The 72,089-nt window shown below is 37.4% G+C and overlaps 1 protein-coding gene and 1 pseudogene across 1 annotated transcript; both read left to right on the forward strand.

Moving 5' to 3' along the window:
- Nucleotides 1-27,925: 27,925 nt before the first annotated feature.
- Nucleotides 27,926-28,282, forward strand: LOC143601557 (calcium-binding protein KRP1 pseudogene; annotated as a pseudogene).
- Nucleotides 28,283-51,256: 22,974 nt separating this feature from the next.
- On the forward strand, nucleotides 51,257-55,882 carry LOC143601556 (NAD(P)H dehydrogenase (quinone) FQR1-like). Its single transcript, XM_077078943.1, has 4 exons — nucleotides 51,257-51,459; nucleotides 53,606-53,699; nucleotides 53,800-54,062; nucleotides 55,440-55,882. Exons 1-4 carry the CDS (start codon nucleotides 51,437-51,439, stop codon nucleotides 55,669-55,671), a joined length of 612 nt encoding a protein of 203 aa, XP_076935058.1. The 5' UTR covers nucleotides 51,257-51,436; the 3' UTR covers nucleotides 55,672-55,882.
- The last annotated feature ends 16,207 nt before the right edge of the window (nucleotides 55,883-72,089 follow it).

Raw genomic sequence — 72,089 nt, forward strand, 5'->3', positions numbered from 1 at the left:
TATATTTCACTCTCTCTTCCCCCCCCCCCACACAATTTTATCAAAATCCGTGCCATGTTGCGTATTGTGGGAAACGCTTGGCCCAAAACGCCAAGACAAAAAGCCGGGGGGGGGGGGAGGACCTCGGTGTTTCGGGGCCAAAATTGCACAACGAGGTGGCACTACGGATGGTCTTAGATGTAAAAATTTATTCATACGTACGTACGGGTAGCTTGGAAAAAACAACAGTTATTTTTTTACCACCCATATTTGTTAGTTCAATTCTCACTAGGGGTGTGTTTTTAACCGTACCCGAATAACGAACCCGGTCCAAAGCGACCTGAGACCTAAATAACCCAACCCGAATTCACCTGAACCGATTGAACTCCTAATTTAAACCCGAGATAAAATATTCGGGTCGGTATTTGGATTGAAATACCCAAATTCGGATTGACCCGAGTTATAGTACATCGATAACAATATATTTGTTGTTGGTGGGATTTACTGAGTACGATGATGATGATGATGATGATAGTACGTTGATGTATCCTAATTTTTATAGGGTAGTTTAGCTGTGAAGTAGCATAGTGACCTTATGTATTCTTGTTTGACAGTTCTCAAGACTCCAATGAAGATTGTCACACAATATTCTACTATTCATTACATGTTGCTTTGTTTATTTGTTCCTTATGGTCTAGTTGATGTACCCTATTGTGTCCCCTTGCCAGTGACGGTTACTATAGTAACAAGGGGCTATTTTGAATTTCACGCCACTTCCTACTCTGCACAAGATCAAACTGAAGACAATTCTGCTCCGATCCTGAATCGTCAGACGAAGAGGATGATCGGAGCCAAATCTAAAGATGACAGTGCGCACAAGCGGGTACACGCTTCTTCACCGATTTCTTCCATGCACTAACTCACTTAGCTCCGCTTCTACATCGTTTTTAAACTTTGCTGATGGAATCAGGAGATCGTTTGTTTGATTATTGCGTATTAAGGGTTTCGATTTGGTTGTTATTTTTGTTCAATTTTAGGTTATTAGTTTGTATTTCTTGCAAGGCTGCAGTTTATGAATTTTTTTAATCTTGTGTATAGCACTTACCTATATGCTTTGAATTCCTCATATGTTTGTTGCATTTTTTTAAGTTGCATACACAACCACCCTTATGAATGTTGATGTGGAGTTGTGGCAACAGAGGTCAGCCAGTGGTGGTTAACGTTAATGTTTTGTTTGGTTGTGTTTGTAGTAAAAATGGTTGTTAGTGACTTAAAAAATTGTGTTTAATGGGCTATCTCTAAAAATCTAAAGTGAGTCATGAAGGTTGAATCGGGCTATCTCTAAAGGTCGAGTTCTACTGTTAGTGTTTTCTCGAGCTTGTGCTCAGCTCAGGTTAAACTTAATTTTTATTTATTGAATATCTAATTATTTGTTACAAACATATTTTACACATCACAAAAAAAACATATTATATGTTTGGTACATAATTTTATTCAAAAAGTAGTGTAATATTTAGATATGTTTTATTATTAGGAAAATTGGTTTTAAATAATTCAAACTATGCCCTATTGGTAAATATCAATCACAACTTTACACTTGCCTGCTGGCAGTACCAACTATTTGTGTACTGATGGTTGGTTAATTTGCTTATGTTTTAGTTCGTTTATTCTTTAGTTTTAATCATTTATATTAGGAACTTCGATACTTCATACATGTATTATTGGATTTCAGGTCACAGACGTTAGAGTACTCAATTTGGACCTGTTGTGACACGGAATGAAGATCCGGGACGTCAAGCACGTGAAACGAGACAAAGTAATAATGTTTGCTGGTGACAAGACCCATCGCGATACGCGATGGGCTTGCTTGAGGACCCATCGCGTATCGCAATGGAATTTAATTTATCTGTTGACTTACTGGTCCATCACGATACGCAATGAACCAGTGAAGACCCCATCGCGTATCGCGATGGGGTGGTCAGACGGGAGTTAGGGTTTTAAATCATATTTTTCATCATAAACGACCCTAACTCATTTGGGACAAAAAGAGACCCATCGCGTATCGCGATGGAATTTAATTTATCTGTTTACTTACTGGTCCATTGCGATACGTGATGGACCAGTGAAGACCCCATCGCGTATCGCGATGGGGTGGTCAGACGGGAGTTAGGGTTTTAAATCATATTTTTCATCATAAACGACCCTAACTCATTTGGGACAAAAAGAGGCGATTTCCAGCAGCTCCAAGAGGCGATTTCACCATCATAGCTTGTGCCAAGACCTTACACATGATCTATATCAACCATATTGAAGATTTAACAATGTCAAGGCTCGGCTAATCTCCTCGAATCTCACTCAGGATGTACATATTGTAACTTTTACAGTTTTTCTCATGTGATTAAGAACACTCTTGAATAATTATTGATGATTGATATATGATTATTGATGTTTGGTATTTATATGTGTTCAATCGGTTTAGGTTTACGTTAGTCTGAACGATTTGTTACCAGTTGCTAGATAGTTAATCATATGACTGTTTGGTTAGATTGAACACGATAAAACGTACGATTGCCATAACTGAGTCACACTGGCAAGGACTGTCAGATAACCAGTGTCGTGTGTAAAGTGATTGTTGATGTCTAAGGTTTTGTCTAATTGATCAGTCTGTAGTTAATCATTAATAATTTATCTGTTAGGTTGCATGAGATTACTGTAGGTTGCTTACTTGAATTCCTGGGTGTGATTTGCTTTGTTAATTGCTTGAAACTCGTTTATTTGCTTACTTGCGTAGCTCCATAAATTCACTTTATTTGCTTGTGTGATCAGCACTAAAAATCAGTTACGTCATAATATTAAATCTATACACGAATCACATTGACCACATACTCATGGTGGATACGATACTTTACTTATCCTATCTAGGTAGTTTAATTAGGTTTTTGATTGACTTGAACGACGGTTATCAAATTGGCGTCGTTGCCGGGGAGTTAGTGCGCTTAGTGTTATTCATGTTAGTTGATTTTTGTGTTTATTTTAGTTTTAATTTTAGCTTTGATTTTCAGTTTTTAGTTTAAATTTTATTTTTCTTTATTTTACGCGGGTTGTGTTAGTTGTGCAGATAACAGTTTTATGCGCACCTGCCACTCGGGCTGACAGTCACCGTTAATTTTTGAGCCCGAAATCGAGAGGTTAGCTCGGCATAACCGAGTTCAGAACATAAATTTAGAGATGCAAGATCAGAACCAGAACCAGAATTATTACAAAAACCAGAACCAGAACCAGAACCAGAACCAAAACCAAAACCAAGACTCCCCACTCCCACAAAATAACGCGTTTCACCCAGATAACATACCCGATCCACCAAACTTCAATAACCAAAATGACCAAAATCACTCAGCTCGTGCTTCCAGAACCCGAAACCAAAACCAAAACCGAAACCTAAACCTCAACTTTGACCAAGCCGGACCATCTGTTCCAAATAATAAGCACAACCGCAGAGTTCGGATAAATATCGATGATGTTCAACCGAGTATTCCGACAGAAGATGAAGAAGAGGGGGAAAATAATAATCGGAACGAGGATTTTGAGATTGAGAACAAGGTAGGTCGGTGGGTTAGAAGAAATCGGGCGGTTGAGCCCGAGAACGAGGTTGTTGAGCCGGAAGATGTGGGTGATGATAATTGGGATAAAGAGGTAGAAGAGCCAGTTAATCGAAGACGTACTGAAACAGTTAAAAGAAACGGAAAGGGTCGAGACAGGGTGAATCGGGCGGAATGGCTCGAAAGAGTTTGTGGTATTAAGGTTAACCGGGGCGGTTTAACGAACCCCGCGGGGAGGGGGGCTAAGGAGGAATTATATGGCCCCGGTTCAGGGTGTTAACAGTCGGTTCAGACCGGCTATTTCGGATAAAGCCTCCCCGTTGGTCCCATAGGAACGACAGCCGGGACAGCAAACTTTTAAGTCCCGGCCATAATACATCAACATTGTTCCTCATTTCCACGAGATGACTTCGGAGGACCCGTATTCTCACTTGACCGATTTTTCGGCTATTTGCGGGTCTAGTGGTGATGGTGCGTTTGATCAGGATGAGGTCCGGTTGCGATTATTCCAGTTTTCCCTAAAAGACAAAGCAAAACTCTGGTTTAATTCGCTGCCGATGCACAGTATCAGAAATTGGGCCGAGATGCAGCAGGTTTTTCTAAACAAGTTTTATTCACATGCGAAGACTAGCGAGGCCCGTTTGGAAATACGCAACTTTTCACAGTTATCTGGCGAATTACTCCATGAAGCCTTTACCAGGTATAAAGATACGCTCAGAAAATGCCCACATCACCAAATCAAACTGTGGGAACTGGTAATGTGTTTCATTGATGGTTTGACATATGAGGACCAAAAGCATCTTAAGGCCTCGTGTAATGATCAGTTGCTGAATCAGCCTGAGGAGGATGATTGAGATTTTTTGTAGTTTATGTGTGAAGACTCGAAATCAGAAGCAACAGCTGAGAGACGAAGACGTGGTAATTCCAGGTCAGTTAAGTCAGTCACGAGTGAAGCTGAAAGAAATGCTGAGTTAGAACGTGAACTGGCTGGGTATAGAAAGGGTAAGAAGAAAGAAGTCGGGAAAGTTGGTGTTAAATTCCCGGTGTGTTAAGATTGTGGTGAACTCGGGCATAAGTCAGAAAGTTGCCCCGAGTTTTATGATGACGAGGAGGATGATATTGAGGAGGTTAACTATACTTACGGGGATTCCATAGGCCAAGGGTTCAATTCATACACATATCACCCCGGCCTGAGGAATCACCCGAACTTTCGTTACGGGAACGCGTCTTCTCAGTTGAACCCGAACTTTCAGGGAACGAGCCAGGACAGGTCGCAGGGTAATTACCGCCAGGGCGGTTATCAGGAGCAGGGTTCGTACAGTCAGAATAGGGGGTACAACAGAGACAGTAACTAGGGTGGAAACTCTTAGGGTAATCAGGACAAAGAGAAAGGGTCCTCGGTAAATTCAGATGAGTAGTTGCATTCAAAGTTGGATGCATTGTTGAAAGTCATGACTGATCATAAAGCCTAAACTAAGAAGCATTCGAGTTGCGAGATAAATCTTCAGAGATGATGTTGAAGCAGATTGGTCAGCTCGCTGCAGATGTTGCAAAGTTACAGAAGAATACGGGCCAACTCCCGAGCGACACCATAATAAACCCGAACCACTACAGTTCAGTTAGAAAACGCACGTCATTCAGGTAAGTATTTTACGTAGTGGTAAAAAGTATGATAATAAAGTTGGGGTTCCACCACCATTGGTTGAGGGGGTGGTGGAAGAGATTTATGAAAATCTCGTCAGTGATGATGTAACACCCCGGCTAAAGCCGAAAACGCCAGGATGTGACGTACAGATTGCCCAAAACACACGTGACACTATTAAGTGACAATAATATCATTAATTCATTCAAATCCCAAGTACACAAGTTGTTCAATAAAACAAATACAAGAGAAAGCAATAAAGCCCATGTCTTATTTATTTATTATTGAAATAACCTATCTTCTAGTGACTTCGTCCATTTCATCCTCTAATGAAAGTACCTGTAGCATATATATAAAATAATGTCAACTAAATTAATAGTTAGTGATTTCACACAGTTTAAATACTACATAAAAACCATACAATTCCCTGAAAACTTGTGAAAAACACATAAGGGTTCTTTACAATAGAATCAATGGTCCATGAGTGTAAAGAATAAATGAAGGTCTTTTCCAGTTGGGATTGTGCACCAACGTACTCAGATCGGAGTCCCTTTTCCACTAGAAACAATGGTCCTGAGTGCAATGGGGGCGTATAATCGTACTTATTGAAGAAATCCATGCACGTAATATTTGAGCAAGTAGCAAATAAGCACACAAGTCCATGATGCGAATTGTAGTTTGTAAATAATAAATAATCGAAATTAAATCTTTAATAGGATATATATGCTACCCCCAAAATAGTTGAAAAGTAGTAAAAAGGGGGTGTGAGAAACTCACATTGAAGTTGAAGACAAACTTGAAATAAAATCGAAAGTGCGTAACTGAAACCAAAGCAATTGAACGTCACGAACTAAAATAATAAAAACAAAAGAATTACTAACTAACTTTATGGAAAATAAAGGGTTGGTTTTAAGGTACATGCATTATTATTTATATATACTTTTACCCATTTTAAAGTATTTTTAATAATTAAGTCTAACGGATTTTAATAAGTTATAATATTACTTATAAGGTGAATATTGATTATAATAATATTTACGGAAATTTAGCGTTGTCAGTATTGTTTGTATAAGCGTTTGTCGGTTTAGGATTTATTATATATATTATTTATATAATTATTCTACAAATTTTAACGAGTGTTGCTGGGTTTGTAAAAGTTGATTCTTGAACGAAATTGCTAACGGAAGTTAAAACATCTTTTATTTAACTATAAAAATAATTTTATTTATTTTTGTATGATTTATAAATATGTATTTGATTTAATATAACAAATAAATTAGTTTTTAAAAATATAAACTGCATCTGCTGTGACCCGGGTTCGAACCCGGGTCTCCACAACCATACCAAGCAGACACAACCACTGGACCAAACAGCTTTTAGTGTTAAAGATGCAAAACAATTGATTATAAACAGAAACCCAATCTTCATCTTCTTCACATAAACCCTAGGCTTTCAATTCTCCAGATTCATTCCATGTTTGATTGATTTAGGTTAGGGGTTTTGTTTGCCGGGTTAAATCGAATCATACCCATGTAACAATTACCTTAGATGGTGTCGGAAAGTGGGTGTGAACGACGAGTTGGCCAGAACCAAGTTTATAAGAACGATTTGGTGATATTAAGAGGTTTGTTAGTGTGGTATTATGTTTGTAGCACGTTTAGAAGAAGATTAGGATGTTATTTATAGTCGTAATTTGTCCGTTGGATGATTAATTTAAGTTGTTGAGATTTTAATATTATTCCGACGGTTTGGTGTGTGAATACAAACGTTGGAGGTGTTAATACGCGTAATGAGGCTTCATTAATCATTAAGATGATGCTGCAACGAGTTTATAACATTAAAATGGGATTAAAAATGGCGTTTTGAGTTGTTTTAATGGTTGCCGGAGTTAATCCTCGATGTCACCGGCGGTGTACCGGAAAAAACGAAAAGGGGAAGGGTGTGGACGGCTGGGTAGGGTTAATAATAATATTGATATACATCTATTTATACATCTCGAATCCCTTGTAAAGTTATGTTTATTTAATGTTTGAGTTTGTTTTAGTTCGAGTTTTGTTTATCTTTTATTATTTAAGGTTTTGAGTCAAGTATTTAATACGTATCATGTTTTAACTCTTTTGGTTTCTTGCATGTTAAAGCTTTAATTATTTCTATCTTTTCATGCAAAGTTTATGCTCGTTTTGCTCGTCAACGGTTACATGATTATTCTACTTAGTGTTTTGATTTGTTTGCATGTAGATGGTGGCTTGAAAGTTAAGGGAAAGAAGGTCTAGAAGCTTCTCATCGTTACTTGGAGTTCAATGAAGAAATCTATCAAGATCTAATATGAATAATCAATAAATAATAATAAAAAAATCCGGAAATTCCCGCCTAGAGGGCGCCGCGCCGCGCTAAGGCAAGGGCCATGGCGGCCACCGGGCGCCTAGGCCTTCTGGTCAGCCCGTTTTTGCAAGTTCAAGCCCGATTTCTTGATATATAAACATCTTTATACCCTAGCCGATGGGGTGACTGATTGCAGCCGATTTTGAGAGGGTTTCCAAGGTTTTCAAGTTGTTTTTGGAGGCTAGGAAGAGAGGAGATCATAGAGCTTTCATACAATTGTTCAAGGATCGATTAAGAAGGGTTATCTCGTTCTTTATCTTTGTTCTTGTTCATTATCTTTCATGATGTTTCTCTTTGTTTTTAATACTTTTTTAGGATTGTTTTTAATAATGATTCTAGGCTAGACACCATGTCTACCTAGGTTTGATGAACTTGTTTGATTCATGATTCTTGATTTGGACTATTGATTTGATTATGGTTTCGTTATATTAATAGTAAAAGACTTGATTTTGCTTTCATGATGCGTATGAGTATTTGTTATCTTGATTGATTATTAACTATTGCTTCACATAGATCTTTTATCACTTGATTGTGTTCTTTAGATTTAGGGTTTATGTTTAATCATTACTTGGTGTTTTGATTATTGTGATTGAATGGGCCCATTAGATCATAGAAATTAGTTGATTGTTGGTTAGGGTTTTGAATGTTCTGCTAAATTCCAATAGCTGTAAGGTGAGGAGTTGTTCATGTGTCTTGGTCAATTGCATGCTAGGATAGATAGTGACAATATTCTTGCTCAGTGTGTTGATCCTTGTTCATGATGTCGTGTTTAGCCTATCAAGGTATCTAGGGTTTAGTGTTTCGTGAGATTACTTGCTTTAGATACTATTAATTAACCATATTTAATAACCGTGAGGAAATCAATATAACTGATTGCTTAATAATCTAATATTTATTCTTTAGGATTTTTACTTGATGCGATTGAGGGTCCTTTAGGGTTTGTTAGATGTATACGTTTAGAAATCAGTTTCCATATCATGTTATTTGTCCATTGCTTGATGATTGTTGATACATGGGATTCTTACCTAGGTAGATTCCTTCTCTGATTGGTTTCGATCTCGTGATTAATTGCTTGTTTTCTCGTTTACTTGTTTATTTGCTTTCTTAGTTTAAAAATCCCCCTTTAAACATTAGTAATAAATAGTCGTGTTGTAAGTCGAGTCTAATTAGTTAATTAATGTAATTTATAGAGTCCTGTTGGTTCGATATTCCGGACTTACTTAGCTTTAGTATAATTGACCGGTTCACTTGACGGTGTTTTGTGTAGTTGAGTCTTAAATCTAGTTTTTATTACTTGTTTAGTTTAGTTAATATTTAATTGACTGTTTCTAGCACATCAAGTTTTTGGCGCCGTTGTCGGGGACTCTTGGCAGTTGCGTTATTTAGTTTTATTTGGACTTATTTGCTATATACGTGCTATTTGTTTTATTTTCGTTTGAGTCGTAGGAGTCTAATTAAATTTTATTTTAATTTAGTTTTAGTTTTTCTTTTTAGTCTACTCACTTAGTCCATTGCGTCCTTAAGGTTTATGCCACATCTTCGTTCGCAAGGACCATCTTCGAAAGCTACTTCTTCACAAAAAAAGTCACCGCACAGTTCACCACCAGAAAGTCCGAGAAATCAAGATCAAATGGCCGACGACAGAACAATTGCTGCTCAAGCATTCGATGGCTTAACCGGAAACCAGTCATGCATCGTCGTTCCCGCAATCAACAATCCCAACTCATGGCATATTCCATCATACATCATGAACAACATCGTTCAAACTAATCAATTCACGGGGCGTGATGACGAGGATGCACCGGCTCACATTAATCGACTTTATCGCGTTCTTAAAACTTTTAATTTACAAGGTGCTACCGAAGATGCTATTTTCTTACATCTGTTTCCGTTTTTACTTGCAGGGAAAGCAGCTACTTGGCTTGACACGCAACCACCTGAAACGTTCACCACTTGGGAAGCACTGCGTTCTGCATTTATTAAGAGATACTTCCCACCGGCTAAAGCGGCTATTCTTCGCGATCAGATTCACCCATTTCACATGGAACCGGGGAAGCAATATTGTCATGCTTGGGAGCGTTTTCAGAGCTTGTTGTCTCGATGCTCACAAAATGGTCTCACACCATGGGCTCTCGTTGAAAAATTTTACAATGGGTTAAACTACGAAACCCAAGTTCGGTTCGACACGGCCGTGGGAGGAAGTTTACTAGCTAGGAAGAATGTCGCCAAATGTAACGAGATGTTTGAGAGCTTCGCTCAATCGGACCTTGCCAAAGAGCCACATCGCGGGAATTCCACTCCCGTCAGCAGTACATCCTCATCCGCTCGAGGTGTACACCAGGTTAATCTGGATACTAGTGTGGCTGCTGCTTTGGAATCACTAACTAGAGAGGTTAATGAGCTGAAGGCTAAGGTGGACAGGTGTGAGTTTTGTAGGGGTGGACATGGTACGTTGGAGTGCCCGGTGATGAATCAACAGGTCGATTTTTTTGCCGGTCAGAATAGGTTTCCCAACGCCTACAATAACTACAGTCAGAGTTGGAACAACTACAAGAACCCGAATCAGAATAATGCTAATTGGCGTTCGTCGGGTGCACCACCCGGGTTTCAAAATTCTTATAATCAAGGACAAGGTCAGTATTATAATAATAACACCGATGGTACTAATATTCAAAATAATATGCAGGATTCGAACGGTGGACTTGGGCGTTTGGAAGAGATGATGAAGCTAATTTTGGCGAGAGATCAAGTTACACAGAAATAGTTAGCCGACCACGATTTGCTCTTCAAGAGTCAACAATCTTCTATTCTCGATATTCAAAGGACGGTTGGTGATATTGCTCGTCGTTTAGAAGAAAGGCCCCCAGGTCAGTTTTCGGGTATCCCTCAAACTAATGCGGCTGCTCAATTGAACGCCATCTCCACTCGTAGTGGTAGGGTTTTAGGTCCGGAGGTAGTTAGTAGAGAAATTAGGGAATATGGGGACGATGAGTTGATAGATGAGGAGATAGAGGTAGAGGCTCCAGGTAAGTTACATAGTACAACACCAATCATAGAGCCGCAAGTTAAGAAAAACACCGATAAGAAGTTGGTTGGAGCCCGGCCACCATCACACACCATTGACCTAGCCTATGTGCCGTATCTCGCTCGTCTAAAGAATCAAAAGTATACGAAAGATTACGGGCATTTTCTTAATATATTTAGCCAATTGAATGTTAATCTCCCGTTTGTCGAAGTTCTCCAGCATATGCCTAAGTTCATCAAATTTTTGAAAGACCTTCTTAAAAGAAAGGATAAGTTGGAGGAGCTTTCGACTGTGCCCCTAAATGGAGAGTGTTCTGCAGTAGTTCTTAATAAAGTTCCAAAGAAATTACCCGACCCCGGTGTTTTTACCATTCCATGCCTTTTCGGAAGTGACACGACATGTCAAGCATTGGCTGATCTAGGAGCTAGTATAAACCTCATGCCATATTCTTTATATGAAAAGCTAGACCTAGGAGAGCTCACCCCTACTCGTATGACGTTGTGTTTAGCTGATCGTAAGGTTAAGTATCCGAGAGGTGTCATAGAGAATTTGCTCGTTAAGGTAGATAATTTGGTTTTCCCCGCTGATTTTGTTGTTTTAGATATGGAAGCCGATGAGAGAGTTCCAATCATTTTAGGTCGTCCGTTTTTACGTACTACTAGGGCGGTCATTGACGTGTTTGAAGGTAAGATTACTCTTAGAGCCGGTGATGATAGTGCCACTTATTTGACTAAGTCCATGAGACATCTGAGTGGTCAAGACGGTCTCATTGATCCATGTCACCCAGTTTACTCGATAGAATCATTTATCTCAGGCATGGATCTTAGTCTTGACGGTTCCCATTCTGTAAGTTTAAGTGTGGAGAATGAGCGAGCGGTTTCGAGCTCTCGGGAAATGGTGAAGCATGTGGGATAAAAAGGTGGTGGTAAGCGAAAGTTTGAGAAAGTTCGTGAAGTTAGAAAAAAGAAGACAAAGGTTGACGAATGGTCGGATCGTGATTCGGAATATTTGAGGGCATTGGAGTTCTACCGAGGTGGAGGAAGCTCCACTAGGTCCACCACGTGATTAGCATAGCATGGGTTCTTGAGTGAAAACTCAAGTGTAGAGTTTGTAGATTTTTCTTTATTTTAATTTCTACTTTCTTAGTTTCATTGAGTCCTCGAGTCGCTAACGTAGTCTTTTGTAGTTCTTCTTTGTTTTGGTGTTTTTGAGTTTTGCTAGGTAAAAGAGAGACTGTATGAGCTAGAGAAAAGATCCCCCAAGGAAGAATTTAATGAAAAAGACAAGTGTGGGGATGGAGCAGCCGAGCCGTATACTTTTTATTTATTTATTTGCTGCTAATTATTCATGATTTATTTTTTGGTTGGTGAAATACTTTAATTGCATAATATCTATCGTTATGATAAGATACATTTTTAGATATGTTTGTTTGTTTTTGTTTGGCTGCTTGAGTTCGTGTGAGAGAGGAGTTACTATTTGTTGAACATGTTCGTAGTTAGAAGGCATTCATGGAAGAAGACCTTAGCATCATGTTCCCTTCGCATTTTACCAGCTAAGTCTTTTCCATTATCTAGCATATTAACTTTTTATTTTGTTTTTATAATTTAATTTTATTTTATTTTTGTTTTAAGTTGTCCTTATCCTTGCATTGAGGACAATGCAAAATTTAAGTGTGGGGATAGGATACCTGAGTCGTAGTTTAAATCGAGTTTAAATTTAAAAAAAAAATGAAAAATGTTTTAAAAATGTCCCTTGAATACAGTTTTTTGCGTTAAAGTGGGGGATGATGATATTTATCGGAAATCGGTTTTTCAAACTACTAATAATATGAGATAAATAAAAGAAAGTGCCCTTAACTTGGGATGTATCGGTAGGCTCAGCCTTGAAAATGAAAGGCTAATTTGATAAAATGGTTAAAAACGGAAATCTTTTGTGGGTAAAGCGTTTTGTCCGTGGAAAATAAGTAATGAAAGGTCAGGCCATACTCAAGCCTCAATTATTGGTATGAAAAGTGGAAATATTATGAATTTTTAAATCTGAATACGTTATCATATGATGCTTGGGTAGGTTTAACGTTAGAGTATGCCGTGTAGCCTGTGATATAAACTTAAAACTGCTAGTTTAGTGTTTTACACCTCATTGGCTTATGGTTTTATAACCTTAATTCTTGTATTGATGGGATGCTTCGGGTCCGGAGACCATGGGTCTGTATGCAATCTATTAATCTGGGTATTCACAATTTCTAAGTGGGGTTGCGGATATTTAAAATAAAACCAAAAAGAGCAAACCCTTATAAGTCTTTAAACATGATCACAAAAGTACAAAAATACAAATACACTACAGACTTGATCATCCATGATGTTAGCCATGTGGGGTCCCCTTGCTCGCGTCTCATTACCATTAAGAAACGGACCACAAGGGACACGCTACATGTAAGCCCTACAGATGAAATTTTGCATGCTCACCTATGGTGATGGGTTCGGGGTATTGCTTGATAACGGGGGTATGTAATGCTGTGGGGAGTACTAGCTATTAATTAATTGAACCTTAATAATATCTAATGGCTTCTTGGTAGAATTTGATGCTTAAGCTTAGGTGGATAAACAATACCCTTGATCGTCCTAACTATTCATGAAAAAATAAAGCAACAAAAGTTTTTAATTCTGCTAATTTTGAGGTTTAAGTCAAGTTGGGGTGGTCTGGTCCGGTAAAAGCTGAAAATAAGCGGGTCTTAATTGTGTAAACCACTGAGTACTAATTGTCGGATCTTATTTGTCCCGGTCAAGATTAAGGCATGGGTTTAAGTGGACAACAATATCGGTGATCGCAGTTTCTGCGTTCTTTTAAGATTTAAAAAATTAACCTATATGTTTTTAAGACTGTATTTTCCGATTCTGATCCAATTGCATCAGACTTTTTCAGGGACGAAAAAAGAGTAAGTGTGGGGATATTTGATATACATCTATTTATACATCTCGAATCCCTTGTAAAGTTATGTTTATTTAATGTTTGAGTTTGTTTTAGTTCGAGTTTTGTTTATCTTTTATTATTTAAGGTTTTGAGTCAAGTATTTAATACGTATCATGTTTTAACTCTTTTGGTTTCTTGCATGTTAAAGCTTTAATTATTTCTATCTTTTCATGCAAAGTTTATGCTCGTTTTGCTCGTCAACGGTTACATGATTATTCTACTTAGTGTTTTGATTTGTTTGCATGTAGATGGTGGCTTGAAAGTTAAGGGAAAGAAGGTCTAGAAGCTTCTCATCGTTACTTGGAGTTCAATGAAGAAATCTATCAAGATCTAATATGAATAATCAATAAATAATAAAAAAAATCCGGAAATTCCCGCCTAGAAGGCGCCGCGCCGCGCTAAGGCAAGGGCCATGGCGGCCACCGGGCGCCTAGGCCTTCTGGTCAGCCCGTTTTTGCAAGTTCAAGCCCGATTTCTTGATATATAAACATCTTTATACCCTAGCCGATGGGGTGACTGATTGCAGCCGATTTTGAGAGGGTTTCCAAGGTTTTCAAGTTGCTTTTGGAGGCTAGGAAGAGAGGAGATCATAGAGCTTTCATACAATTGTTCAAGGATCGATTAAGAAGGGTTATCTCGTTCTTTATCTTTGTTCTTGTTCATTATCTTTCATGATGTTTCTCTTTGTTTTTAATACTTTTTTAGGATTGTTTTTAATAAGGATTCTAGGCTAGACACCATTTCTACCTAGGTTTGATGAACATGTTTGATGCATGATTCTTGATTTGGACTATTGATTTGATTATAGTTTCGTTATATTAATAGTAAAATACTTGATTTTGCTTTCATGATGCGTATGAGTATTTGTTATCTTGATTGATTATTAACTATTGCTTCACATAGAACTTTTATCACTTGATTGTGTTCTTTAGATTTAGGGTTTATGTTTAATCATTACTTGGTGTTTTGATTATTGTGATTGAATGGGCCCATTAGATCATAGAAGTAAGTTGATTGTTGGTTAGGGTTTTGAATGTTCTGCTAAATTCCAATAGCTGTAAGGTGAGGAGTTGTTCATGTGTCTTGGTCAATTGCATGCTAGGATAAATAGTGACAATATTCTTGCTCAGTGTGTTGATCCTTGTTCATGATGTCGTGTTTAGCCTATCAAGGTATCTAGGGTTTAGTGTTTCGTGAGATTACTTGCTTTAGATACTATTAATTAACCATATTTAATAACCGTGAGGAAATCAATATAACTGATTGCTTAATAATCTAATATTCATTCTTTAGGATTTTACTTGATGCGATTGAGGGTCCTTTAGGGTTTGTTAGATGAATACGTTTAGAAATCAGTTTCCATATCATGTTATTTTTCCATTGCTTGATTATTGTTGATACATGGGATTCTTACCTAGGTAGATTCCTTCTTTGATTGGTTTCGATCTCGTGATTAATTGCTTGTTTTCTCGTTTACTTGTTTATTTGCTTTCTTCGATTAATCTTAGTTTAAAAATAGCCCTTTAAACATTAGTAATAAATAGTTGTGTCGTAAGTCGAGTCTAATTAGTTAATTAATGTAATTTATAGAGTCCTGTTGGTTCGATATTCCGGACTTACTTAGCTTTAGTACAATTGACCGGTTCACATGCCGGTGTTTTGTGTAGTTGAGTCTTAAGTCTAGTTTTAATTACTTGTTTAGTTTAGTTAATATTTAATTGACTGTTTCTAGCACATCAAATATTATATTATAATTTTAAATCCTAATTTACACTTTAAGCCCTCTAACTTCTTAAATACATAAAAACTGATTTTAAAATTTATTTACTTCTTAACCTTTGAATTTTATAAACGTATATAACTTATTCAAACTTGATATATTTTATTATCTTGGGATTGTTTAACATTTATACCCGATAGATTTAAACTTTGATTATTTGATAGAATTTTATAGCTCGGAGATTTGTCATTTGAACTAAACGAAAAGAAAAATGAACGAATAATTACTATAAATCGTCGTACTTTGATTTACATTTATATTAATACATATAAAAACCGAAAAATTAAATTGGGTCGGGTTTTCTTGTTTGAAAGGTAACGAATGTTACAGATGACGAGCCGGAACTGGCTAAATTAAATGAACCTAATCAAAGTGAAACTAAAATTAACAAACCAGTTCCGAAGGATGACACCAACAATTCTAAGGACAAGGAGAAGGTGAAAACCATCCCCTATCCTGATGCCTTGTTGGCGCCATCGAAGGCAAAGATGGCATCAAAAAGGGGCCCACAATAAAAGGAAATGTGGGAAACTTTTAAAAAGGTTAAAATCAATATACCCCTTTTAGATGCCATAAAACAAATTACCGCCTATGCTAAGTACTTGAAGGAATTGTGCACACAAAAAAGGAGTCATAAGATTCCTAAACAGATTGACTTTACCGACAATGTGAGTGCAATTCTTTCGGGTTCGCTTCCACTGAAGCTACAAGATCCGGGAACGCCCATTATACCCATTCAAGTGGGTGATTTTAAAATGACTCGGGCGCTTTTAGATCTTGGAGCTAGCATCAGTATTCTTTCGGGAAGTCTATTCGATCAGTATGACTTTGGGCCGCTTCGGGCAGCTGCCACCACAGTTGTCCTTGCTGACCAGACACCGAAACTTCCCCGAGGAATACTGACTGATGTTATTGTTAAGGTGGAAGACTTTTATTTTCCAGTTGACTTTTTGGTCCTCGATTACGTTTCGGGTGAAAAGACCAAACAGCCTACAATATCCTCAGTAGACCATTTTTGGCTACCGCAAACGCCAATATTAATTGCAGAAATGGTACTGTGGACATGGCATTTGGTAACAGTAAGCTGAGGATTAATGTTTTCACACGTGGAGGTAATTCTCTGGTCGATAACGAGTGCATCATGACTGATTTCATTGACGAGTGCATCCCGCTTTACGATTCTGTCGTCAGCATGGATGGCACAACGGAGACGTGTTTTTTGTTTGACATGTTACAGGTGGAAACAGACAGGATGCTGGAAGAGGAGGAAAAACAAATGGAGATCACAGCTGTGCGATGAGACCGTCCACCATGGTCAGTTCAGGTGGAACCACATCCCGAGAAGATCGATACTGGGTTGAAACAGTCAATGCTGGAATCACCGAAAGTCGAGCTGAAAGAGCCCCCAAAGCATTTAAAATATGCTTTTCTTGACAAGAATAATATGTTGCCTGTTATTATAGCTTCTAACTTATATTTTGAACAGGAAATTGCTTTGATGGCGGTGCTGGTTGTAAACAAGGAAGCAATCGGGTGGACGATAGCGGATTTGAAGGGAATCAGTCCTTCGATCGTGATGCACAAGATTTTAACATACCCAACTGTCAAACCCGCACACGATGCTCAGCGGATACTGAATCCGAACATGAGAATAGTGGTGAAGAAAGAAGTGCTGAAGTGGTTGGATGCTGGCATTATCTTTGCCATATCAGACAGCACGTGGGTGAGCCCGACACAGACTGTACCGAAAAAGGCGGGCATCCAAGTCGTCAAGGACGACTCAGGTAATGAGGTCGCCACCCGGCCAGTAACCGGGTGGCGCATTTGTAATGATTATCGAAAACTAAACGCGGAAACATCGAAAGATCACTTCCCGCTTCCGTTTATCGATCAAATTGTTGAAAAGCTATCTGGTCAAAATTTTATTGCTTTTTAGATGGGTATTCAGGGTATAAACAGATAGCTATTCATCTTAAGGATCAGGAGAAGACTAGGTTTACATGCCCGTATGGCACATTCGCGTTTAGGCGAATGCCATTCGGACTATGTAACGCCCCATCCACCTTTCAAAGGTGCATGATGAGTATTTTTTCCGATATGGTGGGGGAGTCTTTAGAAATCTTCATGGATGATTTTTCGATTTTCGGAACATCTTTTGAGTCATGTTTAAAAAAACTCGAAAGAGTTTTGAAAAGATGTGTCAAAACGAACTTGGTTCTTAGTTGGGAAAAGAGCCATTTTATGGTCCAAGAGGGGATTGTATTGGGCCATGTTGTGTCAAGTCGTGGGATTGAGGTGGACCGAGCTAAGGTGCAAGTTATTTCCACCTTACCTCATCCCACGAATGTCAAAAGCATTAGATCATTTTTTAGGCATGTCGGGTTTTATAGACGGTTTATTAAGGGTTTTAGTGATATTACCAAACCCTTATGTAATTTATTGCTTAAAGATGCCCCGTTTGACTTTAATGATGAATGTGCTAAAGTCTTTGACATTTTGAAGTCAAAATTAGTTGAAGCCTCGATCTTGCAATCACCCGATTGGAGTTTACATTTTGAAATAATGTGTGATGCAAGTGATTATGCGGTCGGGGCTGTTTTGGGACAACGGGTTGACAAGAAACCCGTTGCCATACACTATGCGAGTAAAACTCTCTCGGATGCAAAACTGAATTACACAACAACCGAGAAAGAGTTACTAGCAGTAGTATATGCTCTAGATAAATTCAGGTCATATATTTGGGGAAGTAAAGTAATCATTTATTCTGACCACTCTGCAGTTAGGTACCTCATGGATAAGAAGGATGCAAAATCGAGGCTCGTCTGATGGGTTTTGCTGCTGCAGGAATTTGATCTAGAGATTCGAGATAAGAAAGGAAGTGAAAATGTTGTTGCAGATCACTTGTCCCGAATTATGGTAGAAAATGGGAACACATACGGGCCCATTAACGAGTCCTTCCCGGATGAGCACATCTTGGCAGTCTCACAAAATCCCTGGTTTGCTCATATTGTTAATTTTAAAGTTTCAGATGACCTACCGGAGCATTGGCCAAGGAGAAGGAAGAAACAGTTGATTTCCCAAGCCAAACAGTACATTTGGGATGATCCAGACTTGTTCAAGATTGGTGCAGATCAGATGATCAGATGATGCATACCCGAGGAGGATGTCAGATCGGTGTTGGAACATGCACATTCGTCTGCATGTGGTGGTCATTTTAGTAGCAAGAAAACCGCTTGAAAAATTTTAACGAGTGGTTTCTTTTGGCCATCATTGTTTAAGGATGCTCACGAGTTCGCGACACATTGTTTAAAGTGTCAACAACTCGGGAGCATTTCTAAGAGGGGCGATATGCCCTTTAACTCGATCCTAGTTGTTGACATTTTTTATGTTTGGGGGATCGAGTTCATGGGCCCGTTTTTGAATTCGCACGGTAATTTGTACATCCTAGTGGTCGTTAACTATGTGTCTAAATGGGTTTAGGTAATAGCCACTAGGACAAATGATCACAAAGTCGTTTGCAATTTCGTTCAAAGTAACATATTTTCTAGATTTGGAGTCCCCCAAACCATCATAAGTGATGGGGGATCTTATTTTAAGAGCTTTAAATTCGGGAAATTGCTTAAACGATATGGTGTTGATCATAGGATAGAAACTCCTTACCATCCACAAATGAGTGGACAATTTGAGGTTTACAATAGGCAAATAAAACAAATTTTACAGAAAACCATCCGGGCGGACCGAAAGGATTAGTCAACTAAGTTTACCGATGCTCCATGGGCCTACCGAACCGCGTATAAAACGCTAATTGTAACCACTCCTTATAGACTTATGTATGGAAAGGATTAACATTTACCGGTTGAAATTGCACTAAGAGCGTTTTGGGCTACTAAACAGGTTAATATGGATTATGATGATGAAGGTATGGCGAGAAAATTGGATTTGTGCGAGATCGAGGAGTTGAGAGACGAGGCATACGATTGCGCGTCCGCTTACAAGGCAAAGATGAAGAAAGTTAACGATGTTAACATCCGGTTGAAGAATTTTGAAGTTGGTCAACGAGTGTGGTTGTACAACACAAGGATGAAGCTCTTCCCGGGTAAGTTGAAAAGTAAGTGGACAGACCTGTATTCGATTGTAAGAGTCGGGAATCATGGTCATTATGAGATTGAAGACTTTGATGATCATTTGAGGCAAGTGGTAAATGGCTATAGACTGATGCCATATTTGGAGATGAAAGACATACACGAGATGGATGAAGAATCGGTGAATTTCATTGTGACTTCACCGGTTTATGAAGATAATTGAGTTCGAGGCACCGTCGAGCTGTAGACTTTAAATTCAGCGCTTACGGGAGGCAACCCGGGGTTTGTAAGTGTATGTCCAGTTTATTTTCATTTGGTTGAGCCTTGTACTTAGTGTCGTCTCGAGTTTTGTGTAGCAAACGCCTAGTGTGGGGAAGCTCGTTGAAGAGTTGGAAGTTTGAGAAGTTTGGTAAACGTTGATCAAATTACACGTCTTTCCAGGTACGTAAAGGTGTTTTGAGTTTGGAACGTGTTCATGGTGATGTCGGGATGCCGAAAAGTGTGTTTTTGAAAAAGTTTGTTTTTGTTAACAGAGCCCATCGCGATACGTGATGGGCTTGTTACTAACTCCATGGCGTATCGCGATGGAGGAGAGGCGTCGTCATCTGTGACGTCATCGCGATACGCGATGATGTCACGCGTATCGCAATAGGGTTCAAACCCTAATTGGATTCAATTGGGTGGCGATACGCGATCGCCACCCTTTTGACCCATCGCGTATCGTGATGGGTCGTGGAGCTCTGAAAAAAATTATACAATAAAACGATTCGTCTTATTCTTCTCCTCCATTCTTCTTCTTCCTCTCCCCTATTCTTCTGCTCTCCGATGATACACCGCCGCCATCACTACCACTCCACCACCGTCCCCCCGTCACCGTCTCGCACACCACCACCACCAACATCTACCCTTCGTCACAACCACACCACCACTGATATCACCACCATCCCCGTCATCACCCTCCACCGTCCAGTACAGTCACCACAACCACCGTCGTTATACCCACCAACACCATCCTTCGCCACTGTCTACTATCATCACAATACCCACCATCATTTGCCACTGACCACTGCCACCTGCCAACACCGCCGTACACCACCTCCACAGTCACTATCATTGCCATCCGTCACCGTCGCTACAGTGAGTATTATTATTCACCCGACATCGAGATATGTTTGAAGCTCAGGAGTCTTCTCGCGCCACTGGTGCAAGAGACAGAGGACTGGGCCCCGCACCATACGGTACGATGGTGAGGAGGTGCCGATTACCCCTGGCATCGAGCCAGCGAATATCATGGGCGATGGACGCGCGTACGCAGCACCAGGTGTTTAGGTTCCTCATCACGACCGAGGAGTACACACGGTTTACTCGCATTCAAGGTATGCAGCTATTGGGTATGAGGACGTTTGATTGGGGATTATTGGTACTTGGGAGGCGGAAGACAGGCTCCGGGGATTGTTGTCAGATCCATGGCTGGCAGTACTCGAGTGTGACTCGAGATCATATGTCAAGCTCACACGCGAGTTTTACTCGACGTTCACATACACGGCCCCCGATTTCGACGAGCCACATGCCGTGTCGTTCTCACTTGGACAAAACGTGTATGAGATGTCGGTCCCTGATTTCGCTGTGGCGACTAGCTTCTATATGCGGGAGTATGTTCAGACTCCCGCGTTCTTAGAGAACTTTCGCGGTTATACGACGCATCAGCAGCTGGACCGACAGTTTTGGAGCTGGTCAGTTATTGGGGCAGATCACGGATGGGGCCAACTCGAGTTCTGTAGTGGCATCCGCTATCAGGGACCCCGTCCACCGATACTTACACCGCATAGTTGCTTTCACTATTGTTGGCCGTCATTCGGCCATCGATAAGTGTAGCAACCTAGATCTGTTGTGCCTCCTGTCTATCATCAATGGCAGATAGGCCAAAATCGCGATGCTACTCCTTACATCTTTAGCCAGAGGCTGGACCTTAGAGGGTGCGACGGCCCAGTTAGCATAGGGGCCCTATATCACCAGGATTGCAGAGAGCCTGGGTGTATTTGATAGATATCTGGTCGAGTATTTCAAATGGGGCCCGGCTACAGAGCCGTTTGGGTTGGCGGATGCTCGGAGGGTCGGGATCTATGACTATGACGGTCCACCGAGGATCATCCCGGTCCGGGAGGGACCACAGGTACCACCGCCTGCAGATAGTGCAACTGATGTGGATATGCAGAGGGGGATTCGTACTCATTGTCAGCACATTCGGATCCCGCGCATTGAGCGCCCCCAGCAGGAGCATCCACTGAGAGAGGCATCATCATCATCAACATCACAGCAGCAGCCACAGCGGCCACTCACATTGGCTATGATTTATCAGCAGCAGTTGGTGATGCAACATGAGCAGATGGCACAGCGGGCCCGTTATAATGATTATTTTTTATTATTATTTACTGCCTTGCTGGTACCGCTCCCAGCCTCATTGATTATCACAGAGCAGCAGCCTGTGGACCCGCGGGATGATGCAGATGACGATCCGCCCGCACCGTAGTCTTTTGGTTACCTTTTTACTTTATTTTGTTTTTATTCTCATGGTCTGTATTATACTAATATTATATTATTGGGAATATTGTATGGGTAACCGGTTGGGTGTCTATGTTTATATATATTTTGATTGCTACTGTGTTTGATTTATTTGTATATTATGTTGTAATCAAACTTTGTGGGTGTTGTTCGCTATAAACCGTTCACGAGACCCCACTCGTCCTCTCGGGCTACTGGGAGGTTTACAGGGCTTGTTGCATATACTAAATGCAATCGTGATTACTACGAAAGTGAGTTAGGTCTATTAACGATTTAACTTGTTTAACAAAATTTATTATGAAACGACTTAATTTGGCTCGGTAATTGTTTTAATAAAATTAACAGAAACTCTTTTTCATAACTCATAAAAGACCTATGTCGTACACTTGTGAGAAGCTTGCTTCTACACGTCTAGAGATTTTGCAGGTTCGGTTGTCATTTTGGTACTTGGTCGAGACGAGAGCATACGAGTGTTTATGAGAGTTTACGAGCCGACTGGTCCTTTTCCAGTCTCATTGATATTAGATGATTTTAGTTTCATAATTTATTTTGTTTTCTTAGTTTAAATGTTAAAAGTGTATTTGTATTGTTGCAAGTAGAACCGTCACATTTGAGCCCCGATTTTTTAAAATTGCTTAACAGTCAAAAAGTCAATTTCAACCCCGTCCCTCAAATGTTCATTTATTGTTTAACTATTTTAACATTGAGGACAATGTAAACCTCAAGTGTGGGGATGGGGGAAATTTGAAAATTTTAACCCGATAGTACCTCGAAGAGTGTTCTGAAACCAAAGTTGTTAACTGTTAATTATTGTCGTTAATTCCAAGTTATAGGTTTCTGGTCATTGTTGGTTTTTCAGCTTCTCAATAGTCTTACTCACAAATGTTTTCATAATGAGAAGTTGAAAATGGGGTCGTTTAGGCAGGGATAACGAGTCATGGGGATAGGTACACATGTTTATATCGGCAACCTTATTCCTCTGGTACGTGTGTGAGTTGACCACATATATATAATACACATATAATATATAGTACACACATGTCATTTGAATGCTTTCATCGATGTTCATGGATTACGGGATCATAGTTGGCAAAATGCAAAAGTGATAGAGGCAACTAGGTTAAGCCTCGTCTAGATGAGCGATAGTGTGGGTACTGGGGGTTGGGCCTCATACATTATACATATGAGCGTGGGTAATGAGAGGGGCGGGGGGTTGGTTCCCTTAGAAACCATTTCGTGGACCTATTTTTCATTTGATTAACCCCGACATTATGTTATGAGACGATCCGGCTTAATAGGTTTCTTTGTATTTGTTTTTGTTTGTGTATTTGTAGTTGTTTCAGTATTAAGCATCACGTTTATTATGCTTAAAAAAATATAGAAAAAAGCCAAAAAGTTGTCTGTTTATATTCAGTTACGTAATTAGTAGTTTGTTTTTGTAAAAAAAATAAAAATAAAAATAAAATAAAAATGGAGATTCAGTTTGTATGTAGTTTTGTTTATTTAGATGTTTTGTAATAAGCCGGGTCGGATCGTTTGAGCTACTTAAAAATTTCCCTTCCATACCATTACACCTAGCCCCGTTACAACCCTTTTTAAGTTCTCTTGATTTGCATTTGTGTCAAAGCAGTTTTATGGACGGACAGCTGTTTATGAGTGATACTGAGAGCAGAGTGATACTAGCACATCTTTTGCTAGTCCAGATAATAAACCGAGAGGAGAGTTATTATATTATGAGGGGTATGAGCCTGTGTGCCTTAACCAGAAACAAAGTCCACTTGTCTGGGCGGCTCTATTGATTTTATTATAGCACTTAACCTTATTTGTGGGATGTCAATCTAAAAAGTGTCAGTATGGGAAACTGGGTATGACCTTAAACCTTACTTGTATTAATGGCGATAATCTACATACCTATGATGGAGGTTGATGTTTGCTTGAGGGCAAGCAAAAGATAAGTGTGGGGATGTGATGTTTGGTAAATGTGTATATGTTTTAGTTCGTTTATTCTTCAGTTTTAATCGTTTATTTAGGAACTTCGATACTTCATACGTGTATTATTAGATTTCAGGTCACAGGCGTTAAAGTACTCAATTTGGACCTGTTGTGACACGGAATGAAGACCCGGGACGTCCAGCACGCGAAACGAGATAAAGTAACAATGTTTGCTGGTGACAAGACCCATCGCGTATCCCCTCAACCTACGGCGGAAATTCCGGGGCGTGAACTGATTGTCACAGCTCTCAAGGTACTATCATGCAATATTAAATATGACAATATCTATTAAATTTAAAAATAGCCATACATCAAAGTAACCAAAGTGCATGAATTAAAATTTAAACAAATAAAACAAATTTTAATATTCTAATTCTTGTGTCTTCTTCTCTAGCATGCAGCCTAAGTTTTCTTCAAATACAAGCTTGAGAATCACATCACATGATAACATGCATATGCGTTAAAAATAAAATACGTTTTGTCAACACAATTTTGAGTGAGTAAATCACCATATTTGAGACTCTATATAATAATAGGTAAAAGTGCAAACTGTTCCTGTGAGAAATACAGATAAGCCATAGTACATAACAATCAAACAACTATAAAGAAAGCAAACCATAAAGAAAGGGCTCAACCAATCCATATAAATGGACAATGGTTACCAAGCAAGGACTAAACCGTGCCATAAAAATGGACATCGGTTGCCGAAGTAAGTAAGTAGCATTCAAATAAAGTAAGTAAGAAAATAGCAAGTTAGGCAAACTGATAAACACACAAGGATAAACAGTTGCGGTTAAGTAATATATAATATAAAAATATCTACGAACGCATATATCCCCATAACAGTTAAAATAAGTAAAATAGGGGAGTGAAATACTCACCTTAGAATAAGCAAAAGAATAAATGCATTAAGAATGGTAAGAGAATAAACGTCACACTTGAGGTGATTCAACGGGAAGTCCTAAGTAATAATAATCGAAGAAATACTACGGATCAAAACAATATATTAATATGACTCGAGATTAAGAGTTTTTAATATAATTGCTTTAAAGACTATTATTATTTTTATAAAGATTAATTAAATATATAATCACAAAGTAATTCTCTACGATGTTGTGTTTTCCAAGGGTGTTACAATGGGCTTGCTTGAGGACCCATCGCGTATCGCGATGGGATTTAATTTATCTGTTGACTTTACGCGATGGACCAGTGAAGACCCCATCGCGTATCTCGATGGGGTCGTCAGACGGGAGTTAGTGTTTTAAATCATAATTTTCATCATAAACAACCCTAACTTGTTTGGGACGAAAAAAAGCAATTTCCAGCAGCTCCAAGAGGCGATTTCACCATCATAGCTTGTGCCAAGACCTTACACATGATCCATATCAACCATATTGAAGATTTAACAATGTCAAGGCTCGACTAATCTCCTCGAATCTCACCCGGGATGTACAGTTTGTAACTTTTACAGTTTTTCTCATGTGATTAAGAACACTCTTGTATAATTATTGATGATTGATATATGATTATTGATGTTTGGTGAATCTGTGTGTTCAATCGGTTTAGGTTTACGTTAGTCTGAACGATTTGTTACCAGTTGCTAGATAATTGATCATATGATTGTTTGGTTAGATTGAATACGCTAAAATATACGATTGCCCTTAACTGAGTCACACTGCCAAGGACTGTTTGATAACTAGTGTCGTGTGTAAAGTGATTGTTGATGTCTAAGGTTTTATCTGATTGATCAGTCTGTAGTTAGTCATTAATAATTTATCTGTTAGGTTGCATGAGATTACTGTAGGTTGCTTACTTGAATTCCCGGGTGTGATTTGCTTTGTTAATTGCTTGAAACTCGTTTATTTGCTTACTTGCGTAGCTCCATAAATTCACTTTATTTGCTTGTGTGATCAGCACTAAAATCAGTTACTTCATAATATTAAATCTGTACACGAATCACATTGACCACATACTCCTGGTGGATACGATACCTTACTTATCCTATCTAGGTAGTTTAATTAGGTTTTTGATTGACTTGAACAACGGTCATCATGTATTTGTTTTTAACAGGCCGCGACTAACGAATGTTAACTCCGTTAGTCTTTTTCTGACGTGGCCATCCCAGTTGGCAAAAACTTGATTACGTGGAACGTTACATGGCGGCTGACTGTCTCCATCCCATCACAAAACCCATCATCTTCAACCTAATATTCTTTACAACCCATAACCCACAACACCACCAGTCCACCACCCCCGCAACCATCGCCGGAACCCGACCACCACCATGCCCATCCACAGCAACCACCACTGGAACCCACCACCTGCAACTGGCCATCTTCCGGGCATCTTCTCCGACCCCCAATTTGCCGGAGTTCTGCCCTAATCTTGTCGAAGTTCATAAAACCCAGATCCGCTCTAAACCCAGACCCAATTGCTTGTATTTAAGGTGTGAGACAATGGTCCTTTAGTGAGCAGGGTAGCGGCAGTGGTGGCCCACGTGAGTAGAGTGGCGGTGGGTTAAAATCCTTCGGATCTGGTCCAATTATATCACTAATATTCGATTCCGGCGACGGCGGCGGTTGCTTCTCCTCCGCCGTAGCCGGCTGAACCGGAACCCTAACCTCCTTCTTCTGATTCTTCGATTTCTTTGGCGTGAGTGAATGATCTCGTCCTCGGTTTTTGACATTTTTGTTGATCCGAATATTATTATTTGGACTGCTAAAACTACGGTTGATGGTGGTGGGTTCCAGTGGTGGTTGATGTGGATGGGCATGGTGGTGGTCGGGGTTCCGGCGACGGTTGCAGGGGTGGTGGACTGGTGGTGTTATGGGTTGTGGGTTGTAAAGAGTATTAGGTTGAAGATGATGGGTTTAGTGGTGGGATGGACACAGACAGCCGCCACGTAACGTTCCACGTAATCAAGTTTTTGCCAACTGGGATGGCCACATCAGACAAAGACTAACGGAGTTAACATCCGTTAGTCGCGGCCCATTAAAAACAAATACACAAATAGTTGGTACTACCAGCAGGTAAGTGTAAAGTTGGGACTGATATTTACCAATAGAGCATAGTTTGGATTATTTAAAACCAATTTTCCTTATTATTATAAAAAAAACCTACATTTTTATATGAATCATGAGCTTGTGTAGACTCATGAGTCTAGTCAAGCTAGGTATGTGAAATTTATAATCAAGCTCTTTTATTGGACTAGCTTCAGTTTAGGCTCATGCTCAAAGTTTAATCTCAGTCCAGTCTAAGCTTTTAACAAGACGATCTGATGTAAATCACGAGTGGCTCAAAGCATAACCTTATTTAAGGGTCATTGAACACAAAACATAAAATATTTGTAGTCATTTTAAGTGTGAATTATAAGACGCTTATTTGATTATCTTTCTTCATTCAATCATTATTTAGTTTAGTGATTAATATCATAGAGAAGCCAGCAAACTAAATATTGATATTGCATGACCGGTTATGAGGATTGAGACGCCTCGGCTAAGCCGAAAGAAAAAAAATCCTCTAGACCCTAATGAGTAAGATAAAGATTAAAGACTATTCGGAAAGCAATTGTGGCTAGTATATGTCAGCTCCTACGTATTTGTACTTTATACCATGTTATGTTTTTTTTCATAATATAATAAAATATTAACGACAAGAATAAAAAAGCAATTGATCTCTACATTTGGTCAAATGACTTTGTCTCACTTTCCCATTGTGTGGCTTAATTTGTCAACTCATATTCTTAAACCAATAATTTCATTGGAGTTTCCCCTAACAAGAAGCAAAATGACAATGAATCCTACCTCCTCTTTCCTTGAAAATATCACCATGTGGAACTGGTCAGCTTCATATTATCATCATATATACACCAATTCACAACTTCATTCCCATCAATCTCTTTGAACATTAAGCATGGCTGCATCGAAGAACCAATTCGAGTTTCATGATCATTTGCCCATGATTGAGGAAAAGCTCGGTGGCGATGGTTTGATCGGAGAATTATGCAAAGGGTTCCAACTATTAATGGACCCCGAAAAAGGCGTTATCACATTCGATAGCTTGAAGAAGAACTCTTTGGTTTTGGGCTTGCAGGATTTGAGTGACGATGATTTGTCGAGTATGTTGAGAGAAGGCGATTACGATGGCGATGGTGCATTGAATCAGATGGAGTTTTGTGTTCTTATGTTTAGATTAAGCCCCGGTTTGATGAACCAGTCTGAGTTTTTGTTAGAAGAAGCTACTGAACATGAGTTTAAGAGTTCACATTGATAGGTTTTTATTACTGTTATTAATTAATTCTACTTGTAATTTTATGTTAAGGATTGTTGTTGAATTTTGAGATTAATGGATACTAATTTAACTGTTTTACTTTCCATTTGTGTGCATTAAGATGTTTTAATTAATTAATTTTGTTGAATGGCCAACAAAAGAAAATTTATTAAAGTTAAAATGACAAGTACAAAACAATTCTAGTCATATATGGTGGATTTTCTCCTAAGGGTTGTCTCCAGTACTCAAGGGAATGACGATGAGCCGGTAAGCAAATGGTTACCCGTCCGTGATTCAAATTGATCAATTAAAAAAATGAAAATTTGTTGTTTTAACTGTCAAATATGAAAAGAAGTATAAACAGAAGGAAAAAAAGGGCCAAAGCCCAAAACATACGGCGTCTACACTTGGTCAATTGCGTGTTGATTTTTTTTAAAAATTTAATTTAATTTAAAACAGTTTTTATAAACCTTTTTAATCTCACATAACTTTAATATCACGTTTAATATTCGAGTTCGGTTTTTGTTTTTATAACAGCTTTTGATGTATTATTGATTACGAAGTTACATATGATTCACTTGTGAGAATCCATCGACTACTAGGTCATAGGTGGATGTTTCCACGGATACATTATTGTGCGCGTTCGTTCGTAGCACGCTTTTGGATGTTGCTTCCATGTGGAAGGATGACCAAATATGAAATTCCGTAGTTTTTTTAATTTATTATTTTTCTAAACCATATTAATTACATTTGTCATTAACATGTAATTTCGTTTAAAATCGGAAATGTTTGATAAAAAGAAGCCCATAAACCTCAAAGTTCCGTTCATGGGTGTGTGCCTCACATATCCTCTGATCCTCATCACCTTATTCGAATTAAAATGGTAAACATCAAAATATTAAATTGGTTAATAGATTCTGTTTTCCCCCATAGATCTAATTCAAGCATAGTATGTAAACAAAGTACTGTTAGGAAAGAAAAAGTTTTATATAACTATTTTTTTAATGAATATTTGTTCTTAAGACCACTTGTTACATCTTTGTTCGTTTATTTTTCTCCTTCTAATCTAAATAAATGTGTGCATATCAATGCTGTCTAAAATATACAGTTTCACTTAATTGATATGTATAACACAAAAATAATATATCAACTTTACATAACTTTGAAGATTTGAGTCATTGATCATTTGAAGGCCGGTCTGCGATCCTTCACACGAAATAACCTATACTTCACACCTTCCTTCTCTATACGTAACCGGCGTGAGTTTTGTTTTAAGAGAGTATTTTGTTGGATATCAAACGTTTCACTAACAAAGTCGGGGTTTAAAACATGTTAGAGGTGATATACGTGATCTAGAGATGACTTACTAAAAGATATATATTAAATTTTTCAAGTGTATTGTTTTTGTTAAAAACGTTTTAATAACATAAAACTACTTTGGAACACTTAACAAGATGTGTAACCAAGATGGTAAACAGATCATAATATTTTTTAACCAAGAAGATATTATTCAGAAATATGATAATCGAATTGTTAGTTTTGACAAACATCCTAAATATACTTTTAAATATGTTATATTATTGTTTAGAAGATAAATTTTGTCTACGTTATTAGGGATGAGAATTTAGAAAACACTACACACAACAAGAATACAATACGAAAAGAATGTTGATGTATCTAACCTATTTGAAAAAATGGGTTTGTGTTGGGTTGGATTTTAATGATCAAACAAGTTGTTTTTGGGTTGGCATTCTAACCTGTTTTGTTAAACATGTTGGTAGAAGCCTATTCGAGATGGCTAATCTCCCAAGATAGTGACCTAACCGCATTCTTCTGCAGTTGATGTTACGGATCAGCCTCACGCTTCAAGCAGCTTTGCTCAGCATCTTCTGCCGATTGTCAGCCTGTTCAGCTGACCTCAGAGGATTCCAGTCACCCGGCACAGCATGTTTATTCTCGGCAGCGATGACAGTCTCTTTCCCAGGGTCAGACTACTCCATAAGATCAGCAGTCTAGCCCAGTTGCTCCCCTTTTAGGCGCCTTTGAGCTGGTTAGACTCCAAAGAAATAACAGAGAGAGCGAGACATTGTTTTATCAATTTTCTTCTTACTTTAATACTCAATGATAAAGCTCTTAAATAGGCATACAAAGATGCAAAATATTAAAGGTGCAGATGCAACTAATTAGGAGAACATGGCTCTAATGCATATACCCACTAACCTAATAAACTAACCACTAACATGACTTAAAAACAAAACAAATAAAACACATTCATAATAATAAACGTGGTCTAATTCATAGTTAACTTAGGCACGTATCACATGTCGATGTACCAACCTGTTTAATTAAGCAGGCCAACCCACAAACCCTTCTTTAACGTGATTTTTACAATCAGCTAACCGATTAACAAGTGTTCATGTTACACGATGAGTTGTCTTTGGATTGAACCATTTAACTTGTAACACCCAAAGTTTGAAAAATACGTTGCAATCTATTTCTTTACGGAAATTTGGTCCCAAAATTTATGTCTTTTGACATCCATAAACCATTATAGGTTTAGTCAATAAAAAAATTACAATAAAACAAAAGACAATATATTTTAAAAAGAATTGAGTCATTTTATTAAAGACAACACTTGACAAAACTCTATTTAAATGTCATTAAAATCAATAAACTCTCGACTTGGTTACGTGTGTCCATAATTCGTCTCGAGCACTTGATCATACTCCTACATCTTGTCATTTAGTTTTACCTAAAGCATAACAACTCCACAAGTTAGTGTTATGACATATATTAAACATAACATGAAGCTATGCATCAAAACAAAATTGAAACTTAACAATACTAGTAAGGCTATGTGTAGTGGAAGGGTGTGACACGTGACGCCCAGTCAGCATGGAGTGGAAATTTGTTTTTGGGGTGTAATGGTGTAGTGGGCTTCAAGTTGGGTCCACAATGTCTTTTTTTATTATTTTTTTTATAATTAAACTAATTAAATAAAAACCAATTTGTTTAAATAATTAAATAAAAATACATTAAAATTAAAAAGAAATACAAAAAAAAAACATAACTAAAAAAAATACATAACTAAAAATATTAAAAAATATAACTAAAGAAAAAAATTAAAAAAACATAACTAAAAAAAAGAAACTAATATCTGTAATATTCGTGTATTTTTTCACGTCGTCGTTGAAACAATAATGCGGTTTCCTCGTGAAACCCCTCCGCTTTGAGGGATTCGTAGTCGTCTTTCATTTGTTTTAATTCCAACGTCTGGTTCAGCTTTTCTTGTTGTTTATTGGATGCTCTAAGGTCGGCTCCTATTACTGTGGCATTTGTTTTCAAACGACCGACCAACTCGTTTATTTCAACGGGCTCCGTATTGAATCGTGTTGACGAAGAACATTTCCCCTTATTTTTTCTCGATCTCCCGCGTGGTCGAGGCAACTCCTCTACCTCTTGGTCGTCGGCTATATCAACATCGTCGGCTAAATTGACCGTGTCGTCCAGGAAGAAGCTACGAGCATCGGAGGGTGTGTTTGGTGTGCTCGGATTTTTCGACGACGATGTCTTCGACCTTATTGATTATCGGGATGAGCCGGCTCGTCGGGCAACGGAAACGGTTGGTACCCCGCTCCATTTCGCGTACCCGCGTAGTTTTTTCCAACAATTCAAATACTTGAACGTTTTCCCGGGCCGCCCAAAAGTTTGGCCCTGAGCTCGAAAGTCGCTCAAGGCTTGAGTTATAATGTCGCCATTGTTATGTCCGCTATGCCAGCCGGGCCCCTACAACCGGTTAATTATTCCGGTAAATTTTTGAAAATCGGCGTTAAGCCCCTTCCAGTGGGCTTGAACTGTTTCTTTTCCCCAGTAGTCTTCGGGTTATTGGTTATCGCGAGCCAAGCTTCAAAGACTTTCTTCCAAAACATCCCGGTGGCTTGAAAGTTAGCTACAAATTAAAATTATTTGTCATAATTAGTATACATTTTAATAAACACTAAATACATTTTTAATAAATATTTAATGTTAAAAACCTTACCGACGTCGGGATCCTCCGAAATGACGATCCAAGCCCTTGCGAGGGCCACCTCCTCCTCCTCGGTCCAATGCTTGTATGAATCACGTTGCGCCATCGGCTCCCCCGGTTGTTTCTTTTTGTGTTTACGGGTCGCCTTTTTGCTTGAACCGGAGGCCCGTGACGTTTGCGTCTCCGGCACCGTCACCGGCTTCGATTCCGGTGTTGTAGACCCGAACGTCGGCATTGTGTTTTGCGGGCTGAGATAGTTGGTGTACATGTTTAGGTTCAGGTCGGAAAATTGATACGGATAGCTCGGTGGTTCCATTGTAAGTTCAGTTGGTTCGGTTGGCTCGATTGCGAACCATACGTTTGACCGAAACCAGGGAATTGGTAGTTCGGTTGGTTCGGTTGGCTCGATTGCGAACCATACGCTTGACCGAAACCAAGGAGTTGGTAGTTCGGTTGGTTCAGGTTGTTTCCTGGATTCATTTTGTTTATTTTTTGTAAGAATTTGGGTATGATTTGTGTATAAAATGGATATAAAATGGAGAAGAAGGGTGTATGTTTATATATATATATATATATATATATATATATATATATATATATATATATATATATATTGTTTAATTTTTTTTTATTTTTTTTAAATTGACCGTTGTCAAACGATCATTTTATTATAATATTATTATTTTCCTTCTCCACCGGCGACAAGTAAACCCCGCCCCCGCCCCTTCTCGCCCAATTATCGCCGATGGGGGGGGGGCGGTGTTCTAGCCCTTCATCACCCCCAACCATCGCCCATTACACACGACCTAAGAGAAAAAGTTTGGCGTAGCCTGCGCCTCACTCAGCGTAGCCTATACCCCCTTCAGCACCTAGGCTGTAAATCAACAAGTATTGGGGTAGGGTATGCCCCCTACAACACCAAACCTTATTATTTTCTTTTCATCTTAACCATTGCCATTTGAAATCGGGCATTCCGTACCGGTTTCTAATCAGCATTACCACAACATATACAGTTAAACCCATACTTTAAAAAACATAGCCTTAATTTAATAGCAATTGCAACTTGAAATGAATGATACTACAGCCCCTTTAAATAGTAAACGGATCAGGATTACTACCATATTTTAATACGATAAAGAATTCATAGTTCTTCCAATATCAAGCTCGATTTCATTCAAGTAAATTTCTATTAACTTGATATTTTGGACTATAAAACGATCGATCATTGATATAGAATAAATTATTTGCAATCTAAATTTGTTGTATGTTGACTTAAATTGCTTACTAGGTTGAAGTTTGGAAGCCAACAAGTCAGGTTGGCAATTCAAACTCTTATGAACTCTACCGATGAGGTAAGTGAATCTTACACTTTATGCGTACGTGGAGAACGATTGACTTACTTATTTATTCTATAATCAATGATCGATTGTTTAATTGTCCAAAATATTAAGTTAATGAAATTTACTTGAATGCAATCAAGCTTGATATCAGATGAATTATGAATTCTATATCGTATTAAAATATGGTAATAATCATTATTCATTTGCTATTTAAAGGGGTTGTAGTAACATACATTTCAAGTTGCAATTGCTATTATATTAAGGCTATGTTTTAAAGTGTGTGTTTAACTGTATATGTTGTGGCAATGTTGATTAGAAGCTGACACGGGAAGCCCGCCTTCAAACGAAAATGGTTACGATGAAAGGAAAAGAATAAGGTTTGGTGTTGTAGGGGGGGCGTACTCTAACCCAATACCTGTTGATTTACAGCCTAGGTGTTGAAGGGGGCATAGGCTACGCTGAGTGAGGCTACACACAAACTTTGTTGACATTCATAATTATTACTCTCTCCGTCCTATTAAAAGTGTCGTGTTTTGAAAAACACAAAGTTTTAGGTAGATTGAATGATTAATTTTTTTGCTTACCAAATAACAATAATGCCATTGAAAATTGGGTCCATAAATATTGTTTATTAATGTTAATTATGTGTGTTTAAGGATAAACTTGTAAATTTGCTAATAAATTTTAAAAACAGACATTTGTAATTAAACAAATTGAAAAGAAATATGGACATTTTTACCGGGACAGATGAAGTATAATATATTTTTAAAACTTACTTTTCTGCTCGTGAAGATAAAATATATGAATCAAAAGATGAAAAACACGAAAAATATGATCTATATTTCGTATGAAATATTTAGATCGAAGTAACGTCTTAAATTAAGTTTGTATTTTGAAAACAATAAGCATCATCGCAAATCTCTTTATAAAATATTGATTGACCTTGACTTTGACTTTCCTCTTTAAAAACGTCGCTCTCAAGTCTAAATGGAATAATGGAGGGCATTCTTCCAACCCATATGAGTTACCTTTGTATAATTCAGAAGATAATGGAAGACTTCTTTCGGTGAAACACACCACTATATTGATTTAGTGACCGATAATCATTAAGATAAAGTCAACATACTATAATTATATTAATTAACCAAAAAAGATTGTCATTTAAAACATTATGTATTTCGTGTATTAAAATTCAAAATACTTAAATATGTAATGAAATACAAGCAGAGAACCACCATCAGGTAGGGATGTATACAAATTAAAATTAAGGTTTTTCTAACTTGATGACTAAGAAAATTAATATAATTAGTAATTAATTAATCAAACCGGCCCCAATAGCCTTTCTTTTTCTTGTCACCAAACCGATAACTAAAACCAAAGGGCTTCACCAGTTAGCTGCTATTCATGAAACATTTGGAGGTTAATACCCTTCAAACTGCATCATATTGGTACCCTAATCTTGAACACACCATAATCACATGAATCATGACAAACTATTAGTTGGTGGATAACTCATAACATCACATAAACAACAGTCAAACAATTAGGTATAAACAATTACCTTCACGCAAAATCAACTGACATAATAATCATACAAATTATGTTGTAGGCATTCACGATTAAGCAAAGATTAACAAATAAGACATCAACTAAGATACTAAGTTCTAATTAAAAATTAATTTCAAAACAAAGCTGACAGAACTGATGAACAAATATGTAGGAAAAATTTTTGGTGACAAATATATATGAGCATATGTTACTAATAAATTAATTATTAGTGTGTTTAAAGAGTAAAGATGAATGTGATATTGTTACTTTAAATTATGTGGTTGAGAATTTGAACATTGGTAAATGGGAAATGAGTTTGTCCCACCCTTGATATAATGATAAACTTGTGAGCGGCTTATAAGTGGGAGAGCTCACAAGATTATATTTTTGAAAGACAAGATACATTTAGTGGCAATAGTAAGGGTGCTAAGAACCCGACGGGCAGGGGATCGGGAAAAGGGGTGGAGCGATGTGCGTAATATGGTGTTTTGATTGCGTACTCTGCACTTCGCACGCTCGCATCGTCGTGAGGAGTCTTAGTATTTTTGCCATATGCCAGGCTGTGAGATGCATAAGTTGCATCCAAGACATGTGTTGTCTTGAGTCTCCACTATTAGTGACATGTGTTGTTACCAAGTGATCACAAGATGAGTGCATGCCATACACATGTCTTCGTCACCAGATGAGTGCATGCTAGACACACGTCTCACGTGTCATTACTAGACATGCATGCATGAGAGACACCCCACATGTCTTCACCATCTCTCTTGAAGCTATATATATGGCAGATGTTGAAAGGTGACTTGAAAATACGCACAACCAGAATCACAACCGAAAAACGTTTCCATCCCTATTGTTTCTGAGATTTCGTTTCAAATGCTATTCGGATGCTAGATTAATCCCGACAATACTTCTGTTTTGGCTGTTGTACCCTGGGAGACATGTTCACCGAGATGACCCGAAATCTATTTTAAGAGACACATGTTGAACACGAATCCTCAGTCACAACCGTCAACTTTAGTTTGTCCGTTCTTGTAGCATAGAATCGTACAAGAAAGCACGATTCAAGCACTCGTGAAGGTCGTACAACAATGCGTAATTCAAGCACTTGTCAAACGCCATAGTATGAATCAAGATACATGCATAGTATTTCACGTTAATTTTCGTTTGGATAGGTATACGCTATATGTACTACAATTTCCAAAAGATACAAAGAAAGTATTGTTTTTAGTTTTATAGATATATTTTTAAAACATGATGACCTACTTCCTACAAAATATTACTAAGCAAACAACTAATGATTTAAAGATTACCTAGTATCTTCAATGATTAAGGAAGCGATTGAAACAAGTCAAAAACTAACCAATTTTTTAAAATCCGGTATATTACTCATCGGATTTAGTTAAACTTGATACAACCAGTTGAATCGGAATGTATCGGGAGGTTCAACCGGATTGAATAATTTACTTTGTAATTCTATATAAATACAATTTCAACTACAAAATAACCTAAAAGTACATTAATAATCATCACACTTGAATCAAATATCACAAATGAACAATTGTCAAGTCAGATAGAAAGTTTTGTTCTTTGTATACGAAATTAGTCGATTAAAAGAGATGTAAATAAACCAATATTGGATTTGCATGATACAAAATTTATTGATTAACGAACTGTCGTTTGCCGTGTTTACTCGTTTCAATTCTATCCACTATGTTAAAGTCAATTTTACTGTGTTTACCAGTTTACCGGTATCTTTAAAAAACCGGCAGCACGATGTTCTAGCAAACCGTCCAAAAATACCGGACTATAAATATCGGCCGCCTTACGAAAATCCGTTATAACCGTTTCAACCGACCAGTACGTACCAGTTTTAAAAAATTGCAACTAGCATAAGCGCCTTTAAAATTATGGAATCAAGTCATCAACATTAACAACATAAGGTGAAAGAGCATTTGCGTTCATCGGTGTAGCTATATGATTGTTTAATAGAGATGGCTTCGAGAACTAAAAAACTTTTTTGGGCAAAGACAAAAAATATTTCAGGCTTTAAGAAGTATTTTGTTGGGTTTAAACAATCTAATTTTTAAATGAGCTTACTTGTTGGGTTGTTAAAAAAACTTTTGTATAAAAATAGGCTTAAACAAGCTTAAACATGTCTCAAATGAGACTAGAACCCACAACGTTTTTGTTGAATGTTGGAAGTTATACCCCTTTGTCACTAGACCAAACTAGTTGTTATGTTATTGAGTTTAAACATTAAATATAGACAAAATGGCAAAACAGGTCCTTTATGTTTGCACGGTTTTTCATAGACGTCCTTTGGCAAACTTAATGACAGAATACATCCTTTATATTCAAAAAACGTTGCACAGTTCGTCCTTTTCACTAACGAGGGTTAGTTTTTCTCGTTAAATCCAGTCATGTGCACCTCATGTGAGGGCAACTTAGTCTTTTTACCCCCTCAGGGGTTATTTGTGTAATTGACTTAAAATTTTGGTAATTGAATAAAATTAAATAAATCTCTCTTTCTCTCAATATCTCTCTCCCTCTCCTGCCACCCACCTCCTCCACCGACACCCACCTTTGCCACAGCCACAGCCACCACCAACCACCGCATCTCCACCGTCTACCCAACTCCTGCAACTTAACCTACCTGTCGTTGCCATCCCGTCCACTTCGTATTCATCATCACCGTACGAATTTCAATCCATCACCGCCACAACCGATATTTTCAGCGAAGTGGGCAAATGAGAGGACTGATAATGGTTAGTGGGTCCAGTCTAGCCGACAACCACTCATGGCGGCGAAGATGACTTAGGGTTTCCCCCTTGCAAATATCCAACTCAGATCTGGCTTCATCTCGACCTGGGGCTTTCAGTTTGAACGAATTCGAACTCAAATCTGGCTTCAAATCGGTGGTCGTAGACGTGGCGTTCGTCTTAGACCGATGGTGGTCGTTCGTATGAGACAACGGTCAATGGCAGAGATCTAGGTAGTCTATTCGTCGAGAAGGAGTAAGTTTTTTCCGATGAGGGTTTGGCACGTGAGGAGGATGGAGATGGTGATTGGTGGTGGTGTCGTCGGGTACGGTGATACGTGGTGGTGTTTTGATGGAGATTAACTGGGTCTATGGTGGAGGTTAGTGGACGTCCGGTGGAGGGGATCAACTGGGTCTGTGGTGGTTGAGGTTAGTGGTGGTGGTTTAAACACAGAGAGAGAGAGACGAAGAGAGAGATGGAAGAATGGAGGGAGGGAGAGAGAGAGAGAGAGTCTTATATATATATATATATATATATATATATATATATATATATATATATATATGTTTTATTTTTAGTTATTAAATCTATTTATAAATTTACAAATATACCCTCATGTGCATTGCACATGACCAAATTTAACGAGATTATTTAACTGAGTTGGGGTTAAAGGACAAAACGTGATAGAGTTTCAAATATAAATGATGTTTTCTGCCATTAAGTTTGCCAAATGACGTCTGTTGAAAAACCGTGCAAACATAAAGGACCTGTTTTGCCATTTTGTCTTAAATATACATATAGTTTTTCATAAAAAACACACATAATTTTTTTTTTAATTTCAGACCTAACAGGGTGTCGGGTCAGGGATTTGTCGACCACCTAGCCCCCTAGGGCCGGGCCTGCAAGATTTCTACTCAAAACAATAATAATATAAAGATGAAGATTGAATGGATCCAAAGCGAAGACTTTTAGTGTAGGTTTAGGAGTTGCAAGCAAATTATGAAAAACTTTAGGGGGGGGGGGGGTTGAGGCGGGTGTTTAGGGTCGTTAATGGTTTTTGTAAAATCGTGAAAATTTCGGATCAATACCAACAAGTGTACAAAGTTCAAAGATCAAATGTAAAAATTTGATTTCTTGACCCATCGCAATACGAGATGGATCAGAAAATAACTCATAACATATCGCTATGGGTCTATCACAAAAACCAAGGAAGAAACGGATAGCGATACGCTACGCGATGACGTGGTCTGATAGGTGATGATACGTGCCCCGCCATGTGTCCCCGCATGGCACCGCGTGTCCAACCACGTGGCAAGGCTACCGGTGAAACAACAAGGCTAGTCGTGATACGCGACGGCCTTCCATTGGCCCATCGATTGCGATGCCTTTCCAAACTCGGCCTATAAATAGGGCCACCGGCCCATTCCCTCCTCACACCTCAAGTTATAACTCTTTCTCTCTCTAGAAATCAATCTCTCTCACTCTAGAATCACCTCGATAAGCGTTCCTCGACCCTCCTCGAAATCCGTGCCGAAAACGAAGTTTCCTCGAAGTACATGCCATAAGGCGAAGACGTTGTCTCGAAGTACGTGCCATCAAAAGACATGCCGGAACCCTGCCTCGAAGTGTGTACCGACGAAGTCCGACGATCGACGAGCCTCGTTAAGCGTGCAAGAAGTGTTGACCAACATCCTCGATAAGCGTGGAAGCGTCGAGATGCTGCCTGAGAAGTCTAGGGATATAAGCCAACCAAGGTAGGGGTAATGTCCGAATAAAATATTAAAAAAGGCTTAGACTCTAGTTGAGGGTATACTCGATACCTCGAGAATAAACAAAAGAAAATATAACAAAGAAAATTATAAATATAAAATATGAATATAAAATAATTCTTTGTTATTAATATTATTTAAGTTTATTATTTAAATAATATGTGAGAAAATAAAGTATATGTTTCTTCGAGAAGAAGAAACATAATGTTTAGAATAGTAAACAAGTAAAACTAGAAATTTAAAATTTGTTAAATAAAGAAAAGATATTTAAACTAAAGGTTTGAATAGAAAATATAATCGATGTAAAGATTATACAAAATAGACTAAAGGTCTAAAAGCTAGATTATTGATCTAGTAATAACGAAAGGTTATACTAGTACTATAGGTCTGAGATAGCAAAGACAATTTGATCAGTGAAGTGAAGCCGATCCCTTCAAAGTTGAAAACGCCCCCCCAAACTTTTATAACTTGTTTAATCGAGTCAAAGTAAATTGATTACATGAGATTACGTATATCTAAAACATTATGAACAAAAGTAATCGCTGGCCCTCAGGCTGTCATGTACGTTTGTTTGGATCCTTGCATATGTGGTTAGACGGTGGGCACATCGCGCCGCACCTGGTTATATGCCTCCGCCACGATGGGCCGGACCTAAGTTACGTTCGAGAGAGGGTAATCAAGTGTATACTGATGGTAGCTAAGTAATCTCAAACGTTGCGGTGTTTGTTGAGCAGTTTCGAGTAGAGCTTAAGTTTGTAATTGTGTTTTAAGTTTTAACTTAATTATTCTTAAGCCACGATGAGCCAATACTTAAGTTATGTCTCGAGGAGTAATTAAGTAAATAAAATATTTTATGCGTCAGCTTATTCACCAGCATATTTTGCTGACGTATTCTCAAACTGTTTTACAGGTAATGAAGGATAGGCGCTTGAAGAATCGAAGTCTTCACTAGGCGATTTGATGGCTCAGATTATGTTGTTAAATATTAAACTTAAATGGTGGTTTTGTATAAACAAGTATAGCCCTGCTTGTGGTGCGCACATATGATGTATATATGTGTGAACCCTCGAGTGGGCAAAAGTGAAATTGCACTAATTTTGACGTTATTTTACTAATCTCGTGAAAATAACATTAAAAGTGACGGACGGTTAATCAGGCATCATGTAGTGGCGTTGATAGCCGAAAGACAAGGGTACATGCACCGATCAGCCGGTGTCCCGATGATTGAGTGCTATGTGCCTTATGTCCAAGGCTTGATGCAAAACTACTATCGAGCCGGGGTCTCACCGAAAGCAGCCTCTCTATCCTTATAGGGTAGAGGTAAGGCTGTCTACATCTTACCCTCCTCAGACCCTACCATAGCTTTGCTATTGGTGGGATATACTGAGTACGATGATGATGATGATGATGTATAAACAAGTAATCTTTATAAACATTAAACGGATATTTTATAATCCCGTGTTTTATTATGTAAATATTAATATTTTAATCCACGCAAATATTTCGGCATTAATGTTGGAATATCGTATGCCCGAGACACATAATTAAGTTAATGTGGCTAGTTATGTTTGATCCAAGTCGGGTCATACCCAATAACGAGTTAGACACACACCAATTATGTATTTGTTAAGATAAGATCTATAAGACAAATACAGAACACGACACATTCAGAAAAACGGGTTTCTGAATAATTACTTGAAAGTATTAAATAATTAATTGGTTAATTTATTTATTCAAATAATTATTATTGGAATAATTATTTAACTATGTATTCTTTTATAAAATGGTTTATAAAAGATGGGGTGTTTATATATTTTATAAAGTATAAAATATATAAAATAAAAAAAAAAAAAAAAAAAAAAAAAAAAAAAAAAAAAACAATATTGGGGCCGGTTTTGGGTGGGCCCCACACCCCACTAACTTGGTCAAATTATTAACATGCAAAAGGGTGGAGTGTGGACTTGTATAAACCCATGTGATGGTGTTTGCATGTGAGGATAAATAATGATCAAGTGTTTACAACTTTCAAGTAATCATAAACAAAAAAACTTCTTTTCTTTTTCTTCTCTACCTCACGGCCAAGAAGGGAAGAAAAAAGGCTCGGGTTTTTCGTGTTCAAGCTCCCTAGCATAGCTCGGTGCGTGTTGGAGGCTCGGGGTATATTCGGTTTGAGAGTTTTCCTTTGAAAGTCTTGCATTCATCATCATCTTCTTCAACCACCTACTAAACTCTTAAAGGGTTAAGATTGTAAGTGTTTATATGCTTTGATAGTTTAGTTGTTCCCGTATCATGTGATCCTAGCTTCGGGTTTCTAGTAAATAGATTATTGGTAATCTTGCAATGAATAAACTAGGTTGTTCATATGGTTAGTTTGTCTATCACGTTTCCGCATTAATTATAACTAGTTAAACGGTTAACTAAGTTTGTAAATTCCATAGAAACCCAACAAATGGTATCAGAGCCGGGATACGGGAAACTAAGCTTCGGGTTCTCGGTTTTTTTATTTTCCCCTTGAAAGATTTTATACAAAAATTAACATGCATGATATTTTTGTATTTAATCTTGTTATTGTTTTTGGCTTTGTTCAAAAAAAAAAAAAAAAAAAAAAAAACCGGGCAAATGGGCCGAAGCCCAATTCGGGTGAATTTGGGCCGAAGCCCATTTTGGTTATTTGGGCCGAGCCCATAAAATTTTATTGGGCCGAGCCCATAAAGTTTTAAATGGACCGAGCCCATGGTTATTATTGGGCCGAGCCCATATAGTTTTATTTGGGCCGAGCCCATGCAGTTTTTAATTGGGCCGAGGCCCATAATCTTGTTATTGGGTCAAGCCCAAATGGGTTGGGCTAGGCCCGATAAAGCAAAGGGGTTTTTGGAACGGGTTCCTATGACATATCGGGTTATGTTTGTTAGTACTAGACCGAGCCGTAGACCAAATGGATGTTTTGTTTGTGGTTGATGTTGTGATTGTAATTTATTATTCAAAGTATCGGTTTGTAATAATTTATTAGGGGCTATTTTGTAATTATTTATTCATATGGGTATGTAATAAATAGGTAATTTGTAATATCTTTATTTTATAGAAAAAATGTATTAGGACATTTAATTTTGTAAAATTTAAGAAGATTGCAAAGTTGGAAGTTTGGGCCTAATTGGGCCGGGTATGGTCATAATGGGTTTCACAAGCCCATTAAGGGATTCAAGCCCAAAAGGACCTAAGCCCACCAATTGAGCCCAAGTGGAAGCTTATGGAAGCTAAGGCCCAAGTTCAAGCCCAATGGATCACAACAAGGTTGAAGAAGATGCTCGAAGCATTTGGATGCGGGATCGAGTGGGAGCTACAACATCCATGTGTCATGTGTCCCTTAGGATTGGACCTAAGACACACACTTGTTTCGGCTAACAAGTGTGGTCTAACTTAGTGGCTCGTGTCTAGTATATATTGTTTTGTATGCTTGTTGATTGATTGTTTGATTGTGTGGTTGTTAGATATTAGGATATCAACTCCGTCACATAGAATTAATTAACAAAGCATAAAACGGGTTCTAATAATTATCGATAATTACGTGACACGTAGTTTAATAAAATGGAATTATTAACTAGCCGTCTCACGCCCATAATAAAAATGGTTTTATTATAAATTAGTTTTGAAAATGGTTTCAAAATCATGTTTCTAAATGCATGTTAGAACATGATTTAAAGTTTTATATCTAGAATTATTAAAACTAAAAATCCCTTTAAAATTAAGGATAATAAGTTAAACACCATCCTTTTGTATAACACTTAACATATTAGTAAGCTCTTAGTGGGAAAAAGGTCACCTAACCGCATAGAGTAAATTAACATGTTAAGGTAATATTGGCATATAAATGGGAAAAAGGTCACCTAACCATTTGTATGTTAATATTACAAGTTGATACAAGTAGGACAACTTAAATTAGAACCATGTGAAGAGGGTCACCCAAGCATGGGGTCTAATGGGTGTTGATGGGATAAACATGCCAACACGAAATATGATTTCGAACCGGTCCCATAAATTCTAGAAGTTGCAAAAGGGTTTGCAATTGTTATGAATAACTACCTTGATAAACCGACAAAGGGAAAAAGGTCACCTAACCGGAGTTGGGTTTATCGTTGGATTCTAGATTTTAATTATTAATTATATAAAAGGGTATTAATAATTAAAAGGTTAAAACACTAAAATGAACTTATTTAAAATTCTGCAGATGGCCACACACGTCGACGACAACATTATCCCTAACGTCCAAAACGTATCTCTCCGATCTATTCTCGCTAAAGACCGTCTTAACCACAATAACTTTTCGGATTGGTTCCGAAATTTAAGGATTGTTCTAAAACAAGAAAAATTATATCATGTTTTGGAAACACCTATCCCCGAAGAACCGGAAGAGGGAACTGAGGTCGAATACATGAATTGGGTCAAACTCACGGAAGATTCCATTCAAGTATCATGCCTCATGTTGGCGACTATGGTTCCCGAAATCCAAAAGGATTTCGAAAACCATAATGCGTACGACATGATTACTCAACTTAAGGAAATGTTCCTTAAGCAATCGAGAGTGGAAAGGTTCGAAACGGTTCGAGCCTTACATGCATGTAGAATGGATGATAGTCAACCAGTTTCATCTTATGTACTTAAGATGAAAAGTTATATTGATCGGCTCACTAAGCTCAATTGTCCCATCTCAAATGAGTTAGCAACGGATTTGATCCTTAACTCTTTGTCGAAAAGGTTCGACACTTTCGTGTTAAATTATAACATGAACGGGTGGGACAAAACCATTGGAGAACTTCACTCAATGCTTAAAACAGCCGAGGCGAGCATGGGCAAAAGGGTTTTACCCGTGTTTGCAATCAATGAAGGTAGATCCAAGAATCGATCTCAACCCAATCTTAAGGCTAAGGTAGCTAAAAGGAAGGGTCCCCCTATGCATCTTAAGGGTAAGGGCAAATCACCGGTTATGGCAAAGAAACAAAAGGTTGTGGAACCAAGGGGTCATAAGGATGATCCTTGTTTTGGTTGTGGGGAGACCGGACACTGGAAACGCAATTGCCCGGTCTACCTAAAAGAGCTAAAAGACAAGAGGAATGCGGCGCATACCTCGGGTAATGTCTTTATGATTAATGTTGAGCTAAATCTTATTTCTTCTAACACATGGGTATTGGATACCGGATGTGGAACTCATATTTGCAATTGGTTGCAGGGGTTCAAAAAGAATGAAGACTTAAAGAAGGGCGAAGTGAATCTTTTCATGGGCAACGGTGCAAGAGTACACGTGGTCGCTAGAGGAGACTTCACTTTATCACTTCCAAGTGGTTTGGAAGTTGTTTTAAAAAATGTTTTGTATGCTCCTAGTTTGACTAGGAACATTATTTCTGTGCACCTTCTTAGACAATGTAACTTTGACTTTAAATTTGTAGGATCGGAAATGCATGTGTCATCTAATGGTATCTTTTATTTTAAAGCTGTACCAAACAACGGTATTTATGAATTGGTTCATGATAATACCTCAAATAGCTCATTATATCAAACTTCTACTAAAAGACTCAAAAAGGGTTTGAGTGATTCCTACATTTGGCATTGTCGCCTTGGACACATAAACAAGAATCGTATAAACACTCTCCAAAAGAATGGTCTTTTGAAAACAAACGAGTTAGGTTCGTTTGATGAGTGTGAATCTTGTATTCAAGGCAAGATGACCAAAGAGCCTTTCAAAGGTACAAATGAAAGGGCTAAGGATTTGTTAGGTATCATACATACGGATGTATGCGGACCTTTCAAGCCAACTAGTAGGAATAGTGAAAGGTACTTCATTACCTTTACCGACGATTTTAGTCGATATGGGTATGTTTATCTAATGAAACACAAACATGAAGCCTTTGAAATGTTCAAAGAATTTCAAAATGAAGTGCAAAATCAGCTCAACCGAACAATCAAGGTACTCCGCTCCGATAGAGGAGGCGAATACCTAAGTGATACCTTTCAAAGTCATCTTAGAGATTGTGGAATTATTTCACAGCTCACTCCTCCTGGAACTCCTCAACATAACGGAGTATCCGAGAGGAGGAATCGAACACTGTTGGACATGGTTCGATCAATGATGGCACGAAGCTCACTACCGCCATCATTTTGGGGATATGCGCTACTCACAGCGGCTCGTATTTTGAATATGGCCCCGACCAAAAAGGTGGATCGAATACCCTATGAAGTGTGGCATGGAAAGGTTCCATCCTTTTCATATTTAAGGATATGGGGATGCATAGTTTATGTTAAACGTGACACCCCAAATAAGCTTGAGGCTCGATCCATCAGGTGTATCTTCATAGGATACCCAAAGGATGATATAGGATATATATTCTATGATCCTAGTGAACAAAGAGTGTTTGTTTCACGCAAATGATACTTCTTAGAAACTAGGTTCCTTATGGAAGGACCTAGTGAAAAGAGAGTGGAACTTGAAGAGGTTCAAGAATCACTGGATGATACACAGTTGGTCGATACTAGCTTTCAACACGAGGATGTTGAAGATGATCAAATGGTTGATCATACGCACGTTGCTCGCAGATCTAGTAGGGTTAGTCAACCTCCCAAGAGATATGGATTTCTTGTGGATGATTGCTACTTGATTGATTCGGATGAACCGATCTCCTACAAAGATGCTATGTCACAACCTGATTGTGACAAATGGCTTGAAGCCATGAGCGCCGAGATGCAATCCATGCACGATAACCAAGTTTGGGAATTGGTTGATCGTCCACTTAACTCCAAACTGGTTGGATGTAAGTGGGTCTTCAAAAAGAAGACCGATATGCATGGAAATTTAGATACTTACAAAGCTCGACTTGTCGCAAAAGGTTTCACGCAAACTCAAGGGATTGATTATGATGAAACCTTCTCGCCAGTCGCGATGCTTAAGTCGATCAGGATATTGTTTGCCATTGCAGCTCATTTTGATTATGAGATATGGCAGATGGATGTCAAGACCGCTTTTCTTAATGGATATCTTGAGGAAGATGTCCATATGGTTCAGCCTGAAGGTTTTGTCGATCCATCTAATCCTGACAAAGTATGTAAGTTAAGGAAATCAATCTACGGGTTGAAACAAGCATCACGGATGTGGAATCATCGTTTTAATGAAGAAATCAAAGCGTTTGGTTTCGTCCAAAACGGTGATGAGGCGTGTGTGTATAAATGGGCTAGTGGGAGTATAGTCATGTTCCTTATTTTGTATGTCGATGATATACTTTTATTTGGAAATGATATACCAAGTATGGAAAACGTTAAAGCGTGGTTAAGTAGTCGTTTCTCAATTAAGGATCTTGGAGAAGCGACATATATCTTGGGAATAAAGGTCTATAGGGATAGACAAAGGAAATTGATCGGACTCAATCAAAGTGCATACATTGATAAAATCCTGAAAAGGTTCAGGATGGAAAACTCTAAGAAAGGTTTGGTACCTATTCCTAGAGGAACCGTGTTAAGCTCATCCCAAAGTCCTAGCTCTAAGGAAGAGCAGGATAGGATGAAGCATGTTCCTTATGCTTCGGCAATAGGATCTATTATGTATGCAATGATGTGCACTAGACCGGACGTCTCGTATGCTTTAAGCATAACGAGTAGATACCAGCACAACCCAGGTGACAGTCATTGGATGGCTGTCAAGAATATATTAAAATACCTTAGAAGGACTAAGGATATGTTTTTAATATATGGGTCTGGTGAGGAGGAACTCGTCGTAAAGGGTTACGTGGATGCGAGTTTCCAAACTGACCGAGATGATTCTCGATCACAGTCGGGATATGTCTTCATTTTGAATGGAGGCGCTGTCTCTTGGAAGAGTTCGAAGCAGGATGTTGTCGCGTTATCCACTACAGAATCTGAGTACATCGCCGCTTCAATGGCAGCCCAAGAGGCTGCATGGATGAAAAAGTTCATCATGGATCTAGGGATTATCTCTACCATTCAGGAGCCCCTAGAGATATTCTGTGACAATGAGGGTGCTATTGCACAGATCAAGGAGCCTCGTGCTCATCAGAAAACGAGGCACATTGAGCGCAGATTCAACTACATAAGGGATGAAGTTGAAAAGAGAAAGATATGTATTCATAAAGTTCATACCGATCAAAATATTGCGGACCCACTCACGAAGCTCCTCGATAGGCCAAAGCATGAGGGTCATGTTTGTGCATTAGGACTTCGGTATTCTAGTGAGTGGATTTAATCTGTATTTAGTGTTTGTATAAGAACGAATGTAATGGGTATCTCATGAAAATTAATTATGTTTTAATTATTCAATGAGTTATGTTCTATATTTGCATGTTTAATCCATGAATGACTTATGTTGTTCTAAACGTCCGTAGTCGATCATACTTGTGGGAACAAGTATGAAGGTAAGACTATTATGAACCCGGATTGGTTGATATTCATGTGATGAATATAAGGCATAGGTTTGCCACCAAGGTTCATAGATATTTGTGGGATACAAATATTGGACATGATCCGCTCTCAAGGATCACTGCATGGAGTTAGTGCAACTGATCATAAGTAATCCTTGAGTAAAGGCGAGTATCATTGTGTCCTTTGACCTGAGATGCATATTGGATCTGGTTTTTCATCAAGTCTGATAACTTGACTCTCTTCTTTGTTTTTCGGTAACACGATGACGTAAAAGAAAGAGCTCAGATATCATACGAGATGTCAACAAGGATGTATGCAGTCAAGATGGGATTTGTTCCTCTTATGTGTTGAGAGTTTAGATGTCTAAGGCCTGTTAAGTTAAATCATTGAGAGAATGATCACTCTGTGTCTCTTCGATTTAACAGGACATCTAGTAACAAAGGGATGTAATGATAAGACTTACCTATATCATATCAAGTATGGACTTGAAGGGGATGATGTTATTGAATGGCACTTAGTCAAACACACTAGGGGTGGTGACCTGTTGTTAGGCGGTATTCACCATTAGCATTAACTTCCTATGAGTCTCGTGCAAGTGGGAGATTGTTGGAATATCGTATGCCCGAGACACATAATTAAGTTAATGTGGCTAGTTATGTTTGATCCAAGTCGGGTCATACCCAATAACGAGTTAGACACACACCAATTATGTATTTGTTAAGATAAGATCTATAAGACAAATACAGAACACGACACATTCAGAAAAACGGGTTTCTGAATAATTACTTGAAAGTATTAAATAATTAATTGGTTAATTTATTTATTCAAATAATTATTATTGGAATAATTATTTAACTATGTATTCTTTTATAAAATGGTTTATAAAAGATGGGGTGTTTATATATTTTATAAAGTATAAAATATATAAAATAAAAAAAAAAAAAAAAAAAAAAAAAAAAAAAAAAAAACAATATTGGGGCCGGTTTTGGGTGGGCCCCACACCCCACTAACTTGGTCAAATTATTAACATGCAAAAGGGTGGAGTGTGGACTTGTATAAACCCATGTGATGGTGTTTGCATGTGAGGATAAATAATGATCAAGTGTTTACAACTTTCAAGTAATCATAAACAAAAAAACTTCTTTTCTTTTTCTTCTCTACCTCACGGCCAAGAAGGGAAGAAAAAAGGCTCGGGTTTTTCGTGTTCAAGCTCCCTAGCATAGCTCGGTGCGTGTTGGAGGCTCGGGGTATATTCGGTTTGAGAGTTTTCCTTTGAAAGTCTTGCATTCATCATCATCTTCTTCAACCACCTACTAAACTCTTAAAGGGTTAAGATTGTAAGTGTTTATATGCTTTGATAGTTTAGTTGTTCCCGTATCATGTGATCCTAGCTTCGGGTTTCTAGTAAATAGATTATTGGTAATCTTGCAATGAATAAACTAGGTTGTTCATATGGTTAGTTTGTCTATCACGTTTCCGCATTAATTATAACTAGTTAAACGGTTAACTAAGTTTGTAAATTCCATAGAAACCCAACAATTAAACCGTAACTCTGATTTATTTACAAAAAATATACCAAGTGTTGGTCACACACCTAAGCCTAAGATGGGGGTGTGGCTGTTTTAAACTTAATTGTTGCCTGTTGGCAACGATTTTACCAATCTATACAAAACATTGACAACCGAAAGGTTACAAATGATTTGATTTCATCATGGTTTCATAATTTAACGTTTGTATAGGATTAGGACCTTGAGTTAAGGAATTAAATACACTAAATATGACACATCTAAAAGACTACATTTGCAATCTAAATCCACATAACCTTAGCCGTATTTCCAAATTATTGTGCGAAAATGTCCCTTAAATGACGGATGCAAATGGCAATAAGATTTATAAAATCCCATGATAGCACAAATTACTATTCCTTATGACTCTAAATTTGAATGTATGAAATTATCTGGCTTATAGAGATTAATACCCGTCATAACATTTTCACATATTTAAGAGTAACGTAACTATAGGTTCTGATATATAACCCTCATTGATACATGGGTCTCTTCCCTTGATGAACTAGCTTTTGCAAGACCAAATCATACATCAAGCAACTATTGTGACTAGTTGAAATATAATAAAAAGGTCTAGAGATATGAGAAAACAACAACACAATCCTGGAAATCATTAAATGAGTCCAACATAATGTGCAAGTCTTAGAGTTTACTACATGTTACACAGACAAGGCCTTTTGCTGTCTCCAAAGCAATTATCATTCTTGTTGACCGTGATAATGGTGGTGCACTTGTTTATGAACACCTCAATAAAGCACTTTAGCTCAATTAATTTTATAAACTTTATACATGAAAAGGGTTACTATTTGTCTATTTCTTTAGCACAATCCGACACTTTCAATTCAAACATTAATGATGAACGAGATGTCGTTTCCTAACCGCGGGTTAAGTCCAAGTTCACCAAGGACCAAAGAGGGAGACATGAGTTAACGCCTTTCACAAACATAGCCTCATTCAAGTGCGACTTTGTGTCGCATTAAAATTTTTGAAAATTTGAAATACCACTCAGTATATACTTACGTTTCGGTGCATTATCTTACGCCAGTTTTGGGAACAAACGACAAACTAGCCACACGTTTTGAGGCCAAAACGCGGGGAACACCCCCCCACCCCCCCGGGGGTGTTTTGGATAGCATTTTAGGGTGCAAAGTTACGTACATGACACTAGTGATGCACACATTTTGAGGGTTTTGTGAGAGAGAGAGAGGAGGAGATAGGCATTTTGAGGGCATTTTCTCACTACACTTACTTTTTGCAAAATGCTTAAAAACTGTCTAGGCGTAAAATGTCCCTGGGTATGTCTAGTTTTGACTACGCATGGTATTAAGGCTTGAGTGATGGGTTGGTTGACGTTTCGTCTCATATAGATCAAAACGCTATTAAAAAAAGTAAACGGGAATCTAAATCTGTTACTGATTTGAACCAACAAACTTAATAGCCCTACCTGAGTGGAAAGCACTTTATATGCAAGTGTTTGTTTAGAAAAACCAAAACCGAGACGTATCCCACAATAAAAAATGATTGGTGGTTCGTGACACCAACACTTCATCATTTCCCCATGCCCCCACATAACTTCCTTTCCTCAACTACCCCAACGACGTCGTTCCATCAAAACCCACTATAAATACCTCATTCGGAACCGATATTAATAATATTATTATTATTAAGTGTGACTGATCATTCATTTTCATTTCATCAATCGGAGCTGAGCAGATTCATTCATCAATGGCTACCAAAGTCTATATTGTGTATGTTCATTCACCCTTATTATTATTATTATTATTATTTATATTTTTATAGATTTGATGTAGTTGTTTAAGTTAAGCAGGTTACCGATTAGTTGAATTGAACTGTATGCAGTACTTGTTTTAGCTTCGTTGAATTGATTGAATGTGCGATTGATGATTGATTGATTGATTATTTGTGTTTATTTATCAATAGATCTCCTTACAGGGAAAATTAATGTACAAATGAAATTGACGTGCTAACTATGAGAATCAAGAGTAGTGTAATTATATATACAAGTAGAGTAATTATGTAATTACACTATGTTGTATATATAATTCTACCAATTGATTCTCATAGTTAGAACATTAATTTAATTTGTATTTGATCCAAACCCCTACTTTATATACGTTTGATTGAAGAATAAGTTATATCAGAAATTTTGTATCAAAACTTTTTCTGCCACTGATATTTGATAGTTGACTAAGCCACTGAAATACTAGCTTATAATCTCGGGTAAAATTAAAATACAAAGGGAGACAAAAATGAGAAGTGTGAGAAGGATCTGTGACCACACAAAAATCCCTTAATAATACATTCAAAAAAATAATAATAAAAAAATCATAACTCAAAATATAAATAAAAAACGAAAAAATAAAAAAAAAACTAAAATGTTTTTGCCATCATTCACGTTAAAAAAAAAATACAAAAAAATTTACGAAAAAAACACAATGCCGAGATAAAAGACACAATGACGAAAATGAACAAAAGACACAATTATAACTAAAAAAGGACACAACAGATCGCAAAATATAACACAATGCCGAACAAAATATAGCACAATGTGGAGTAATATAACACAATATAAAGAAAAAAGGCACAATGTCAAGGAAAAAGGACACCATCAATGACGAAAATAAACACAAAACGAGAAAGACGGTGGAAACATTTTGTGTTTTTACTTTTTTTCGTTTTTTTTAATAAATTTTGAGTTATGATTTTTTATTTATTTATTTTTAAATTTCTTTTAGGGCTTTTTTTTTGTGGCTACAAATCCTTCTCATCCTTCTCATTTTTGTTCCCCTTTGTAGAGTAACTTGACCCTATAATCTTATATTATAGTAACGAATATTTTGATTAACATTCACCTGATAAACTGATAAATTGTGCTTTAGCAGTTAGAATAAAATTTGCTGTCACAGAATAAGTAGGCAGAAGTTTAGCTAATAAAGGCAGGTAGAATGTATATTCAGTAGATTTTTCAATTACTTAAACTATTCTCAACCTAATACCTATGATGATTAAGGTGACTGACTCCAATATTGTTTATGGTATAAACTATAATAAGTTAATAACATCTGTCACTTTAACTATTCTCAACCTAATTAGAAAGAATATAATTCCTATGATGATTAAGGTGACTGACTCTCCAATATTGTGTATGGTGTTTATGGTATACTAACATCTGTCACTTTTCTTTTAGCAGCTTCTGTGGTTCAACTTTGCTAATAATAGTAGTTAGTCTGTTTTGGAGACTGATTTTAATCATCAGTTGCAATCATAAACACGGTTCTGCTTTTCTGAGAGAGGCTGAATGGAACAAGGCTGCAACCTCATTAGATGTTAAAAATATGTAGTAGTTTTATATATAATAAGGATACAAAGTAAAAGCATATTGGTTTAAAGGGCTACATGAAAGTTTGAGTTTTGGTGTAATGAATAGTGTTACACTAAATTAAGTGTACCTTGGCCTTTCTCTAACTGCTGATAGTGCATTTGTATCTCTTATATATCTATAGAGCATAGCTCCCATTACCTGACACGTGGTCAACAATTAGATGAACGATGTTTTAGCTCATAACACATGTCTATTCTCTTTAGCTGTTTGACATACCACGAAAGAGAATTTTTTGAGGGCATATGAGGCCTTTTACCTGATTGAACTCGTATGTTTATTAAGAATATTACGCAGTCAGTCAGTCACTACTCACTATGTTAATCAAACAATAGTTAGTAGCATCCATATTTTGATCTGTGTGCTTCACTGCTTGCTATGACCATCTTGGTTGCTTATTGTGTTAATATATGGATCATCTGGGCAGATCTAGGGGCGGAACCACGTGTTGAGTTTTTTGAATGATTTAGAATAGCTTTACCATAACGTTGCAGGTACTATTCTATGTATGGACATGTACAGAAGCTAGCTGAAGAGATATACAAAGGTGCTTCATCTGTTGAAGGAGTTGAAGCCAAGTTATGGCAGGTATATGCTAAAAGTTGTAGTGCTCAATTTAATTATCTTATATGTTTTTACAAATCTGTTTATCCTTACTCAAATTTCACTTGTCCCTTTCAATTTCTAGGTACCTGAAACCCTCAATGATGAGGTGCTTGGAAAAATGAGCGCACCTCCTAAAAATGACACCCCGATAATCACACCAAATGAGCTTGCTGAAGCTGATGGGTTCATTTTTGGATTCCCAACACGATTCGGTATGATGGCCGCTCAGTTCAAAGCGTTTTTTGATGCCACTGGTGGTCTTTGGAGAACACAACAGCTTGCTGGCAAACCTGCTGGTATCTTTTACAGCACTGGGTCTCAAGGTGGCGGCCAAGAAACCACCCCGTAAGTACCCGATAGCTCGGCTCATTTATTATTTATTAATTTATTTAATTTTTTTATATATGTATATAGACAATGGTAATCTTGTATATGCAAGAAATTATATATTATATAGCTATTTTTTTCATCGATTTTATATATAGTAACATTTATTATGTAATTATATAAAATGATAAATGTTATATATACATATAGTGACTCTTGTTGGTTCGCAGATCGTAGTGAAGCTCGTTATGTGAAGTTGACTGGAGCTCGTATAAACCATGCTCCATTCTAGCTTTTAGCAAGCTAGTTTCAGCTTGTTTTGAGCTCGACCTTAGCTCATTTTGACTTATGAGAGCTTGAGGTCAGCTCGTTTCGAGCTCCTTTTTTAAAGATCAAGGTTGGCTTGTGAGACTTTTTTTTTCAAGCTTGAGCTTGGCTCGCATATTTTTGTTAATTAAGTTATACACATTTTTTTATTATTTTTATAGATTTTTTCATTATAATTTTTATATATAACATAATATATATTATTAATTACTTTTTAATTATATATATAATAAGTATTGCAGTGCATACATATATATTTAATACAGTAAATAAAAGTTATATAAATAACAAGCTTGTAAGCTTGTTTAGGATCGGAGCCAGTGGCGGATCCAGAAAGTTTAGTCAGTGGGTGCAAAAAAGGTACCTAGAACTCGTCAATTCAAACTAAAACAAGTCAAACAAAAATGGGTCGGGTCAAACCGAAACGGGTCGAGTAAAAAATTTACATTAAACAAACTACGTATAGAAATGTAAACAGTAACTTTCATTAAAGATAAACAAAATACATATAACAACTGACCTTTACGTGATTTCATCTTTTAAAAACGGTCAATTATACGTGATTTCATCTTTTAAAAATGGTCAATTATAGTTTTATTGTGACACTTAAAAGTGTTTCTTTTCAACACTACAAATTACACAAGCATTCAAAATATCTTTGGATGGGTCACTAAATTGTTTTTGGATGGGTCACAAAATTTTTTTTGGTGGGTCACTTGGGTCTTTGGATCTAATATATTATAAATTTATAAAATAAACTATGAACTTGAGTGGGTGCAAACGCTCCCCCTGACCAAACACTGGATCCGCCCCTGATCGGAGCCAGCTTGCGCTCGATAAGTGAAGCTCGGCTCGGGCTCACTTATCAAACAAGCTTATTTTAAGGCTCGTGTTCGTTTAAGCTCTCAGCCTGATTCGAGCCTTTAACGAGCCGATCTCGAGTAGCTCACGAGCCAGCTTGGCTCGTTTATTCACCTACTCACGAGTGGTTTGGCCCATTTACACTCTACAAGTATGTTATATGCGGGCATATTATAAACTTGTAACACTTATACATCTCAATTACAGATTAACTGCAATTACTCAACTTGTTCATCACGGGATGATATTCGTGCCAATCGGATACACTTTCGGAGCTGGCATGTTTGAAATTGAGAAAGTCAAAGGTGGAAGTCCTTATGGTGCAGGAACTTATGCCGGAGATGGGTCTAGACAACCATCCGAGCTTGAGTTGGAACAAGCTTTCCATCAGGGTAAGTACATTGCTACCATCACTAAGAAACTCAAGGGAAGTGTGTAAATTTTCATTTCAATATATTGCTATTTCAAATACATAGTTTGTTTACATTTGGTTGCTAATGTTGTATACTCACTTGTTGTCTCATATGTTACATGTATGCGTCTCTTTTTTTCTGTCTCGTCCAATGCTATTTTTGTTCATGATTCGGTTGTATGTAAAAGTATCGGTGTTATACAGTTAATCTCGAATTTAGTTTGAATTTTAATTAAAAGTCGTAAGCAAGGAGTAAAGACCGTACCTTTATGCGAAAGCGTTACGGAAATGATCTACCTTTTGAATTTTGATGAGTGGAGTGGAGTATTAATCAAGTACTAGAAAATGGAAATCAGGAAATGGATAGCGTGTGTTATCACATTCTTATATTTTCAGATTTTCATAGTCTTGATACTTGCAATTATTCAAACGACTTAGGAATACATGATTATTTGAGTGAATAACATTTATTTATAGCAAATAACATATAGACAATCCGATTTCAGGTTTTTCTTATAAACTTGGTTTTATTATTATTGTTATTATTATTACTATTATGGTCACAATATTGTTCAAATTTAACATGTCGACGAACGCTAATTTGTACGTATGGAAAGTTAGCGTGCTATCACATTAGTATGGATAAACATAAAAGATAACTAAATCGAACACAAATTTTAACATATACCTGCCATAACTTGGTCTCAACCCTTCAACAGATGAAGCACTAGTCTTCAGCTAGCATCTCTACATGTCCATACAACGTTATGGTAAAGCTACGCTTAAATCATTTAGAAAACTCAATGGGTTCAACTGAACCTTCACAGTTCAATGTGATTCCGGCCATGAATTTGTACAATGTTGACTATGCGAGGTATTAGTTGTGAATTCACGATTAGGCGTGCATCATGATTTCTCTCTTTAACTTCATTACTTGATAAAAAAGTTCTAAACTATTACATCGATACGCCTAAACTATTTACGATGGTGCATTCATGTTGTTTATGTTCGATACATGAATGAACTGTGTGATTATAATGTCATGTCTCTAACCCAATACAACGGTGCGTTAAGATTGCTTCCTTTCTCACAGTGCCTCTAACCCAATTTTTGAATCCTCCGTACGTTTCACACACTAATTTCCTGCTATTTATTTCCCGTCATCAATACAAAATAGGTTCTACTTGGTTTGAACACTCATGTATATAAAAAATTTGTTTAATATATAGCAAACTCCAATATATTTCTATTCTTCGATGATTATCTCTCTCCCCTCCCCCCCTCCCCTCTACAGTACCTACTACTTGATGCCATTTTTATCAAAAGTTTTTCTTGCGGGTTACGTTTTGAAATATACTTTTTCAGCATTCCAAAATGGACCTAACATTACTTGGGTTTGGTAAGAGAGATAATGTTTCACCATATTTTCGAAGATAATAGGTTTTTTTTTTCAAACTGTATATATTATAAAAAACAGCAACCAAAACCACAAAGAAACAACACCCCTCTCCACAAGCCGGAGAGAAGCTCAACAATTAAATAAAACTGAATTTACACCACTTGGATCAAACTAAAGACTTACATTTGGAACTGTTCTTGAACCATAGAAAACCAAGAGACCTAATATCACCTACTATTTCCTCAATCTTGACTTCTTTGTCTTCAAATATCCTCTCATTACGGGCTTTCCATAATCTCCAACAAGCGACAATCACTATACCATGAAAATCGTCCCTTTCCCGGACCCCAGCCCCGAGGTCTTATGAATCTCCAATAAATCTCTGACCGAAAAAGCGTAGATCGGGGGAATTTTACACCACAAGCTCACAAACTCCCAAACCTTTGAAGCTACTGAGCAACCCGAGAAGACATGCTCAACTGATTCAACTTTTGAATACAAAGGCCACATTAGCGAAAAGGGATTTGAATATTTCTTCTGCTTAACGCCATATGGGTCGGGATCTGGTCCCTCTTTGCCCTCCAACCGTGAATATTACATTTATTCGGGACCCATTTACACCACTCCATCACATAACTATTCGAGTTGTCCCTACATTGAACTAGAATATTTTTAACCGACTTGACGGAGAACGACCCACTCGGATCCCTCAGCCACACCCACGAAACCATTTCCCTTTCCCAGGTTGCTGTTAACAACACCTTGAGACAATTCTCCCACTCAAGCCCTTCAACTTCCGTTGATGGATCTCGAACCCATTTGATAAAATTCCTTTGCCAATTGACATGATCTCTCACTTTGCAAAGCTTGTATTTGTCAAGCCTGAAGAGACTAGGAAACAAAGATTTCAAAGGATAGCTCCCGACCCAAATATCCGTCCAGAAATGAACCTCCACACCGTCTCCCAACTCCCCTTTTATTAGTTCATGCATATTTCTACCAGCTAAGTACATTTTATTAACTGAAACTGCGATATTCTTCCAGACCCCTGGGTAGCGTTTAATGACTGGAACCAAATCCCATCCCGATCGTTGGTAATGAATAGCCATAATCACTTTTTTCCAAAGCCCCTCTTTTTTCTGTCTTGAATCTCCAAGCCCATTTGGCTAAGAGGGACAAATTAACGTCTCTTAACCTTGAAATACCAAGCCCTCCTCTATCTCTCGGTAACGTAACGCCACCCGATCCCACATTTGTTATGTATATTTTTATTATTCAATAACAATTTTGAAGCTTTAAGAAACTATTTGGTACCCTCTTAATAATTTCACTAAAATGTGATCTCAGAGTTAGTCAGATATAAAGTATGTTTAATTTACTTAAAATACATCTCCTTGTTATTAATGGAGTCTCGTAACTAATAATTTAATCATGTTAAATGATTTTACCTTTTAATCAATCAAACCTCTTAATAATTCAACATAGAATTCTTAGATAGTGGCTAACTTACCAAACAATTTGAGATGTTCTTATTGGTAGCTAACAAAACCATATATTGTGGTGGCCAATTTCTACAAGTTGGCATTATTATATCTCTGAACTAAAAGTATTATATTAGAATTTGGGCCCTTTTATTAATAATTACACACGTAGGTTAGGAAGAATACGTATTTTTATATTATTGTAGGTAGTAAAACATATCTTGTTAGTTTATTAAACATTTTTATTAGCATCGAATAATCCTTGCTATAAATTATTATTATGTGAAAGTAGGGTAAAATTATATATTAGGGACTGAAATATCATACTATTCAAGAATGATTTATAGTCACTGAAGAAAAGTATTGTGAACTGAAATGATGTAGTACCAAGGAACTAGAGGATGGAATTTTATGTATTTGAGACTGGCCGCTAGTCTTGGTTAGTGTCATATAATGTGGATTGATTTTTAATTACTAAAACCAGTATCTAGGACTAAGATTAGGAGACTGACTGAGTGACTGGTAAAATCAGTCCTTGATAATCATTAGAGAATGATTTAGTAGTACCAGAGATTAATTTCAGTCCTAGATAATGATCTTTTATTTTTGTAAAACTGTGTATATATAATCACTATTGAATTAAAGTATCTCGATGATACACTTGAAATCGTAATCTGATAATATTAAAGTGTCAAGAAAGAGTGTGTGTTAGTATATGTGCCAGAATTACATCAAATACTTTAATTTTGAAGTTGAGAAAAACCATCACAATGTTTAGTTGAAATGATACAACACTTCAGCCAAAAGTACGTGTTAGTTGACAATTAAAATAATTGACAGTTAGTCTGGTTATCAAGTTACTGTAGGTCATCCAAGTTTTTGTTATTCACAGCTGCTTCAGTTTTTACTAGTGATGTTAAGTTCCTATGATATAAGACAAACAACCACCTGCAATAAAAGTAGTTTTCAAGCTTAAAATAGCCTTGAAAAGCATGAAATACTCCTTAACTTTTTATTCAAATTTCCCTTTGATTTCAAGTCATTTCAATTAGCTAAAATAATTTGATCACACTAGAACTACATATAAGTAATGAACGTGGATGAGTAAGAAATGGTATTAAGTTTACTATATATACAATGTCCAGATATGATATAAGCCCTCGTTTGGTTCATGAAATGTTTTAGACGAAATTGGAATATTTAATAGGAACCGGAATTAGTTCGGTTAAGGCATTGACAAAGAGTAGCATGTTTGGTTGATAAATTTCTTTGAATTCCACGAACCAATCGATCAATCGATCCTGAGATGTCTTAGCAAATAATAATGTGATTACATAACCAAAATTTTCTATTTCAAGCCTTACTCTCACTTAAAAAAAAACATATTAGGTGGATTAAAATAAATTGGAATGTTAATCGTTAATATTAACTGAAAACTTACATATAAGTCAACGAACATACCAATAGTTCAAGAAAGATTTGCTTGATCCATTTGACTTGTGAAGCCTGATTCTGTCTATAATTTGATTGAATGGGAGGTGACCATTTACTTTCTTTTTCAGGAATATTTTATATCTTTTTTATTTTACTTTATGTGGGAAAAAAGGATTCACACCCTACCATACACTCTCTCACCTCCAACACCTTTTTGTTATTAATTTGTTATTTTTTTTTTCATAACCCCATGCCTTATGCCTTTTCCCTCAATCATCATCACCAAAATTAAATAATTTAATCGTTCTTCCATTTAATTAGTCCCTAAAGAATGTCTCAATGTAACTTTCAATTAAACATACTGAGGATATTAGATAATAATGCATCATATTAGTTTATAAATTTTCTTATGATATACCTAAATACATCTCATTCAATGTAATTTATCTTTTGGATTTAATTTAAAATTAGCAACACGGTACCTGGTTAGTAGATTCATCATTGACATTAGAGCACCTTCTATGCATCTAAGAATGAACTCTTAAAAGAATATAAGTTAGATAATTAAGCTACCATCCTTCAATCTTTATAAAAACATGGATTATGTGTGTATTTTTTAAAATATTCTTATTTAAACCACAAAATTTTATAAGGGAAGTTATATAACTTAAAGAGTGGTTTAGAGATTTGAGAGAATATAGCATCCTATAAATTTTTTAATATTTTGTGATTGAAGGAGAGAGAAAAAATATTGATAAATATATAAAAAAGTATTATTTAATTGAAAAAAAAAGAGAAAATTTGGTGATTTTTAGCGTATTTTTAGATTTGAAGATGTGAGATTGGATGTAAATGTTAGAGCTCCATCTTTATTCACGATCGCCCTTAAGAATGTTCATGTGACCCTTAAGAATTTAATGGGGCTTGGTTGAGCCCCAAGTGATCCAATCAAAACCCGACACGTAGGCGATGAAATGGCTCTGGAACAAGCCCCTCAACCAAGCCCCAGAGGGTGCAGTGGTCCAGGTGATCAGGGGCTTGATCCAGTTATTTATTTATTTAATTATTTTAAATAATACATTAAATAATAATATAAAACATTACATTGATACTAGTCTAATACAAGATTATCGGGTCTTCTATCCCACAAATGCTCGACCAACTCATGCCGAACGTTGCCGTGTAACTCACGGCTCTTGATGATATTTATGTTGTCGAGTCGTTGTTCATTGGTGATCGTCGATTCTTGTCTTGGAATATCACCTTGGTAATTTTGACAAATAGCGTGACCCTCGTCTTCTAGTATAGCTTATGTAGGATTATACACGTGATGACGACTTCCGTTATCTTCTCCCTTGTCCAAAATCTTATTGGATTCGCCAACAGTGCCCATCTTTTTTTAGGACTCCAAACGCCCTTTCAATATATTTCCTTGCCGATTCTTGTTTCTTCGTGAAGTAGTTTCGTTTGTCAGAAACTGGAGACGCGTAAGCTTGAACAAGTATCCCCCATTCTTTGTAAATACCATAAACAAGGCAGTACCCATACTTGAAATGTTCTCCATTTGCAAAAAAAGCCTGAGGGGGTCAACCCCGTCGATAAGGTCATCGATTATAGGTGACTGATCGATAACATTGAGGTCATTATTAGACCCGACAACCCCAAAGAACGCATGCCAAAACCAAAGATTATGTGACGCCACCGCCTCAAGTACAATAGTAGGGTCGGGGTGATCACCTCGATGGAATTGACCTCGCCAAGCAGTAGGACACATAGCCCAACCAACATGCATAAAATCAAGGCTACCGAGCATCCCGAGGAAACCATGCTTTTCACCGTGCACCTCGTATATGTGTTGGATATCATACATTGTTGGTCTACGTAAGTATCTCCGCTTGTATATCGATATGACCTCTAAATATAATTATTAAAATTATATAAGTTATGAAAATATTTAAAAAATATATAAACAAACGTAAATAATAAAATTATATTAAAACTATATAGCTCTACAAAAGTGGTTAAGCGCATCGTGTCCGGTCTTTTTAGCCATTTGTAGATACTCGTCCAACATGTCCGATCCAACACCATACGCTAGTTGCCGAAGAGCGGCGGTAATTTTTGAGTAGCCGTGAACCCGTGCTTACCTCTAGCGTCATTCCTTTGTTGAAAATACTCAAAGTGCTCCGGCAAGTCATTTGCTAGACGCATGAATAATCGTCTAGTCATTCGAAAACGGGTTCTAAAACTATCCTCACCATATGTGGGATTGGGACTAAAATAGTGACTTATCAAAGTTTCGTTAGCGGTCTTTCGATCACGAATACGTGGTTGCCGGAATAATGGGGCTCGGGGGCGTTTTTGATCTCTAAAAAAACTTATCGTCATTTGAACCGTTTGACAAATGAATTCGTCTTCTTTGGTTGAATAGGAAGCCGAAGACGATGACGACGATGCCATTTATAAATATGGAGAGAAATAGAAGTTTTGGTAGAGGGAAACCGTGGTTTGAGTTTTTATAGAAAGTGTGGATTTGTATTTATAGGTATAATATATATATATATATATATATATATATATATATATATATATATATATATATATATATATATATATATATATTGACTGGCCAACGGATAGGTTGTCCTGTCAACTCTTTCCAACGGCTACAAAGTGCCCCGCGGTCCCAGCTACGGGGCTCAACCGCGCCCACTCTTACTAGATGGGTGTAGTGGTGTTCGCGAGCCACATCCACATCCAGGTGGACCGCGCCCCTCCTATCACCCCCCATTACCCATACCCTTACAAGGGAAGTTTTATAACTTAAAGAGTGGTTTAGAGATTTGAGAGAATATAGCATCCTATAAATTTTTAAATATTTTGTGATTGAAGGAGAGAGAAAAAATATTGATAAATATATAAAAAAAGTATTATTTAATTGAAAAAAGGAGAAAATTTGGTGATTTTAGCGTATTTTTAGATTTGAAGATATGAGATTGGATGTAAATGCTCTCAGAGCTCCATCTTTATTCATGATCGCCCTTAAGAATGTTCATGTAGCCCTAAATAAAAAAATATAGACACAACTATATATGATCGACGTTGAAGGTACATATCAAAGATAAAGAGAAATGTGTCCCTTCTTACCTTAAACTAGTTAGGGCAAGAAATGTTTTGAATCAAGAAGAGTTTGTGGTTGGCTCACAAATTTAATCGATTGTTGATTGTAAAGCTACCAAGTAGTTATATAAACCAAATATTATTTTGATTTGAAATAAGAGCAATGACTGTCACATTTTAATGGAAACAAATAAAAAATTGTAAATAATAAATTAAGTTGTAATCAATTATTGTGAATAAGTAATAGCACACTACGAAGATAACTTCATGTAGAAACAATCATCATTTAGGTTTAGCTATCAATTCATAATGAAAGACATCAATATTCGTTTAGGACAAGTAAATGGTGTATGGACCTTCACAATATGAATTAGGGACAAATATATGAAATGTAGATTAAGAGCATTCACAAACCCTAACACAAATCAATAATCATAGCTATTATCATCTTACGAGGTCAATGATGCAAGGAAATCTTAACAACGCAAGTTCATAACAATACAAAATTACTCAATTCATGTTATTTCAAACCAAATGATTATATAAATTGTTGTCTCAACCCATAGATACATAATAAAACCTAAAACTTACATAATTTTACACCCAGAAATGGGCGCAAGGAACACCAGGACATGAATTACCACCATTTCGCCTCTTATTTGACCATCTACTAAGTCTAGTCGCCCGGGGTCTTGCCAAGACCTATTCTAGAGCTCCAAAACACACTCTTTAACACTTGATGACCTGAAATCAAATAACATGGATGAAATGACAAAATCCGTGCTAAGTTTAGGCAAAAACATATAAAATAGGTAACTAAATACAAGAAATGCAACCGATTATCACATCCCCACACTTTATTTTCTTGACCTCAAGCAAAATATCATGCAATACATCACTTTACTCGACATACACACCATTTATCCCAATTCACAAGACTGCTAACCTTCAAAATTGACAACCTAACAAACAATGGGAATTTGAAAGTATCCGGAGAATCCGTCAAGAAAAAAGTAGAACATTTTTCCAGATAATCGCTCAAGCATTTGATCGATGAAAGGAAATGGAAAATGATCTTTTCTTATGGCGTCATTAAGCTTCCGGTTGTCAATGCAAACTCGCCAGCCTGTGATGGTTCTCATTGGTATCAGCTCGTCCTTCTCGTTCATTACAACTGTCATTCCTCCCTTCTTGGGTACTACTTGAACGGGATTAACCCAAGGTGAATCTGAGATTGGGTAGATTAATCCGGCATCATGGAGTTTGATTACTTATTTCTTCACCACTTATTGCATGTTGGGATTGAGACGTTTTTGATGTTGGACCACGGGTTTGTATTCTTCCTCCATGAGAATTTTGTTAGTACAAAAGGAGGGACTGATGCCCTTGATATCCATGATCTTCCATGCGATGGCCTTCTTATGGTTTTTGAGAACCTTAAGAAGTTCATCTTTCTCTTCTTTAGAAAGGTGAGATGAAATAAAAACTGGGAGTTGAGAATCTTTTTCTAAAAAGGCGTATTCGATATGATTTGGTAGTTCTTTTAATTCTAAGGTTGGTGGTTCTTCGATTGATGGTTTTGATTTTTCATTGTATTTAGTGATTTTATATATTACTTCTGATGCTTCCTGATAATCGTCTTTGATATTTTCGTTTTCTAACATGGGTATGTTGAGTGTTTTGTCTAAGACTTGTGTTTCTAGCGGTGTATTAATGGAGGAATCTCGCATATAGCAACTCACGATGGAATCTATGATGTCAACACATTATAGTGTGTCATCGTGCTGTCACGGATATTGCATAGATTTTCCTATGTCAAAACTGATTGCCTCGTCATTGACCCTGAGAGTGAGCTTGCCGGTGCAAACATCAATAATAGCCTTTGCGGTGGCTAAAAAGGGTCTTCCTAAAATCAGAGGCATACTTTTGTCTTCCTCCATGTCTAAGATCACAAAATCTACTGGGAAAACAAATTTGTCAATCTTGACAAGCATGTTTTCAACAATGCCCCGAGGATATTTGACAGATCGGTTAGCTAATTGAATGCTCATGCGGGTGGGCTTTGGTTCTCCTATCCCTAGTTTTGCAAAAACCGCATAAGGCATTAAATTAATACTAGCTCCTAGGTCAGCCAGGGCATTGCTAACAGACAAATTTCCTCTAAGACAAGGGATAGTAAAGCTCCCTGGATCGGTCATTTTGTTGGCAGCTTGCTTTGGAGGACTGCTGAACATTCTTCACTTAGGGTGACATATGAGAGTTCCTCCAGCTTCCTTTTCTTTGTCAGCACTTCTTTGAGAAACTTGGCATATTTTGGCATTTGAGTGATGGCTTCGACAAAAGGGATATTGATATGGAGTTGTTTGAAGAGTTCTAAAAACTTCCCGTACTGAGCTTCCAATCGTTCCTGCTTCAGTCTTCCAGGGTATGGAATAGGTGGAAGATAAGTTCAGACTAATTCCTTGGGTTGTACGGTGCCCGTCGGGGTCAGTCTGTCCTGTGTTTCATTAGGAGACCCCTTTTCCGTAACTGGTTCTGAAGCGGGTGAGGTAACAGTAGTTGTACCGCTTCTGAGTGTAACAGCGTTAGCTGTTGCATTCGGGTTGGTGATTGTGTTGCTTGGATGAGTGCCAGGTGGTCTTTCGGATAATTGTCGGGCAATTTGTCCGATTTGAGTTTCTAGATTCTGAAGTGATGCTTGTTGACTTTTGAGATCGGCTTCATGCTTTAACAACACTCCGCTGATATCAACAGCTCTTGAGTCGGCCTTCTTTTCTGCTTCATTTGTTTTCGTTATGAGTTGGATTAACATTTCTTCGATCTTTGAGTAGCTTGGGTTTGGATGGCTACTAGAACTTTGATCTTGAAATTGAGGTTTAGGCTGGAAGGGTTGATTCATCGGTCTTTTTTCGAATCCTGGTAAGGTTTGAGTGTTACTTCCGTCTTTCCAGCTGAAATTCGGGTGGTTTCTCCATCCTGGATTGTAGTTGTTGCTGAAAGCATTGTTCTGTCGAGTGATGAAATCAACCTCTTCCGTGGCCATAATGACTTGTTTGTAGTAACCTGTCTTATGATTTCCTCCATAAGTGTCACAGGTGAGTCTGGTTTTTGATAGCTGAAGTGTTCAAATTTTTTAGAAAGGGCTTCAAGATATGCTGTGAAAAAAGTGTTAGAATCGACGTGGTGTATTCCCTTTGGGTAGGTGTAGATCTTGGTGGGTTGTAAGCGAAACTCTTCTTTGCAGCTTTCTCCAGGACTTCAAATGCTTCGTAAGGTGATTTGGATCCCAGGTCTCCACCAACAATTTGGTCGATGGCCTGTTTGTTTTGACTGGATTGTGCGTCAAAGAAAGTTAGTACTTGTAACCATACGCTCAGTCCATGGTGTGGGCATATTCTCAGAAGACTTTTGTATCTTTCCCATGCTGCGTGTAGCGATTCATCATTATCGGTCCGGAATCCAGTAATGCTGGCTCGGTATTTGGCAGTTTTATCAGGCGAGGAAAATATTTGAGGAGAAACTGTTCAACCATCTGGTCCCAGCTAGTGATGGAACCAGAAGAGAGAGATTCTACCCATTCTAAGGCTTGACCCCTTAGAGAGAAAGGAAAGAGTTTGAGTTTGATTTGATCTTCTACACAGTTTTGAATTTTAAAGGTTCCGCAGATTCGTAGGAATCGAGATATATGAGAAAGAGGGTCTTCATCGAGGAGACCGTGAAATTGAACTGAATATTCCACCACGTGAATGGTGCTTGATTTAATTTCGAAACGTTCGGTGATATCGGGTGGGGCCACTCCATTGCCATAGCCTTCGAGAGTTGGCTAGGCATATTGGCTCATGTTTGGCTCATTGTTATGGGCCGCCATTATTTCTTCGGTTTGATTTTTTCCTGATGTGGTGGCGTCTACTGATTCGTCTTTGATTGCTTCGGCGGTTTCTTCTGTCCGTTTACGTGCTCGTCGACGAAAGAGTCGTTCCGGTTCAGAAATTGGAGAAACAAGCTCGGGCTCAAAAGTAGAGGACATACATGAGACTAAATCAAAATTAAAACTAAAGCAAAAGTTAGCTAAGATTAGACTAAGTTAAACTACGAGTTAGGCTAAGCTATTTTAAACTAAACTAAGGTCTAAATTAATTAAGCTAGAGTAAAGTAAGGTAATTTAAAAGTAAAAAGTAGGCTAGCCGTAAAATTATATATTTTAGTATTTAGTAAAAATAAATAAATAAATAAAATAGAAGTTAAAAATTTGTACAATTATTGACAATGATTAAATTAAAACTTGGATCGTTCTTAGAAACGTACCGTGTCCCCGGCAACGGCGCCAAAAATTTTGATGTGCGTGCTTTGTGCTTGTGGTAGTAAAATTATAACGGATGGAATGATTTGCTTTTTTTGCACAAGATCGTGTTTTAAATTTATAAAAGTGATTTCTACAAATACTAAACACACACAAAATAAACAAGTGTACCTATCGTATATGTAGAATAGTATTGGTAAGAACCAAGTATCGATCCGTGGACACAAATGTTTCTAATGATAAATTGTTGTTTTACTTTAATCAAAGGTTTTAATCATTTTGGGGTTATTTTTTAAACTTTTTATAAAATATAAATACTTATATATAATATATATAGGTGACCAAGACAAGAGATTCTAAACGAGCATTTCAATTATGTGAAGGTTACCATCTAAGATCAAGAATCCACTCCATTTTAACATTGATAATTAATATTCAAACATGTGGTAAATTTTCCGTAGCAATATATGATAGATAGCTCCTTAAACCTTAAGTGAGCATCTTTGGCACTAAGGAGGTAACGTGAGCATTTTAAAGTCTACCCTTTCCTAATGTCATGCCACCTCAATGATGTCAATTTAAGTTGGCAAGTAGTTTCGTAATATAGAAATATTAGGATTGACTTCGATTTCTCAAATACTAATTCTAACAACTTCGGGTGGTTGTAGTTAACTCACATAACCTCCCCTTGGGTGATTTAAGTAGGTTATACTTACACATTCCATTAACATATGATTTCTGTAACTAGCATGATATCCTAAGCAAAGCCATTTTCGGATTACCAAGACTTAGAGAAATACATCATAACTTATATCTCATCATTTCTAAGTACAATATAAGGATCCATGTTTCGATAATGTATCAAATTATTTCTATTTTTCAAGAACATGAATCGATCATGAACGATTGCCAATAGAACTGACAACCACCAACTTTGAATTAGTGATTTAAGATGGTGAAACATTTATCATCAAAAGATAATTGTAAGATAACCATATACTTTACTAGACTACACCACATGTTTTAAATAATCATCAAGTAAAACAAAGTTTCTTCGTAGATTTTAGATGGTAAAAGGAGTTTAGCTCATAATGAGCATGATGATAAATATTAAGATGAATGATGATAACAAATACATGATTAAACTTAGAACAATCTAACCAAATGTAGATGAATCTTCCTTCTTAATGATGATGATGATGGATGATGATGATGGTTGATGGTGATGAACTCCAAGCCTTCAAACTCTTCACTAAATCTTCTATGTGAGTGTTAGTGTGTGTTTTTATAAGAGAAAACCGGATAGAATTCTTTCCAAGGCACACTCTTCAAATGGCATAAGAGCCACTATTGATAGGCTGTCTGGAGAGAGAAGCATGGCCCCGTGCTTTATTAAGCACGGCCTCATGTCTACGTGTCCCAGTTGCATGTTGTCAGATCGTACATGATGACTCACCACGACCACGTGTTTTCCTGAGGCACGGCCCCGTGTCTTTTTATTACAAGTGCTAATTTTATTTTGTCATTTCTGAAAGGTGACCACGGCCCCATGGTTGAGAGGCACGGCCCCGTGCTTTTGTTCCCAGTTTTTTTGTCTTTTCTTGTAGATCTTTGTCTTTTCTGGTGTTCAGAAGCATGGGGGTGTGTTTCTTTGTTTTTCTTGTGTTTTATTCTGTTTTTCTCCGTCTTTTCGCTTGTTTCTTCGTTTGGGGCTTGGTTTTACCTGAAATTACTTTTTATTATGATAAGTAGCCTTTTATGCTATGTTATTTGATAGAAATTGCAGTTTTTGGAGATTATTTGATGCCGAAAAGATGTATTATTTTATGCACATTAGATGTTTATGATGTACCCGAGGTTTCTGCAGATAATATATGACTCACACTACTCTGGCCTTGTCAAATATGTAGAAACGCTCGATTTAAAGGCTATGGGTCCCAACACCTTTGGGTTGATGAACCAATCACGATAGGGGGAAAAAGTAGTATACAAAGGTCTTCACAAACTTGTCAAGTTTGAAAAGCTTGCTGAAACTGAAGCTGCTATTGTTTGTGTCAGTACCTCGATTGCTGATGAGCATGTGACACCTGCTCAGAGGTTCACTGCTTCATATGAGACTATTTCTGATGATGATGAGCCATATAGTTCTCCATCACAACACATGGAGACTGAACACCAAGAAGAACAGACTGTACCTAGTGCTGATCAGTTGAAAGACTTCGATATATTTAAAAATCAGCTCCAGTAGACTGCATTGAAACCTTCTCAATCAGTCACTGCGACACAAGATGAAGATATTCCAGAAGAACTAGTCACTGATCTTATTCCATGAAAGCGAAGAAAGAAAGATTCGAGACCGGGTGTGCTGGTTACTGAAACCACACCAACAGAACAATAAAAGGAACCTGAGCCTGAACTTACTGAAGCTCAAGTTGAATCAAGTCCATCCACTGCTAAACTTCAAACTCAATACCAGATCTTTGATGATATTACTCATGAGTTTGAGTTTGAAGCTAATATTCAATCTGTTTACGATCCATCGGGATCGTCTGACCCGTTTGGTCAATCAAGTTCAAGCGCCGCTGAAAAGATTTCCCACATTCTGGCGATGCAAGACAAATGTTTTCAAGATAAAGGCAATGGGGTCGCTCTGGATGCCAAACCTGTTGATGTGCAGTCCTTACAACGACGAGTCTTTGAACTTGAGCAAGACTCGGTTGTGAAGGATGTGCGAATTCAAGAGCTTGAGGTAAGCAATTCTGATAAAGATTTGAAGATCAATGAACTTCAAGCCAACATGGGTGACCTCACCGCTATGTACTTAGACGTCCAGCAAAAGCTTATTCAAAAATTTGGAGATGAATTTAATAAGCGGTGAGGACGTTGCTGCAAAGGCACTTGCTGCTAGTCATGGCGGTAGTTCCTGTGAGCGTCCTGCTTCAAACATTGACGTTTCTGAGACACTGGAACAATACCTTGCTGCTCCTCCAAAGACATCTGAACAATCTGAAAGGCTTCAAAAGAAGGTTCTTATCATGAAGAACTCAAATCAGAACGTTGAATCTTCCGATCACCCAGGTAAATTTATTGTTGAATTTAAGAAAGGATTTCGGAAATGTATGGTGATCGATCGGGCGTTATGTCTTGGGGGTTTGATGTTGATAAAGCCATGTGGTGGATGAAAAGAAGGTATGTGACTACCGAATATTACAGGGAAATGAAGGATTTTGGATCTTGGACAAGGGTTGATCTCAGTAACCTTATTAATGCTCCTTTTCACAACCCTAACAATAACAAAAAATACATAGATTTCCAGAACTTCTTGAGGAATCAAGTTGATCGAGGATTCCCGAACATGACTACAGCTAAGTCATTTTTAAAGAAAGCCAAAGGGGTCCGAGATCCGAAGACGGGGAAGACGATGGTGAACATTTTGTGGCCTGCAACTAAGAAGGCAACTCACATTCCTTTGTCTACCAGAATTCCAGATGGGGCCTTAGATGAGATGACATTCTAGACGTATGACGGTGAGACATCAATGATCGTTATCCGTCTATGAAAAGGACAATTTCGATTTGTCGACCCACAGGATCTGTTGAAGTTTGGTGAGAAAGACATTAAAACTCTTAGAAATTTTCAGATTATGGCTAAATCATTGTACGAGCCTGCTGCTAAAGAGTATACAAGAATGGTGGGATCAATCATCAGAACAGTTTATGGGCTTGTGCTTACAAGGAAGTGGACACAAATATTCTTGAGCATCATTTACGCTAAAGATACAAACCAATGGGGAGATTTTTGGGCTAGCATTAATATGGTTTGTACTTGTTATTGGGCTTATATTGTAAATCAAGATCTCTTGGATCTCGGTGGGCTTTTGGGTTGTTTTGGGCTTGAGTGTAGTGCCTATATAAACAATGTATCTAGGTTTATCATAGGTTGGTCGTTCAAAGAGAGACTAAGAGAGATATTGGTGTGTTGGTAACCAATTGTGCTTAAGCACTTGGCGTTTAATATACGTGTGTTTTGAAGCATATTCCTTGTGTTCTTAGTGTGTTTGCTTATATAATCTTGAATCACCTCGTGTTAGTTTCCGCATAATCACGAGTTTAATTGATATCACATTGAAAGATCCGTTCTAAGGATTTACAATATGCATATCAAGATCTTACTACCACCACCCGTATGGAGATTAGGACTTTAGAAAATCCGTATATACATTTCCCCATTGAATAAAATTCCATACCCGACATTACCCCCCTAGGAGCCTGTTTGGACCATATTTCTTTCCACTTGCTAAATCGAACATTACACGCCATTTCATCCTTGGCCTTTATTTTATTTTAACCATGTGTGATGAAATCCAGTTCGTTAACGAGTTGTATATAGTTAGAAGAGTTGTAAATGTGTGAATTTCAAAGTTTTGTATATTTGTTGTAGTACACTGTTTGGAAAACAAAAAAAAAGGCAAAAATCCAAGAAGAAGTTATCAGTTTATGTTCAGTCACTGTAAATAGCAGTTTGTTTGTATTTGATTGTCTAGTTATGTATTTGTAAAATTGGGTTTCATCCACTTTAGTCAATAAATATGCTTAATCTGCTCCTAAACTCAAGCCTCAGCAAAACCCTTAGTCCGAGTATTTATGCAATCAGTGGGTAATGGGTGGTGATTTGACTGACCTACAAGCTTATTAAGTTGTGGTCCGTTTTT

The sequence above is a fragment of the Bidens hawaiensis genome, unplaced genomic scaffold (assembly GCF_021521415.1).
Source record: "Bidens hawaiensis isolate Kalapana, Puna unplaced genomic scaffold, B.hawaiensis_p1.1 tig00056737_1, whole genome shotgun sequence".
NCBI classification, from domain to species: domain Eukaryota; kingdom Viridiplantae; phylum Streptophyta; class Magnoliopsida; order Asterales; family Asteraceae; genus Bidens; species Bidens hawaiensis.

What these genes read in the sequence shown, in the direction of transcription:
- LOC143601556 (XM_077078943.1), top strand. Translation starts at nt 51,437, where the DNA reads ATGGCTACCAAAGTCTATATTGT. An exon ending in TTGAAGCCAAGTTATGGCAG is followed by an intron (nt 53,700 to 53,799) that starts GTATATGCTAAA and finishes TTCAATTTCTAG; the next exon opens with GTACCTGAAACCCTCAATGA. An exon ending in GGCGGCCAAGAAACCACCCC is followed by an intron (nt 54,063 to 55,439) that starts GTAAGTACCCGA and finishes TCTCAATTACAG; the next exon opens with ATTAACTGCAATTACTCAAC.